The 72089-nt window shown below is 41.2% G+C and overlaps 2 protein-coding genes across 3 annotated transcripts; one reads left to right on the forward strand and one right to left on the reverse strand.

Moving 5' to 3' along the window:
• The first annotated feature begins 13315 nt into the window (after positions 1–13315).
• LOC147618535 (auxin-responsive protein SAUR41-like) lies at positions 13316–14425 on the forward strand. The gene has a single exon (XM_086774993.1). It carries the CDS (start codon positions 13479–13481, stop codon positions 14058–14060), a length of 582 nt encoding a protein of 193 aa, XP_086631119.1. The 5' UTR covers positions 13316–13478; the 3' UTR covers positions 14061–14425.
• Positions 14426–29100: 14675 nt separating this feature from the next.
• On the reverse strand, positions 29101–46042 carry LOC147618536 (uncharacterized). Of its 2 annotated transcripts, none has more exons than XM_086775179.1 (4): positions 46015–46042; positions 30550–30683; positions 29698–29846; positions 29101–29514 (listed from the first exon to the last, which is right to left on the reverse strand). In XM_086775179.1, the coding sequence occupies exons 2-4, from the start codon at positions 30673–30675 to the stop codon at positions 29472–29474; spliced, it is 318 nt and encodes a 105-aa protein (XP_086631305.1). In that variant the 5' UTR covers positions 30676–30683; positions 46015–46042; the 3' UTR covers positions 29101–29471. The 2 variants fall into 2 exon arrangements, with proteins under 2 accessions (XP_086631305.1, XP_086631304.1); XM_086775178.1 differs by lacking the exon at positions 46015–46042 and adding an exon at positions 42047–42162.
• Between the last annotated feature and the right edge of the window lie 26047 nt (positions 46043–72089).

Below are 72089 nucleotides of genomic sequence, written 5' to 3' on the forward strand. Positions count from 1 at the left end.
TCACATCCATCTACATTCGTTCATATCCACATATCATCACATCACGTTCACATCTATTTACATCACTTCACATCTGTTCACATTTACCCAAGTCCACATCATATCACATCGACATTCAGTATGTGGTCTCAATATTGAGTAGATTTATGCATAGCTATTAACCCATTCCTAGGTTAACAAGAGCTACTACCATTATCTTATATCAAGGTGTCAAGGTAGATACACCAAAAGGTCATACATTCAAGATATGAAGTAATGATGTCCAAATCTACAACTTGGACAGGCACCCGTAATGGTCCTATGTAATGCTTATGGCAATTTTCGCTTCAAGAGCATGTGTTAGTAAGTTAGGATGAAGTCCCAAGTGATGTACTTCATGGATGTATTATGAGAGTAGTCATTGTAATAGCATTAGGCCTCTTATGAGCCTAAAGTACTCGCCCGCGGCCATAGTTTAAGTGAGTGTGAACACTTCTAGCCATGTATATAAGTGAATATCTCTCATAATACAAAGAACTCTCCCATTGTGCAATAGATTCTTGCTCTTGCTAATCCTCTTGCTAATCTCTCTCTGTGATGCATGTTAGTGAGTGTGTGAGTGATGTGAGGTGAGAAGAGGGACGACTACATGTAGTGCAACGCACGACGGTGTGACAATGCTCGTGTAGGAGACGAGGTGGAATTGCTTCTTAAAGAGTTGTAGAGCTTGGAGACCTCAAGGGTTACGAGCTCGGCTATTGTAAAGATCCTCAATATGACAGTTGCAGTTCACCAGCTAATCTCTTGTTGGATGTGTTTCAAGGGGGGTTAGGGTGAGCCATAACATTTTTGGCATCGCCTGTCGAAGGAATCATCCCTTGGCTTTTTCCATCGTTTTCCTCTAATCTACGCATTATCAATTGCCCATTGTCTTTATTAATGGTTTCCCATGAAAAAGATGTGGTTTCGATGGGGATTTGTGTGTGATTTGGTGAGAAATAGCTCTCTTTTTTGTTTTATGAAGAATGTTTTTTTGTTTAATTTTTAGCTTAAATTATTGTTTTTGTTGTTATTAATTTAGTTTTTAATATTTCTAGGGCTTGCACATAGAGTGTATTAGGCTTTGTTTCTTTCCATTGCATCAAATAGTGCAATAGAATGTAAATTTTAAAGGTTTTTAGCTTTGAACTTTAGAGTTAAACATAGAACTAGAATCATGAATTTTTGTTTGATTTGTATGTTTTTTTGTCTGAATTGTATGCATTAGAATGTTAGCAACATTAGGAGTAGCTTAATCCTTTAAAAAAATTTCTCAAAAACATAAAAAAACTCTTGAAATCGACTAATCTTTCTTAATTTATTGATTTTTATCATTAAGGGTGATTAATCCAGTTCAAGAGGCAAAAAGATTAAAAAATGTGAGAGGTTGAAATTAGTGTTTTTGAGTGTTTTGAGAGCATAAGAAGGATTCACCTTGTGATGTTGATGATGTTGTTAAGAATGCATATGATGCATTTGAGAAGCTAACAACAACGTCTCGAGGCCTCGTTAGCACATCCATATCATCTGCTAAGGTCACAGAAGGAGGAACCTTCACCCAAAATCCTCGATTCCTTGCTTATTCCTCTACTTTGCCAATGCAACCTAGAGCAAGGGGGACATCCTCACAAATGACCAGTGGCGCCCTTAGCTCATATGTCATCGGTACCTATGGAAATTTCTATATGAACCCTGGCCTATCGGACTCATGTTACTCCTCCAAAATTCATGCCATTATGCCCGCCAAGCAACGCCCTTCATACCGCATGTCACACCTGCTGTACCGATACTTCCAGTGCAGCAGGCACAGCAGAGCAGGTAGCAGCCCTCCCAAACTGATCCAGTAGCCTTTGTGGAAGCATTGGGGAGAACAATGGCCGAAAGTATATGACCAATCATGAGAGATAACAGACAGAGTAGCTCTAGAAAGGGTACACAAATCTGTTATCTCTCATGACCAATCATGAGAGATAACACAGAGTAGCTCTAGAAAGGGTACACAAATCGTGAAGCTCGCACACAAGCTCAATGGAGATGGAAATCCTAGAAGACATCTCGAGGTCTTTGATCAAGTTTGTGAGGGTTTAGGTGAGAGGATTGAGCTTGCAAAAGACCAAATTCTTTAGCCTTACTCTAGATGGCAAGTTTGGTGATTGGTATTAAACCCTGAGAGTTGAAGCACATATAAATTTTACCAATCTTTAAACATTTATTTCTAAAGCAGTTTGTGTGTGAGGGAGCTTTGTGGAGTGTGGCTTCACTGTTACACAAAGATGAGAGAGAAGAAGACGAGTCAGTGAGAGAATTTATTAGTCAACTCAAGTATTTGAACTCTCATTATGCTCTACATGAGCGCTTCTACAACAATCAACTGCTTCATCGATTTATCTACGGGCTTAAACATGAAGCTATCCATAATGTTTTGGTCATTAAAGGTATCACCACCTCCTAGCTAATACCATCTAACTGAGGATAACATGATGATAAGGGGAGTCAAAGCTTTAGATTCTAAGTGTGTTTCATCAACAGGAGCAAAAACCACCAGTCATCGTAGCACCACCACTGTGAAACCAGTAGCTAAAGGTAATACCTTAGGGGAAATGACTTAGAGAATGACTTCTCAATAGGAAATGAAGGCTAGCAAAGCTTCGGACAATGTGCATATATACCCAAGGAGAGAGCTTTGTTGTTGTTCCATTTGCCATCTCAAGACATACCACTAGCGAATGTCCAATTTTAAGAGCTCGTTTACAATGGTTACTAAAGCTTTTGTAGGTGCTATGGTCTGAAGCCCGAGATTTCTGAACATGCCTACTACAGGCTATTACCAACACAATGAGACCATAGCTAGCCTTGCCGGCACGACCACAAACACTAGTCCTAGGCCCTATAATAAATCAAGCAATGGTTGAGCATCCCATGCAACAACTCCTATCAAAGGGCATGCACAATGCACCCAATGTGCCATTACCTCCACTAGTCTTAGGACCACAACCACCTCCACCAAGGGTGACACCTCTTAATTAGTAAGCGTTGAGGAGCCTACTAATTACCAAGAATATGAGGTGGATGTCAAACCCATTTCTCACCTCTTTAAGGACCCCACACAACTTCATCTCGACTATTATGTAGTGGATGGGAGAGGGAGAGTCAAGCTAGTTTACCAACTATGCTCTCAAACATGCTACCAGCTACTTATAACCATTGTAGCATAGATCATTGTATTAAGGACTTTCCCAACAAGATTGTGGTGGGACAAGTCCACAAACGAGACCCATCATCACACCCTTGAACATGATTGGGATAAGTAATCAAACCCAAAGGAAGATCTTGAAGAATCTATATCCCACACCTTTGAATGCTATTATTCAGCTATACAAGCTCATGACCAACATGTTCTCGAACAAAGATATGTAGACTGCTGCAAACCATGGTTGCCATAGTTGTGATCGAGGCATGAAACTAATGGATAATGTTGCATGGTTGTCACACAGGTGGTGACGTTATGAGTGGTCTAGTACCCAATACCACAGAGTCTAGGATTGTGCTAACATCTTGAGTGGGTACCTCTCTACGGTCTCGTGAAGCCCGTGCTAGTAGATTCTTAGAGTCCTATATAAGCTTGAGGAACAATAGCAACAGTCGAGGCTTGGTCCATTGTGTAGCCATGTGTCACCACATATATGGGATCAATAGGGCTTATTGATGGTGTCTCCATCTCACTCAAGGTAGGGCCTTGCACATTGCTTTTCCCAACCTGTGCCATAGAAAATTGCATGGGCATGGTGATTCCCTGTCTAAGCCTCTCTTGCTCTACAATAGCCTGAATACATTCCACGACCACCATCTAAAGTTGCTCTTCCTTGTTTGTGGAAGTAGAGATGCCTAATTTCCACCTAGCTAACATCATGAATAAGGCTCGTAGCCACGTTTGTCAAGGTTTCCTATGTTGCATCGAATTCCTAGCTCTTTTTTGTAGTGATGTTGCATCGAATTCCTAGCTCTTTTTTGTAGTGATGTGTATAAGAATCTTACACTAATTGGGTCACTTGCCCAATTAGTGCAGTTTGGGCTACTAATCTTGCTGTTGGGCTTGGTGTAAGGTCTCCTCCGCTTTTGCCCTGGCAGCATGGACCAGGGCTTCTACTTCTTGCACCTCCTCTTTGGTCTTGCCATTTAGCAATAAGGTTTGGGCAAGGTTTTGGTCTATATGCATCAGGTTTTCGGTCAAGATTGGTCCCATGTGGACAAGGATTTCCACATGTATGGGGCTCATTGTGTAAGGTGGCATTGAGTGTGTCCTTGGAGCTAACCTCAACTCCCTAACTTGATATGCCACTTGGTTAGGTGCAGAGGTTGCACTCGAAGCTGAATCCCTGAAGAAGTAATTGGTCATGCGGCCTATCAAGCTAGTGCGGGTCTAGCATTTATTATTTGAGTGGGGTCTTCTCCCCCATGGTCTGCTTCTATTGATTCTAAATCAAAGGAAGTGTCACTGCTTGTTGAGAGGGTCCCAAGTCAAAGGTGGTTTGATAAGAGCCTAATTGGGTTGATGCAGTTTTCTTTAAATCTATCTCTAAAATGTGTCCAGATCGCAACTATATATCATTGTAGGTTGTTTTAGGGCTAGGGGGCTGTTTCAGTTTTCGTTTTTTTTTTTGGGTATGTCAGAGAAACTTGTCCAAAATGGATTTCAGATAGGAAAGGGTTGTGCATGCACTTTTTGGGCCGAGTAGAGGTAGTTTCCTATAGTTGTGGGTCCCTTAACTATGGGAAATTGCATTTATTGAGTTTTGTATAAAGTGTGCCAAATTGACTGCACAACGGCCTAAAACCTATATAATAGGCAAGTGTGTGTGTACACTTTTCAAAAAAATTATATATATATTTTTTCCCCAATGGTCTACCTTTTCCCTTTTCCCGTTTTCCCGTTTCCCTTCTCTTTTTTAAAACTTTTGTATTTTTTTACCTTTTCCCTTTTACCTTCTCTTTTTTTAAACTTTTGTATTTTTTTACTTTTTACTTTTTACTTTTACGATTTATGGTTTTTGGTTTGTGGTTTATGATTTTTGGTTTATGGTTTACGATTTTTGGTTTCACCACAACTACCCTAAAAGGGGTGGTCAGGGTTTTTGAATTTTTCCAAGATTCCCTTTTTGACTTGGGACCTAAAGCCTGCATGCATTAAATGTAGCCAACCAAAAGACTTATAACTTGTGGCCTAGATTATAGGTGGATTAAGCTAGGTTAACTTGTGGCCTAGATTATAGGTGGATTAAGCTAGGTTAATCTATGTTAGTACTAATGCAAAAAACACAAAAAGCCTACAAAACATTGAAATTAATTTGGTTTACAAATTCTACCCCAAATCGTTGTTTCTAACCCAATTTCTTCGTGTAAGGAGTCAAAATTGGGGTAAACCCTACGTCCAAAAACTAATTTTAAGTTCTATTTCACCTAATTTATTTGCTTTTTTATGTGCAAAATTAAAAAATATTAAAAATATTAAAATTAACAAAAAAAACTTGAATTATAGAAATCAAAGGACACATAGTTTTAGAGCAATATGAAAAACTGAACACATAATTCCTAAGATAACAAAAGAATGCAAAAAAAACAAGAGTATATAGCAAAATCACAATTGTTTTGAGATTTTCGATCTACTCTTTTCCTACCAAAATGAGAAATATGATCAATTTAACCATTTATAAGCTCTCAAAATGCATTGTGGCTATGCAATGGCGCTATTCCCTGGCAACAGCACCACTTATGGGAAGCCTTGGTACCATAGAAAGAATGCAAGAATAACCCTATGTCATGGGGCTTTTCCCAATCACACTCAAGAGCACAAACAACTCAACCGAGAAACCAATTTACTGTGGCCTAGCACAGAAATGCACAACTGAGGTGTGTCACTCACTGCATGAAAGCTGGTTGCCTAGGATTCTCATAGGAGGTGATGTTTTTTCGTAGCCATACCTGAAAGATCCACTTCACCCCGTCGCCAGCCCCATCGCCACACTCTAATGGAAGCTCGACTCTCCTCACCACTCAATCTTACACACTCCTCATTGCCAGCCCCATCGCCGCACTCTAATGGAAGCTCGATTCTCCTCACCACTCAATCTTACACACTCACTCTCTCACACACATGCAAGCAAGCACATATAAGAGCTCAAACAAGCAAAATGCAAGTAAGTAATAGTATAGGAGAGTAGAGAAGAAGAGCACTCTATCATTATGTATAAAAGAACAAGTTGTGAGAGTTACAATTTGCCTCTTATGTGTGGCTTCTAGGGTTTACACTTTTGGGTAGCCAAAGTTAAAAAATAGGCCCTAGGAAGTAACCATTTCACCCTCCTTTTACGGCTTATTTTGGCTCCCGCTGATTGGGTAGAGCATTCCCCCATAGAGGTAGAGTTGGTAAATCTGTTTTGTAGGTACATCGCCAGATATCCTAATTGCCAAACCACTACAAACTCTTAAGAAAATCTCGCTACCACCAAACCTAAATCAACTTCCAATTATAGCCAAACCTTGGCAAGTTTTTGGTGTGCAGTTGACCTCATGGGCTCACCCACACATTATCAAGGCACTTCGGACATTGGATCCAATCTTGCATGCAATATCCATGGCCCATGCCAACACCTGGCATGTTTGTCTTTGATCCAATTGAATTTTTGAGTCTCTTCCTCTTCATTGAGTCTGCGATGCTTCAATCATGGTCTATGGATCCATCAAATCCATGCACCCAAATAGAGTTCTTCACACAATGCGATGCTTCAATCAACCACGCTCTATATCTTCCTCAAGGCACAAATTGTGCTAATTAAGCGAGGTAGAGATGCCCAAAAGGTCAAATCAATGCCACATACCCAAAGTCGACAATGTATGGCATTCCACAATTCCACCCCCAATAGCCTGCAAGATGCTCTGTCATACTTCCCTTCTATCACCACTGTTATCACATTGCTCCTTAGCAAGCAGGTCGAATAGCTACCAACACTTCAAAACAAGGCTCAAGAAGCACCTGAATCCATTTGGCCGTCTGATAAGCCACCAATAGCTTGTGGCTTACCAATGTTCTTGCCAGCTTGGATGTCGTAAATTCTTTCATTCTCATGGACAACACAACCTCAGTTATACCCACCTTATGTGGCGGGGCCAGCCTCGTTGCAAATCTACAACTAATTCCCTGTCTCAAACCATGTGTAAAATTTGAAGCAAGCAGAATGAAAACTGTTAAAGAAAGCAGATTGTTGGAGTTTTCACTCTGATAGAAGCTTCTACATAAACCCACCTTCCAATGCCCATGCAGGTCACGTGTAACATCTATGGGCTCTGCATACAATAGACACATAGACACTATTCTTTCACAAACTTGTGTTGAGTCTCATCATCAAGACAGTCATCGAGGCGCATTTTTGGATAGGGGGAGCATGGCATGTGTGCACTTGGCACATGGTATGACCCATCGCCTGGACCTTCTTATAATTAGTAGGAACCTTTCATGGCCTCGTCTTTAACCACACCACACCTTGACCCACACCGCCTCATCCCACATGCTTTTCAACACCACATCCCTCTCAAGCCATAGAGGTCACACCCAACTTCATTAGAGGTATGGCCACAACCTTATGCAAAATCAGCTATACTATGCCTCAAACAAAGTACTAATCTTGACTCCTCGAGAAAAGGGATATCAAGTAAATGTCAAAAGAAAGTATCAAAGAGAATCAAAAGAAAGAAATTGAGTTGAAGTTTTTGTGTTGGATAAGTGCACCCACATGGGCACACCTTCTGCCCATTTCCCCCCATTGTGTTGGAGAAGTCTTCATGTTAGATAAGTGCACCCATATGGGCCCCCCTTTCACCCATTGCCTATGTGTGTCACTTGCATGTGTATCACAATTTTTTCCCACTTCTCACATCTCATGGCATGCACATGCACATGCACGTGCAACTAAGCTTGTCAATGCCCTCCACTTATAGCTCTAGATAGGGGAGGGGGCTATGCTATAACCACTCCGTAGGTTAACATGGTTTTGCTCGCCCATCCTACCATAAGGCACTTTGCCATCTTATTGTAAGATGTTACTGCTGGAACATAAAAAGTAGCCTTACTATGAGCTTAATGTCAAATAGGTTAAGACCAGGAATAGAGACCGGACTATTTTAAAGTTTAACTGACCTAGTGTGAAAACTAGTCACTTGTATATGACAATAAGCAACATATAATCATTCCCTTGCAAATGGGAAGTTGCATTTGCGGCTCGAAGAAGGTGAGACCCAAAACGACACATGCTGCACTAGCAACTTGACTTGAACAGATGTCTGCAAAGTGTATGAAAAATGGTAGAGTGTAGATATGTTATTAACAAGGATGAAAAAGTCATTTGATGATGATGGCAATGCAAAAAAATTTGCTGATGTGATCAAAGATGCGATGTCGATGATGGATGGAGAAGCAGCGATGCCTATAACATGTATGGCATACACACACACAATGATTGCACACCAAATTTATGCTGGTGCAAGTTGCATTTGGATCTCGAAAGTAAGACCCAACGATATATGATTTGGCAAGGCTAATGTAATCTCGTGACTTGAACATACCTGTAAAGTATATAAAAATGGTAGAGTGTCGATATGTTATTAGCAAAGTGTAGGGTGTAGATATGTTATTGGAAAGGATGCAAAAGTAGTTGATGAGATGAGATGGCAATGCTGATAAAGGATGTTGATGATAATAGAGAAGCAATGATGATCGTCCTATAACACATATGGCATATACACACAATGTTTGCACACTCAATTTATGCTACATCAAACAAAGATAGCTCGAACAGATGCTCCCCCAGGATGTCTCCTGTAAAAACCTTACAACATGCAAACGGGCCCCTTGTGAAACATGCCTTGAATAGACTTTGTAAAAATGATGACTTTGTTAACAACACACTATAGGGTATACCTTCTTCACCTAAGAGGATAGCTCAATCTGAGATAAGTGTGTTGTTTACACTATAGGGTATACCTTCTTCACCTAAGAGGATAGCTCAATCTAAGATAAACACACTAGGGTATACCTTCTCCACCTAAGAGGATAGCTCAATGTGAGATAATCAAAGAAGAGTAGCTCAAGGAGGTGATGACAAGAGAAAATGATGGAGGCAAGAGCCAAGAGAGCCTACTTCTCTGCTGATACCAATTGTTGGAGTGGAGACAAGGTTTCAACACACACATAGATGTAAGCAACAGATACAGAGGAGCATAATATTCAAAGTAGATTGATGAGAATGAGTGAATACAAGTGAAGTGACATGATAATGTCACTGACACACTCACTCATAAGAGTGTGTACACATGCTCGGGTGGGGGGGGAGGGAGGGAAAACTCCTAAGGAGGGAAAAAGTACCTCTTACATCCACACATCACTACCATATAAATGCCTACAAGAAGCACGTCAAACAATCGAAAGCGATAAGGTGTGGTAGTGGTGCCAATTATGTTAATCCTTTTTGGAGAAAAGGTTATGTGGGGAACTTACCAAATTGCTAATCTCAAGCCAAGCTTCAATCTCGTGAGTTGGTCGGTATCATGCTTTTTCCATGATCGTTGCCACACACCGATGGTTAATCTTGCCCCAATGGGTGGTGCAACTACCCCTCACGATGGTCGGAGTGGAAATCCTATGAATCAATTACTATGCTAAGCCTAACCACTTAAGAAAGAGAGAAGAGAGGAGAAGAAGAAGAAGTAGGAGGAGGAGGAGACAAAGTTGATTAGTGTAAAGCATGCCCAAATTCTAATCCTAATCACATCCACACATGCTAGATTAGAGTTACAAGAGTGAGTAGAGAGAAACTCTATTGCAAGAATGGGGAGATAATGTTACAAACATGAGAAGCTAGCTTTTATATTACATAAGCCTTTTCTCACTTGGTCACTCGTCGAGAGTAAGTGACCCGAGGCATCCATATGATCGACTACAAGTGTTTACCCTTTTCTAGTTGGTATTCTCGTGTTGTTATGACCTTGAAGTACAAGACTTTGGAGCATATTAAGAGTGCTTACAACATCAAATGGCAAGAATTACAACATAAGCAAAGATACTCATTATAAAGTGTATGGACATTAGCATTGAAGAACCGTGTGAACTAAAAGTGGTTAATAATAGAGTAGGGCATAGAATAAGGCTAGTGTGTGGTTCAAAAACCCACAATAATTGCCTAGTGTGTGCAGCTAAGGTATGGCTTTGCATTGTGATATTAAGCATAGGGATGAGTGTGGAAACCTAGTAGATCTCTTTATGTAATATCTGCAACCTACCACATCAGTGTAATTGCTAACACAATTAGTGTCACTTACCCTCAATGAGAAGGACATTTGTGTGCATGGAAAGAACAAGTTAACATGACATGACTTTGATCGGTTTTAGTAGTTTTTTTTATTCAACTACTAGCTGAAAAGGAGTGAGTAAAAGTTAAATATTTTTCATAAAAATTTGTCTATTTTGGGGAGTCAACAATTGAGAAAAAATCATTGCTATGTTTACCTTTCCAAGACATGCCAAAGCCTGATCTCCATATACCTAAACTTTACATGCCCCATAGAAGCAAATTTAGTCATAAACTTGTATTACATAGTTAGTTTATTAACATTTCAAATAAGGTTGACTAAAAGGAAAAATGTAGGGCATTATCATCCTTTTGATTAAAATACTATTTGGGTTGTTAGAAAAACCACTTTTCAAAACTTAATGTTTTAATGATAGGAGAAAGTGCAAACATGGTTAAAGCTTGAAGAATTTGGCCTAGAAGAGGGAGTGTAAACTCCTAAAGATGAACTTCACATATAAAAATGTCTTCTTTAAGAAGTTACTCCTCTTCCTTCCTCTATTGATGTGACTCATTTGGTGAGATGTACAATCTACTAACAACCTTTATGCAGTTCTATATTTTATGAGAGCTTTTGTAGTTTTAAGAGAATTTCAACATTTGATGGGACACTATAGTGAATTGGTTTACCCTTGAAGCATCATTCATAGCTTGAATGCTATGGACTCATGGACATTTCTTCAAAAAAGGACACATTAATAAAGCTTTCTTCTTGAACAAAGACACGGGATGGGATCACACATGAACACGCAACATATCAATAATTAAGGAAAACGTTAAAGTGACTAAAGCTAGATTCTAAGGATTCTAAATTTGAAGATGACTTGATGAGATTATAAGGAAGGAATCAAAGCTAGAGGACAAAGGAAAAAGTAGATAAAGAAAAGCCTGCCAACATACCAAGGTGATGCCTAAGGATGGAAAACGAGAGACATGGCATGGGGAAAAGGACTAAGCTACATCTGCTGGAGGAGGCATGTTGTAAACAACTTGCAAATACAAAAGGTTATCTTGCCAATATGTATCGTTTTTATTGTAAATAATAACTATACTCACACAAACGATAAATGTTAATCAAACACTTTGATGGGATTATAAGGAACGACCCAAAGCTAGAGGACAAAGGAAAAAGCACAATAAAGCCTGCCCCAACATACCAAGATGATGCTTGAGGATGGAAAAAGAGAGACATGGCACGTGGAGAAGGACTAAGCTACATCCGCTGAGGAGGCAATTTATAAAGAACTTGCAAATACCCATTCGCAAAAGGGTGCCTTGCCAATATGTATTGCTTTTATTACAGTAACTATACTCACATAAACAATAAATGCTAATCAACACATATCCACACTAAATCCATTATATAAAAAGAAGACTCCATTCTTGCTTTGCTTGATGATTGACCTCTTATTGTAAACAATCATTATACTTACATAAATAGTAAATACTAATGAAAACATATCTACAGCAAATGTAAAAACTTTGAAAAATAAATAGTGAAAAACACTTTGATTGAACCATGCACCCATTCTTCACAATGTCATACTAAGGGCAGGACCAATGAAGGAGTGAGTATATTTAACTCTTTTTGCACCAAAAATCTATGGTTTTGGAAGTCAACAATTGATTAAGGCACTAAAAAAAAGCATTGCTATGTCTCCCTTTCCAAGCCATGCCAAAAATGCCTCCATATGTCTAAAGTTTTGGTGTCGTATAGATTTAAATCTCTTCATAAATTGTGAAGTGAATCAAGTCAACTAATAGTAAAAATGTAGGATATTATCACCCTTTTGGTTGGAAATTCTGGATGTTACTCTTTGGTTTGTTAGAAAAACCACCTTTTTGAAACTCAATGTTTAGAGATAGGAAAACAAGTGCAAATTTGGCTGAGAAAGAGGGAGAATAACTCCCTCAAGATGAACTTCACTTATGAAAATGTCTTCTTAAAGAAATTTCCCCTCCCTCCCACTATTGATGTGACTCAATTTGTGAGATGTACATCTATTAATAGCCTTTATGCAATTCTATATTTGATGAGAGCTTTTGTAGTTTGGTTTTAACACAATTTCAACATTTGATGGGACATCATAGTGAATTAGGGTGAATTTGACCATGTACTTGAAGCATCATTCATAGCTTGAATGCTACGGACTCATGGACCTTTCTTCAAACAAGGACACAAGACGGGATCACAAGGGAACATGCAACATGCCAAGAATTAGGGGAAAAGTTGGAGTGAGTAAAGCCATATTACTGAGGATTTTAAATTTGGAGATGGTTTGTTGGGTGAGAGCAAGGATGATATTTGATTGGCTTCAAAATGACGGGTTTAGTAGAAATAATGCCGCAAGTTGCCTTTTTTTTAAATAGTCACTGAAAATAAGTGTCGATATTTTATGGCCAAAACGCCCGAAAACAGGCATGACACATGTCAAAAAGAAATCCTTTTTAGTAGAAATAATGCCCTTTTTTGCAATTTACCTTATTATTTTCGGTTACTCAAAATAAGTGTATATGTTTTACGGCCGAAAACGCCCGAAAGCATGCATGACGCACCACAAAAAGCAAACTTGGGTGAGAGTGTAAGGCAAAGCGAAGGAAAGTAGATGAGAAAGTAAAGCCTGCCAAGGTGATGCCTAAGGATGGAAAAAGAGGGGGACAAGAAGGCACGGGGAGATGGTCAAGGGGGGGGGCAATTACTTGGAGAGGGGACAGTGCACGAGGCAAGGGGGCTACAAGTGGTGCACCTAAACTTGTGATAGGCTGCCAGCTAAGCTTCGATAATGGTGCCCTTGTCATCCGTGGGGGGTGGTGGGTCCTCATAGTAGTGACCTTGCCCCCTCCCTCCCTCAACAAAGACCTTGCCCCCTCCCTCGATAAAGACCTAGTGTGCCCCCCCCTCCACAAGCAGACACCTCAAGCCTTGTAGGGACCGCACTGAGCGTGGCATGTTCCTCCTAAGTTTCGCCGCACTGCGTAGCTTCTTCAGCTGGCTATTAGCGTCTCATCTCCACGCAGCACGTCGTCTCTTCAGCTAGCTGCCTGTGTTTGCCCCCCCCCATCATGAGCCCCTCCACGCTGCAGCAAATCGTTAGACTCCGCGGCATGCTCAAAAAGTGGCGCCGTCTCGCCCTTAAGGCCCGCACCGTCGACTCCCTCATCGCCCGCAGCCTCTCCTCCAGCTTCGGCCACTCCCGGCCCGCCTCCATTCCCGGCGACGCCCCTGCACCGCCTGCCGCCCGTGTCCCCGCCGGCCATCTCGCCGTCTACGTTGGCGACGAGCGCAAGCGCTTCGTCATCAAGACATCGCACTTGAGCCACCCTTTGTTCAGGGCATTGCTCAAGAAGACGGAAGAGGAAATGGGCTTCCACCATCAAGGCGCCCTCGCCATCCCTTGCGAGGCTGCCTTCTTTGAGCATCTCCTGTGCTTGATGGACTCCAAATCAGCTTTCTACAGAGGTTGCCAGCGTGATGATCACGATCATGACGACCACCACCATCAACGAGACCTGCGTGAGCTTCTCGACTTTTACTTCATCCCCGCCAACAATCTGGCTGTGCCGGGCGCGCGCTGCACCAGCTTGCGACACTCAAATCATCCCCTCCATAATTTCGGTGGACTCTCGCAAACTGTAGTTGTTTAGAGATTGGCCCTTTTTTCTTTTTCTCCCTGCGGTGCGATTTTCGGGCAAGAGATTAGAAGTCCTGCCCTCTCTGTAGCAAGTAGAGCCCCCCCCACTTAGCACATCTAGAACTTACACCCCTCACTAATTTGCCTGACATCCGTGAAATAAATATGTATTTCCCCAATCGCTTCCCCTCTAAACATTGTATACTCCAAGCCTCCAGTTCCATGGGAGCTTGCAAATGGTTTAGCAAGTATGTGTGCATTTAGCATGAGGTGTTTTGCTTTGGAGGGTTCCACTGGATAGATTGTTCTCTTTTAGACACTTCAAGGATGTCTTGAATCAAGGTTTTAAAAACCATCGGTTGAAATTGGTGATTAGTGGAGCAAATTGCCAAGGGCAAGAACACACACTAGCTTACATCTTCTTTTAAAGAGAGAGAAAGGCCATAGTTCAAATAGTTGTGTTGTCTATGAGGTGTGAATGTCTATGTGTGTGTGTGTGTGTGTGTGTGTGTGTCTCTGTGTGTGTGAGAGAGAGAGAGAGAGAGAGACTAATTGCATGGCGTTTAGCTAGGTGGTCAAACTTGCCCTCCCTCTGCTCTCCCTTCCCTTTTTTGTCCTTTTTTTTTCAAGTGGCTCCCAGTTGGACAAGAATTTCCCCCCCACTACTTGCTTCCTCATTGGTTCAACAAAGGAGCTTATACGCATAGAGTGGCAGGCACGGACCATAGCTAATTATAGATTTTGGGTTTAAAGATCAAGATGTCTTGCAGTACCATGACATTGAGGCAAGAAGCAATTTGTATAGCCTATGGAGCTCTTGAGTACACCATCCGTAGCCTATGATCTTGCCTTTGAGGCACACCTGTCCGCAATGATTCGACACCCTCGCACAAACATAGCCTCCTCGATGTGCACATCGACCACCACCAGTCAAAGATGATGATATTGATTGGGTGCTCATTAATAGTAACTAAACTCAGACTAGCTAGGTTAGCTCACTTAAGTTGTACTTAGATTTATTAGCAGTAACTAAACTCAGACTAGCTAGGTTAGTTCACTTACATTGTACTTTGATTTAGCGAGACAGTGCCTAAACAACCTAGAGTAGCTAGGTTAGCTCACATTATGATGTACTTATTTGATGTTTATATTTTATGAGTTATAACTTCATTGAGGATTGTTGCATTTTAGTTGATGCTCATGGTTTATGGATTTTTTTCATTGCACTTTGGCTATCATGTTGTCTGTTGCAAAATCCCACTTTTTCCTATGCTATCATACCCAAACATCGTTGGTGACCAAACTTTGCAAGCATGTGGGTGTGGGGGGGTGGGTCCCCCCACACCCACATGCTTTGCAAGCATGTGGGTCCCCCCCACATGCGGGTGTGGGGGGGTGGGTCCCCCCACACCCACATGCTTTGCAAGCATGTGGGTCCCCCCCACATGCTTGCAAAGTTTGGTCACCAACATCGGACGATGTTTCATATGTCAAGTAGTGCCCAATGTGCATTTTTTAAGTCTCCTAGTGCTTAAGAGGCCTAGGAAAATCTCACTCTTTCCCATTCCATCATACCAAACATTGTCAGATGGTGACCAAACTTTGCAAGCATGTGGGGGATATAGCCAGCTCCATTTCAGGTGAATATGGTAGATCAAAGAAGAGTTTGACTAGTGGGAATTGTGAGAGGAGAAGAGTTGAAGCAATTCAAAAATTCAAAGGTATGGCTAAACTCTTATAAACTTGAATTTATTGAATTTAGAAAGTATGTAAACAGTTTGCACGGGACTTGAAAAAGATGGGGATAGTAGATACTCTACTCTAACCTTGCCATTCTCCCTTGTTCATGTTCTTCCTATGAAGACAGTGAATCATTTGCATACTTCTTGATAAAATAGAGAGAGATTAAGAGAAATATAATGGGAATCAAAGAGAGATCAAGAGAAATGTTATGGAGAAATGTAATGGGAGATTAAGAGAAATGTTATAGCGAAATGAAAACATGACTCTCTTTAAGTAGAAGTATATCCCCCCCACATGCTTGCAAAGTTTGGTCACCATCAGATGATGTTTGATATGTCAAGTAGCACCCAGTGTGTGCATTTCTCAAGTCTCATAGTACTTGAGAGGCCTTGGAAAATCCCACTCTTGCCCATGCCATCACACCCAAACATCATCTGATGGTGACCAAACTTTCCAATGATGCATTATAAACATGTGTTTCAATGTACTTGTAATCTATGAGAAGTATTTTTAATATACAAGTACAATTTGATATTTCTTTCTCATCAATATCTTGGATGTTATTATCTTTTTCTCTCGTATAGTTTTTCAAGTTTATCGAAAGCATTATTTTTTTGTTCACAGGCCTCGTATGGATTTAGGATTTTTCACACATGTATGCATGAAAGACTATAAGTGTATAAAATTTCAATGAATTTAGAAGTTTTGAAATTTGTCTTTACTTTTAAAAAAAATTACTCCAAAAATTAGATTACTTCAAACATGGAACGAAGTTCTAGAAACCCTAGGGAATTAGTGAGATGTTGCATCAGAGGGGATCTTATAAAAAAGGAAACTACTAAATATAATAAAAATTGCTAAAAATTTTAAGAGTTATTTATTTTTATTTTATAAAAATATAAATATAAGTTATATTTTCAAGTTATAAATATAAGTTGAGTCTTTCGTTTTCATTCTATTCTTGTTTTATCTTCTTCAAGAACATGGCTCACACGAAGCAGACTGCCAAGAGGGTTGATCCCGTGAAGGTCAGGCCCCCACCACCACCCACACATCGCAAACGTCGATGGAGGCCCAGCACCATCGCTCTTCGAAAAAAATCAGAAAGTATCAGAGATTATGGATGATTTGAATGCGAGCTGGCTATCTCGATGGCATCGTTGGGTCGACAATAGTGAGGCTCCCACACGATGGACAACAGTAGCTTTGGAAGCTCTTCAAGAGGCTGCTAAAGCTTTTTTGGTGGACATATATGGTGACATAGTGTACGCAGCCGTCCATGCCAAGAGAGTCACCATCACTGACAAAGATATGCGGCTAGTTCTATGCATGCGGAAGTGGAGGGAAGATTATGGTGATGATGAAGAGCCGCAGTTTAGGGTTTAGGATAATCTCATGTATATTTCACAATGTAATCTCATGTGATCATGATGTAAATGCTTTACTTAATGAAAATATTTTTTTTGATCCTTGCCAAATGTCTACTTGTATTGTGATTTCAATTTCAAATTAATGATTAAATATTATTTATTGATTTTAATTTCAAATTAATGATTAAATAGATCATACGAATACAACAAAACTTCAAAAATATATTTTTATTAATATCGAAACTGTTACATCATGACATAGAAGCAAGTACAAAAATCCTAAACCCTGCGCCTCTTAGAACTAGGCTCAGCAGAGTCAGTAGGAGGTTTAAGCGAAGAAATTACAACAAAATTTCCTTCGAGCTCGAGCTGGATAGCATGAAGATCAATCTTCCCAGTGGGTGGCAAGAAGGCCTAGGCCAACTAGTGAATGAATCTTCCCTCCACGCTGATCTTCGAACAAGTATAGGAGCTTGCAGCGCTTCACAAGCACCACCTTCTCTAAGCTTGATTTCACACGCATAGGCTTGAATGCAGCACCCTTTGTTAAAGCCTTGATCTTCATTAGAGAGACTTGTCCATCAAGGGAGCATACTTTGTGAAAGACAATAATGTCTTGGAAGATTTTGCCAATGTACTCCTTCAAAGCTGCATCCTAGACTCTTCCTCCACTGCCCCTTGTTCCACTAGCCCTAGATGCAAACTCATCGACATAGACAATTTCCTAAAGAAAATATTTGCATGCAAAAATAAAATATCAAAAATTATTCCAAAATATAATTGCATGAAAAAAAAAATATTTTCAAATGAGATGAAATTGTCGGTGCATGTAGATTCAGGGCCATCCTCGCCAGCCTTCAGCTAGCATGCTTGGAGGGCCTTGATGCTTCCCACATTACATGTAGGCCCCTGAGGCCCCGCACCAAAATTTTCAGGAAGATTTAAAAAAAATTCACGTACCTTCTCAACCTCATCATTCTGTTTCCCATTGTCTGATGCATCTAAATCTGCCCCAGGGATCGCTCTATCACCATGTACAGGGTCGGAGAGGTCAATGCGTGGTCGAGGTCCAAAGAGCTCCTCCTCTGCAGCCTCTCAAATTCTGCATCTGAGATATCATACTCAAGAGCAAATTCTATAGCACTTCTTTGGATGTGGATGATTGCAGAGACATCATCCATGCTCATGCCATCGTATCGGCCAATCTCAGTTACTTGTGGAGGGACATCCACAGTATTAAAGTCAATGAGGTCTTCATCAAAATCCCGAACAAGGTGGCAATAGAGCTCTTCCTCCCTCAAATCCAAGACCTCAAGGACATCCTGCATGAGCAAGTACTCAACACCATCTATAGTGATGGCACTCAATGATGCAAGTTTTGTATTCTCAGTATAGGATGGGCTGCCTCTTGGTGGATAGTCGACAAGTCCAGAGACAAAGCTACGTGCCTCCTCTTCTTGCTTGTCCAGGACTGTCTCCTCTAGCTCCTTCTCTTCATAGGTGAGAAGAGGCACCACTGGCTCCTCATCATTCTCCTCTTCAAAATCAGAGCATAATATATAAATAGCAAAGGCAATATCCCGCTCGATGAGATCGATCGGGTTTGCCTCCTCAAAAGTGAGGGGCACAGAGGTAGATCGGAAAGGGGGGGGACATGTGCAAGTGCTCTTTGCATAACCTTTCTCTATGGTTGTCACCACTCTTCATGGAGAAGAGAAACTCTAGGGGTATCCACTGAGCAGTGGAGTCAGGGATAAAAAATGTGATATCATCACATCCCACGCAAAAATATGCATAGCTATTGGGCTCTAGAGTCCTAAATATATTCTTTAGCTCAACACTCTCACAAAACCTAGGGTAAATCTAGTCCCACATCTAACTGGTAACGGGTTTCACTCATCCACTATACGAACGCATCATGATGAGAAGCCATGGTGAAGGCGTAAAGGGAGCAACAAGCAAGGTGGATAGAAAGTGAGAGATAGAGAATGCAATAGAAGTGAATGAAAATAACCCCTACTTATAAATAAAATATAATAAATCATAAATCATACTTTTATTTCTTGTATATATTATTATTATTATTATTATATTTTATTATTTACAAAGTTACTTATATTATTATTTGCACTTAAATATCTACTTAAAGTTATTTTTATTTTTATACTTATATCCATAGACTTAAAAATAATGACACTTCATTAAAACATAAGAAATCATAAACCATATTTATATTTCTATGATAATTAATTATATTAATATTTACACTTAAATATATATTGATACTTATATTTACAATTTTACTTACTTATACTTATCTTTATTTTACAATTGTACTTACTTATACTTATATTTATAATTGTACTTATACTTATCTTTATTTTCTTACATATTAATGGGTTCGAAACACAGAAGACTTAAAAAAACCACTACAATTTATGAAAATAAAATAAAATAAAATTTACAACACTTTTAGAGTAACAGCTTTTAGTATTCACTTGAAAGAATAAGAATTACATGGACTACAATTTCAAGGATGTGTGGAGCAACACACTGTTTGCATGTTTTGCAATGTTCACTTCGACTCCCAACCTTCCTACCATCCAACTTAAAATAAAAATTACAAAAGAGGGATCATTGGACATGAGTTGGATTTTCTGCCTCAGAAAACTAAGGGACCAATGACTTTCTACATTAACGCTAAAAGGGTCATGACCCTCCCAAAGAATATTCACATCAATGAGTGCTGAATGCGTGTCATCAATGTGTCATCTCGCATGTCTTGGTCCAAGCTGAGCCACTTCCCTCGTAGAAGCTGCCACCTCCTATACTTGACGAATGCATAAAGTTTGTCTTGCAATGAAGTACCTGTCAAAAAAACAAACAACCAACATAAAAACATAAAAACATAAAAACATAAAATCAACAATCAACAATCGGTATCTTACAATGAAGTACTTATGAATAAAAACCATCAACAATCAACAGACATAGTAATTCTACAATCTTACCTAAAGGTAACATCTGACATAGTAATTCTGCACTCAATGATATCATCGTGTGGTGAGTTCTCTTGAGATTCCATGACTCACCCAATAACTGAGTCATCCAATCCTCAGATGGGCACTTGCATTGATAAGTAATCTTAGTTTTCTTAACTACTTCACAGGATCCAAACAAATGTGCAAAACAAACCAAATGGTACAAACCAACTTAGATGCACATCTCTAGAGCTTGTGGATGGTTTCATGGAAGCATGAACATCAGTTTTTATCTTTACCCTACATGCTTCTGACATGTCTAAGCTAGGATTATACCATTCCTGGCTAGACAACGGTGGTAGTGGAATATACTCCAAACTATGTCTCTCCACATCATACACTGAATCATAAAAGTAAACATTCTGAGATGCCAATTCGCTTATACTCTTGTTGTCATAGATCAAGGCACCTATCTCTGCATATAAAACATTTAGCTTTCCACTAAAACATTCTACATTCTGCCATTCATGCAGAGTGGATGGATATAAAGCTATAAGCAACAAACATGCTTGTATTATAACATGCAGAGTGGATGGACTCAAAGCACAAGAACACAAAGCACAGAGATATAAACTTATTGTTAGGGTTATGTCTTTCACTGAAGTTATCATGATGCACTCGAATCTCTTTGTGCATATAAACATGTTGAATGAAAGCCTCTGTTATTGTACTTATACCATTTGTGCGTCTCTTGAACTCTATGATTCTACCTTTCCATTGCTTGTTGAGGTCTGTAACATCTTTGAGCTTGACCTTGAAATTGCCACCACCACGACTACTTGGTCGCATTGAAAAACAATTTAACTTACTGTACTGATCAGGGATCCAATTACCTTCATCGTCTCTCTTGTTAAACACCTCCACTGTGTGAATATTACTGATATTCCTCCTCCTTAAAGACATCTAAATTAATAAAGCTAGACTGCATGATTAATAAATATATATGTTAGATTGTAAAAGCAACAAATAAAGATTAAAACAACAAGAAATAAACAACAACCTTGCTGCTCACAACCCTGTTGCTTTGATTTACACAACCTTGTTGCTCCTATGAAAATAAAAATAAACACATCAAGACAAAACATTAACAAACCCTAAACCTATGATCATTACTCACATTAAGACAAAACATAAACAAATCCTAAACCTATGATCATTAATGTTGTATTTTATGCCACTTGAAATCATTATTGTGCAGAGAAGATTGTAATAAACAAATAAAGAAAAAAAAGAAATAAATAGCAACTTACTGCTCACAACCTTGTTGCTCCTGTGAAAATAAACAGCAACATATCAAAGAGAAAACATAAACAAATCCTAAACCTATGATCATTATTGTGGTATTTTATGCCACTTCAAATCAATAATGTGCAAAGAAGATTGAAAGCAACAAATAAAGATTAAAACAACAAAAAATAAACAGCAACTTACTTCTTTGATTTACACAACCTTGTTGCTCACAACCTTGCTCCTGACAAAATAAAAGCAACACGTCAAGACAAAACATAAACAAATCCTAAACCTATGATTATTACTCACATCCAGACAAAATATAGACAAACCTTAAACATATGATAATTACTCACAAGAATTTGAAGCCGCTTCACATCAACATAGCTATCTGTGGTGTAGAGAAGAGAAAGTTCATGTGAGAAAACATGCATAACTCACAGAAGTTTTGTCCAAATGAGATAAAATTTTAGGAGGAGAGAGCTATGGTGTAGAACATGACTGTAAATTTTTGTGAAGAAAGAACCAGAGTTGCAGAAGATATGGCAAAATTGAATTCCGCCAAAAAAAAGGGGGAAAATGAAAAGGTAATGAAATGCAAAAGGAGGGAAAGTAAAAAGTTAAACATAAAAAATGAAAAAATAAATAAAATTCGATTTTCGAACTTCCATGTACATCTGACATGAAATCTGACATTTATCTATTTTTTTAAGATATGGGCTCTATTATTTTATTGTCTTAAGAGATTTGGGTAAAGATATGACAAAAAGATCCATGTTACATGGATCTAGAATCCCAGCTCTCTCATTGGTTAGGCCAATCTTTTTTTATTCACTCCTTAAGGGGCCAAATGGAGCGTCCATATTTCTCCTAATGCTAGGAATACTCCCATTCCCTTATCCTTTAGCTTGTACTTTTGGTTCTTGGTGTTGTACACGAGAACCATATCCCCGACTTCCATTTCCTTGTCCTTGAGCCTCTCAGTGAACCATTCCTTAAACTGTAGTTTTTCAACGATCATTCCATAGATTGCATGCTAGTTTGGCTTCTCCTAAGCATTTAAGATAAAAAATAATCAATCAGTAAAGGATGTTTCCTGTCAACCTTTCCTTGAAGGCATTCCTTAAGCTTGGTACTAAGAATTCCATGGGCATGACAACATTGGTTTCGTATGTCAAGTTAAAAGGTGTGGCGTGGATGGCAACCTTGTAGGCAGCTCTATATGCCCATAGAGTAGTTGGGAACCTCTGTTCCCAGTCATTACATGAGGCTTGAACTGTTTTGGTCAAGATAGCACATATAATCTTATTGGTGCTTTCAACATGGCCATTAGCCTAGGGATAGTAGAGCTAGGATTTGCAGTCTTACTCAACAAAAACTTGATCACGTCATTGATGAAGTGAGTCCCCCTATCGCTTACTAGTTTGAGTGGACACCTAAATCTAGTAATTATACTCTTATAAGGGAATTTGGTTGTTGCTCTAGCATTATCTTTTGTGGTAGAATGAGCCTCAACCCATTTGGTACAATAGTCCATTAGTAGCAATGATAAAATACGCTCAAGTTCCTCGAGTAGTTGGATTAATCAGTCCAACAAGTCAATACCCTATTCCTCAAATGGCTGTAAGGAAACTAGAGAGTGTAGGGGCATTCTATCACGGTTGTGAATCCCAGAGAAACACTGACATTCATCGCAACCTCTTACAAATTCTGCTGCATTTCCAAACAAGATAGGCCACCACAGGCCTACTAGTAGGACTTTCTTTGTAATGGTGGCGAGAAATGTCACCAACCACAGCGAAGTGGGTTTGCTCAAGGACATCAACATATTGAAATGGAATATGCACCGGTTGAGAAGCATTTAGTATGGGAAAAGTGCTAGTGGTTAAGATTTAGTATGAGCAAAAGCACCAGTGGTTGCTTTGGTGCCGAAAGCATAGGTTATATGTCGAGTTTCTCTGGTACCAACAATGAGTTGTATTGTGGTTTCCATGGCGCTGGCAATGAGCACAATACTGTTGTTGTCTAGGCATAATACTAGCAAATTCGCTCACATCTGCGTTTAGTTGGCTCATCTTATCCTCAAAGATCCATTTCACTAGAGTGAAACCCTTGATGCAAACCCAATCTGGTCTAATTGTTAGAAACGACAATAAAGTTGACTATAGTACATTATACAACACTTTTTTCCGAAGTAAGATTGAAACTGATTTCAGACACGTCTAATCAAGCTACAATTTTTTTTTAAAATTGTAACACAAAACAAGCACTTTTTTTTCTAAGTTTTTTGGTTTTTTAAACTCTCTTTTTTTAGTTCATGCCTCTATACTCACATATCCAACCTCACGTCTGTAGGTTCACATCTCCAAGCTTGCATCTATAAGCTCATGTCTTTTTTATCTAAATTAGGTTTACATACTTTATTTTTATAAAATAGACCTACCTGGGATACGAAATTTTATACATTAGACCCGTGACAGGATTGGTGTGAAATTATTAGACAATAATTACTTTAATGTCCCAATAATTATCAAGGACAAGAATTTTCCTTGAAAATTGTAGCTAGTCAATTTGTATGATGACAAGAATATCCTTAAAGGACGTAAGTAGATATGTCCTTATAAGTCTTTGAGGCAGTAGTAATTGTTTGGTATAATATTAGGTTTACCTACCTCTAGACTCACATCTCGAAGCTCATGGCTCACGTCTCTAAGCTCACGTATGTTATTAACTCACGCCTTTTTTCACAAGTCTACGAACTCATGGCCTAGTTTTTGGAGTTTTTTTAAAGGTTTCTTGGACTTGATGAGCGATGATTAAGGATTCTAATTCTAGTTAATGGTTATTTTACAAGTACTTAAGTAATTTATTATTATTTTTTGTTAGCTCTTACATGCTTCTAAGCTACCAATTCAAATAATGCATGGAAAAATATAAAATGTATAAGCAAAAATTAAATCTCACTCTAATTCATACTTAGTGGAGTTAAATACTCATATTTTTGGAGTGGATTCCACTTCTAATCACAATTGCTAATTAAATCTCACTTTAATTCATACTTAGTGGAGTTTAATACTCATATTTTTGGAGTGGATTCCACTTCTAATCACAATTGCTAAACTATTTCTTGGCTCAATTCAACAAGATCAAAGCCTTATGGGCTCCAAAATCATGCAATCACCAAGAAACCATGGTTTTCCCTCTCCAAGATATGAAAATAGAATGTCCTAATGCAAATAAACTTCAAAACAAAATAAAAAACAACAAAACTAGCACATCCAAGGCTTCAAAACTGTATGTTTTTCGGAGTTGACTTTGTAATCAACACCGGGCAATATTGGGTGATTACAATAGCTTGAAATGAACAGATGAATAAAGCTATGCCTAGGCTAATCTCCAACAACGGTGCCAAATATGTTCAAGTCAAGTTCTACCTTAGCCTAGCCAAAACATGTGTCATTAGATCTTGCCTTAGAGCCACAACTTGCAACGTTCTTATGTAGATGTGCTATCCGATCCATCGCATCCTTACTCCATTGTCACACCGGAATGCTCCATTGCCAAAGAGATGAAGGGAGAGCTCTCTATGCCTAGATGGAGGTAACAAGAGATGACCTGCGATGGTTCTCTCTCACAAAAGACGAGGGATAAAGGGAAAGCTAATGCAACCCACAACAATTCTATCTAGCAAGCATCCATCAAACAACGAGATTTAATAGCATACATGCAAAAAAGAGAGGAAAGAGGAGACCTTACAAGTATTCTATTGCAAGGAAATGATTGTGTATTGCTTATTGTTAAAAATGACTTACATACAGGCGACTAGTTTTCACACTAGACCAACCAAACTTAAAGATAGCTCAATCTCTATTACTAGTCTTAAGCACGTACATACACGAAGTCCTTAGAGTTTCCCTATTTGATATTAAGCACAAGGTAAGACCGCTTTATATGTTCCAACGCTATCTTACAAAAGATAAGTGCTTGTTCGAAAGAGTAAGATGGCAAAATGCCTTATGGTAGGTCAGACAGATGAAATCATGTTAACCTATGAAATGGTTAACAAGAAAGATTTGGCCATAGAGAGGATCTAGCACGAGAAAAGAATGCAAGGAAAAGAGCATGCATAAGAGTGAAAAAAGACAACATACTACAAGTTGCCAAAAGTGGAAGATTGTTTTGTATAAATTGCTAAAAATTAATCTAAAGAACTACTAAAAATAACTCTTCAAACATTCGAAATGCCCTTTTCTAGCTAGTATATTCCCAAAATTTTAATTGAAAGAAAAAAAAACAACATGTTGGTGCCCTATGTATTCACTATCCCAACTGAGAAAGCAATGCCCATCAAAGACGGACACACCATAAAAAATGTTCCATGCCACTCCTTAGCCTCCGCTTAGCCTCCGCCTTGGTATTGCTCGATAATGATAGAATTGAGAGAAGAGAGAGAGAGAGAGAGAGAGAGGTAGCAAGCTGCAAACGAGGTGATAAGTGGTTAAGGGGTCTAAAGACCAAGAGGTCCTGGGTTCCTGCGCCTATGGGTGAGCGCCTACAAGTGGTGAAAAATGGTTACTACAGAGGGATCTCAAGACTAAGGCTAGTCGAAAAAAAAAGTGGCAAGCTAATTGGGCAAGTGCGAGAGAGAGAGAGAGCAAAGATGACCGCCCTTGTCCTCACCCTTGTAGTTCGAGATTGAATCTCCGGAGATCTTCTCTCTCTCTCTCTCTCTCAGTAGATTCAATCACAACACAACGAAACCTCCTCTCTTTTAGATTCAATGATCGAAGAGAGGCGTGCAATAGTTGAGGATATATTTTTCGAAAACTAAGGTCCCTTCGTTGGTTTAAATTAAATATTAGTTTGAAAAAGAACTTTCAAGGCACATAATACATATTTCCTTCAAGGCACATAATACATATTTTCCTTCAAGGCACATAATTACATATTTTGCATTAATTAATCAGCTTATGAAACTGCCCCTTTTGCTACTCATGAAACTGCCCCTGTGCACGACTCATTGCCCACTGCTCATCATCCTCCACTGCTCGCCCTCCATCCACTGCTAATGTGCCTCCCAACACTAATCTCACACGCTCCATCCACTGCTTGTTCTCCCTTGTCAATTGCACCCTGGCATGAGCTCATCATCAACATTTGGGCTGCCCTAGAGCGCCCCCTACACTATCCTCATAGCCCCACAAACTAGTGCAACCCCGTAGTGAATGGATTTCCATGAGCTGCAGCAGGCAGCCATTCCCCAACCACCCGTGTGAAAGGCTGCACCAGCAGCACACTCGTACGTACAACTATCTGCGTGAGAGAGGCGTATGGCAAGGCTCCGTCCATGCCTCACACTCGTCAAACATGAAAATGTTAGATTTGAATTCTTTAAAAAGCCACAATCACAGAAGCCGTTTTGGTCGCCAAAAAAAGCTTGGGTATATTCTGATTATCATCGTGGTTGAAAAAAAAGAGGGATTTTTGGTGTGCTATTAAATATTCACCCAGCTGAGACCATCAGTACAATGGGCCTCCGTTTCTCTACAAAAAGATGGAGATCTGTACACACGGGCTGCTGCAGAAAACATTCCGTTAAAGCTGCCATCATCTTTGACTCGCTACAAGCTTGACGGGTGGGAAAGGATGCCAGTTGGGCATTCCCTGGATATGGCATTTGGCCTTTCCCTACACCTTCTACCACACCCTCCCAGCCCCCATGTTTCCACCCGTTTCCCTGCGTTTCCTTGGATCGATCTTGATTCGGCTTTTGAGAGGAGCCTTGGCTTCCTCCTCCCAAGGAATCCATGGAAACCACTCCATCTTCCTCGATGAAGGTCACCCTCTTTTGCCCATTTTCAGAAGCGGGCATCCAGCTCCTCTCATCCTCAATTGCCTCTCTAGAGGCTATAACTCTCATCAAAAGGGCTGTCGATAGGTGACTCGCTTGAGGATAGATCCAGCTCCCTTGCAACCCATGCTGATTCATGAGCAAGGTAGCACCTCAATTATCTAGTTTCTCAGCAAAGAATACATACGGACTGAGATCAAATCAACTCAGTCATTCTCACGGACAAAGTTCTGCAGCTGAGCCCCACTGAAATACACAATGCACATACATACTTCATCAGATAGCACGTTGTCTTCATGCATAACTCTAACCCACTGGCTTCTGTAGTTGGCTTTCTAGTGACTGTCAAGGTCGATGGTCACACGAGCAAGAATCTGGGCCGTCGATCTGTGTCACTTTCAGAAAGCAAAACAGGCCTGCTTCATGGGCCGTCACCATCAGGCTTTTCACTTTCCCTACTGAAATCTGCGTTGTCAGAGCCCCTGCACTTCTCCAATCAACATCAACCAGCCCTTTCCACTTACAATCCGAGCTGTCAGACCAGAACAACCTCTCTCGTCACTATCAGCTGCAATTATCGTGTCTACTGTCACTCTCACACCTCGAGGTCCCCCCAACCTTGACGTCGGGGAATAATCCCTGGTTGTCCATTCAGAATGGGCTCCCAGGGATCATTCCCTCTCTCGTGTACTTCCCGAGGCTGCCAAAGGAGTATCACAAGTTTCTCCTATCTGCAGCTCACCATTTTCCCTGGCAGAATGGACTGCCAGGGGTCATTCCCTCTCTCATCTATTTCCTGAGGCTGTTGAAGGAGTATCACAAGCTTCTCCTATGCTATGGTAGGTTGGAACCTCAGACATGTGATAATGACCCCTCAGACAATGGCGATTGCCATGGCCTGAGCTACAAGCCTCTCATCCATCTAACTGATCCTCCCCTTACCAGAGATTGTCCCTCAGCACTTATCGATTTATTGGCTCTCAGTTGACTAGCAAATTCCCAGATGTCACTAGCGATATACGGACACACCGCCATGGGCACGCCTCTCCAAGCCATGAGCAAGAACCATTTCGAGCATTCCTCAACGCAGAACCATTTGCAGCATTTACCATAGGATCCACCCTCAGAGACCATAGAGGATACGGCGGCCCCACCAGCAGTCCCTTCAGCCCATAGAACTGCAAGAGCCCACATACTCCCAAGCATCATGAGAGGACCCTCCCCGATGGAGAGATGAAGTCTCCTCCCCCAGTTTCACCCCTGCTCCCTCTCCCTCTGACCTTCCTGGTAGTAGCCTCCACTTTTTCCTCTCCCGATGCACACCTGTCCTTCCTCGCTGGCTTGTCCATCTATTGAGTAACCTTAGCCAGGCGCCACTTGGTCCAATGCTTCTTTGACTGATTTAAGCCATTATATCCTCGTCACCCATGCTTCATCTTCCTCCATTCCCGGGCGACCTCTAGGCCATAACCAAAATCATACCGCCTTTGGGTGGGAGACCAAGCCGCCTTCAGTTGGGCACTCAAGTTGCTACTACATAAAGATCTACTCAAGAAGGGGTGGGGGGGAGAGATATCTACTCACTTGATAGCCATGGATGGGTTGAAATCATGAGATGTAGATATGCTTGCAAACGCTGTTGTATTGGGTGTATCTTCAAGGAGTGCATCAATAACGTCTAACAAATGTCACTGAAAATCTATGCCTTTACCGTCCTTTTGAACAGCCTTTAAGGATGCACATGAGGTTAAATTGCTTGCATTTTCACGCGCTACCAATTCTATATTCAAACGAGTCAACAAAGTGCTCCCGTTTTGATTCACGGACATATAATTTCAAAATTTTGGTTAAAGTATGTCCACCTTTGCTGTCCATACGCTAAAAAGGCATTTAAGGCAAGTCGATCAAGACACAAATGCACACCAGACATACACAGCCACATCAAACATACACAGCGCACTGTATCAGGTATGTTTCTCAAGTCACATTAACAGCCTTGCGTGCTTGCCACGTTCATCTCAAAGACATCATGAAGTAACAAAAAATGAGCAGGCGTCCAGTAGGTATGTAATTGGTGGCAAAGTCTGATTGACCCAATGACAACAATCCCAGTTCTCTTTGAAAACAGGAAAAATAGCTTGGATCACCTTTTGAGACCAAACAAAACCTTTTCTATCCAAACCAGTCCATCATGTGTACCCTCTGCCAGCACAATTCAAGCAACGTTGTACCCTACACACAAAAGCTGCAAAATAAGCAACACCACACGCTTTGGGCCTACAAAAACCACCTACAATGTCACAACAAAATCAGAAGCCGTTTTAAAACGGTCCTGACCCCATAAGCAACAATAGTGACCCTATAGGCAACAATTGGGTAAACAAAGGGATAAAGGACACCAGCCAGCAGTAATACCTGTTGCCATCACACGTAGGACAGAGGCATGGTTTTGTGACGACAGGATCATACAGCGGTGTCCAATCAATAGTTGAGTTACCATGGCACAATTTGCAATCAACAAGACCTTTCCCCTTGCAAACCCTACAAGGTGGCGCTGTCTTCTTCTGTTCATGAAAAAAGCACACTTGATTTAGTAAATAGTTTTTCTTTTTGACAAGAATTTCTAAATCTTCTAGTACATTATATCATCTATATCAAGATCCAACTCAGCCTGTACAAATGAGAGGGAGTTATGTCCCCAAAAGACATAACTCGACTGGCAATATTGATGATATTGGCTAATGCTGATTAGTGGCTCAATTGTGGGACACTTAATAGTACTTAAGTGTTAGTAACCAATAATGAGCTAATCCTCACTTGGTTGAGGAGTATCTATACAAGTCAGGATTAGGCTCATTAATGGACACTCCCAAGAGGGTGGAGACCCAAGGAGCCAGGACCTGGGTCTAGTAGCTCAATTCTTACACCTGAATGGTGAGTCCTGGTGGTATGAGACACCAAGGCTTAGATGAGGAGGTCAAGCATGGTGTTGGTCTATCCTCACGCTCAGGGGTGCTCCTTTCGGGAGCTATGGCTGGGTGGTGAGCTAGCCAATCCCTCCGTGATGGCCCATGAACTAACTACTGTTTAAGTTTTGCAAGCTGAAGCTGGTTGAAAGCTCCCCATCAACACTCTCTGGGTACAAGTCCGAAACCTTTATCCCTTTGTGCGTGTTTCATAGTTTAATATTTCTCCACACTTAACAAAGAAAGAAACAAGGAGCAATTTGTCCTTGTGAGAGAGAGAGAGAGAGAGAGAGAGAGAGACCTTCTTGGCCTCAACAACTGCTTGAAATGCCTGGATGGAAACTGAAGTGGCCAATGACAAGGTAAAAATACCCGCCATTATTGTGCCTCCAGCTATCGCTATCAACTTAAGCGGACCACCTCTCATTTTAAAGCCTGCATTTCATGCTACATGTGGATTACGAGCCTGCTGCAGCACTGGTTCGACATTTGCAAAAAACTTGACTGATGATGCATCCATGCCCTTAACAGGAAAATATTTACATTAAAAAAATCTCTGGACTCATTCTTGCCTGCAAAACACTGTACATGCAGCTATAGTGGACGTTTTACAAAGAATGGCAAATGTGTGTGCACCTGCATGCATGCGTGGTGGTTTTTTCTTTCTTTTCTTTTCTTTTCTTTTTTTTGTTTGTTTGTTTGTTTGTTTTTTTTTGGTTTTGGGGGGGGGGGGGGGTGGGGGGGGGGGGGGCGCATGTGATGGGGCAGCTCCCTATAGTAAGGCCACATGGTGCACTGCTGCTCGTGTGGAAGAGCGCTCAAAGATCAAGGACAGACAAGAACTGGTCATGTGTGAGAAAGGCTGGACACCAATATTGGAACTTTGGCTGGTGTTCAAAGCCCTAAAGTGTGAAATGAGGTCTTTTAATCTTAATGTATGTGATTCCCATATATACAATCAAGTGATGCACGCTAAAGACTTAATGGAGAATTGAGAAGAGACTTGGTTTAGAGAGAATAGAGAGATGTGTTCTCTATAAGGGAGAGCATTCTGATACATTGGAAGAAAGATGACCTTCTCGTATTGTGTCACAGTTTACACCCCCCATCCCCCCTCCCCGGGCACCACACACGTGCATGAGCGCACAGAGAGACATGCCTGTGTTTTGTGCTTCTATAAAAAAGAATTGGATTCTGTGATGCTTTGCTTAGGATAGATGCGATGATGTGTGTGTGTGTGTGTGTGTGTGTGCACATCTTGAGGAGTCACTAGCACCTCGTGATAGCCACTCTTCAAGTCAATCCTGCTAAAGCATGAGGCACCCTACAACTTATCCAAGGTATCATCAATCCTCACTACAAGAAACCAATTCTTGAGAGTGATTTTGTTTAGGGCCCAATAACCAACACACATGCCGAAAGATCCATCTTTCTTCTATACAAGGAGCACGGGTGAGAAAAAGGGTGATGAGCTAGGTCTCACCAAACCCTTCTCAAGAACCTCATTCACTTGTGCCATAGTCTCTTCTTGCTAACTCGCACTAACATGATAGGCTGGTCGGTTAGGTGGCGAGCTACCAAGGATCAAATCAATGACCAGCCTTGCCGGCAGCATACTAGCATGCCATGACTTGGCAAAACAATCACCAAACTCACGAAGAAAATTCAGCGTACTAGCATCCAAGGACTCCACATGCACATTATCATGAGAACATCACCTGCAAAAATCAAGTGCGAGGAAACACCCTTCTTCATAGCTTTATTGATTTGAATGTAAGATACAGCAAGGATACTATCCCTAAGAATGCTTGCATTTATAACATGCTCTTTACGCCTATGAGTAAACACAAACTTCTTGCTTTGGTAGTCCTTTCTCGAATTCAGGCGTGCACGACAAGGCACCCCCGAAAGTACATTGCATCCAGAAAGGAGCAATTAAGAAATCCTCATGATCCACATAGCCCTGAATATGCATACGAAGCTTTCCAATGATGGGTGTATCCTTTACATTCGCATGTTGAACCCATGCAAGCAAGCGGCCAATGCACCACCGTTCCTTCCAAAAACTTTGAATGAAAACAAATCAATCAATCAGCTAGCTTGCAAGTAGCCCAGCTCACCACAAGCAACAAGGTGCCCAGCACTGCCATCAAATATTGCCCAGCAATCCTCAAGAGATGGAAGCCCAGCTTCCCAAGATCCAACTATCCAATAGCTAATTACCACCTTAGGCAAGTGCCCTGCACTTCCCAAGAGTTTCCCCGCTTGCTTCTCACAAATTACAACAACAACAGAAACAAGACTTGTTCTTCTTCACCTCCACGCTTCGATAATACCCTTCTCTTGTGGTTTCATGCCAAAAAGGGAAACAAATCAGTTTTAACAGCAATTTGGCAGCAATAGAGAGCTCCCAGGCATAGCAAATGTGTAGAGAAATGGCTGGAAATCCCATGTAACAAAGTACACATCCCACGTGTAAGGGTCGTAACATTAATGTAAGATCTCCATGTAAGGCAAGCAAGGTCTCTATATCTAGCCTCATGCAAAAAACGTGAGAGAGAAGAAGATGAACTCAAGAATAGCAAAAATAAACCTAACTTAGCATACCATGGTTAACCACCCAACCATTATATATACCAGTGACTCCGAGCATCCAGTGTGTACCTTCCCCCCTTGTGTCCTCGCCGATACCCCCATGCTACACATCACTGGGTCTTTGGCCAACAACCTTCACCCACGAACCTTACCTGTTCACACTTATTATTATAAGCAATGATATACAATAGTATGCCGCCATTGGTTTTCCCACAGAACGTCCGCGTGTCCAACGCATTACCGGCATGTAAATCCCACGTAACAATGTACGCGTCCCATGTGTAAATCCATGTGTAAGGGTCGTAACATTACTAGGGTTTGGTACTGGACTGCGGTTATTTTGGCTTACCTCCTGTCACCATTTGGCCACCCAATTGGTCCACCCGTGCTTTCTTATCATGTATGTACATTGGACTAGTGTCCATGGCAGTTGTATATGCCGGGGATTGATGCCACTCATGTGTTACTGTGGACTTGGCTTTCCGTTGGAACTTGTGCCTCCGTGTACATGCCCGGAAATGCTTGGTGGATTGGTGTTCCATTGGGTCTGGTACCTCGTGTACTTGCCTAGAGCACGTCTATTTTGGTATAGTCTCATGAACGGGGATTGTCCATACCAATGCTGCATTGCATAGCATCTTTATGTGCTTGCTTTGAAATTGCATGCTCTTTTCATGCTTGCTTGACCAATGTGTAGTTCCGGGTAAGGGGACACCCGCCCGCGAACCGTGCGTGTGAAACTGTCTGCTGACATGGTTATGTGGCATGTGGCAGGTGGTAAGTATTGGTCATAAACTTGGCCTTAGGAGTTAGCACTAATTTATAAGTGAGTATGTACACACTTCATTAAGTTTTGGGCGACCAAAACTCACTTATAAATTATGACCAGCCCGGTGTTCACACGCTGATGTCCCGAGGTGGACATAACCCAATGTCCACCGCCCAGACCTTATCCCCTTTGTACAAAGGGAGTAACCAACCATGTGTCCACTCTAGCTTACTCCACAAAGCACCTGCCTGCCACCTACACTGGACAACTCACCACCTCTCTCCTCCTCCTCTCTCTAGAGATTGGCACCTCCTCATGAGGGATATTGGGCTGTATTTTCTGCACATTCTCCTTCCCAACTCCATTTCCAAGCTTGCTAAGGTGATTTTCAAGCTTCCAAGAGTGATTCCGGATGCTAATCACTCTCCTACACACTCCAAATGACTGAAATTCAGCAAAACGGCTCTCTTTATTGCTGTAATTTCTGGTCTTTTTGCTGAAAACCCTAATTTCAGCCCTCCTTTCTCAAGTTGAACCATAGGGGAAGCTTTCCCAAGGTTCCCTTCATCCTCTTGAAGACTTTTGTCGCGAAGAATTGCGACAAATCGAAGATCTCTTCACTCCAAGGACTTCCATCGCGAAGACTTCCGCTGTCATTGACTCTACTTGCAATTGGTAAGCTTTAATGCTTAAATATGGAAGCAAGTAGACTTTATCCATAAAAGCATCATATCCATGAGATAACCAAAGATTTCTTCTCTATAAACTCGGACAGATTCGTCCATAGAAATTGCTTGTTAAGCCCAATATCTATATAAATCTCGTCCAAGAAAGAAATCTCCATAGATATATTTCATCCCAATAAAGGGAGCCATGAAAAGAATTCATCCCATTAAAGGGAGCCATAAACAATGTTTCCCTGAAACCATCTCAAGGCAAACAACAACACCTTTCTCCTTGCATAGCTATACAAGGGTTAGTGAACATCAAAAACACTTCATAGCAAAAGCACTAACTTTGCAAACTCAAAGTATACTTAGCTTTTCTTTGCCAGGTTGGTCATGAAGCCAAAAGAAATATCTCGTCACCATATCCTTCAGATATCCTGAGATATATCTCCATATAGCTTGCCTGTAAGCTTGATAATATAATCCACAATATTCATATGGAAAGAGTGCTAAACGTGTGCACATAAAGCCAACTCCATACTTCTAAGATAAATTTTGTGAATTCATAAATCCTTAGACCAAGCTGTCTATTGCTCATGCTCTTGCTTCATAGGCTCTGAAGTGGCTGGCCATGCTTAATAGCAATGATGGTAAGTGTGGTCCCCACTCCAGATCTTTTCTCTTCCTTATTGATAGAAGGAAGCCTCCGCTTCCAAGAAAGCCTATGCTCTGATAACAATGAAACTCGCGGCGGGTGCCCGGGGGACTAGGCCTTTGACACACTTGTTGATACCATCAATGCATATTAAAACATTTAAACATGGCCACAACCTTAATACATATCCATCATCACTTTGCATAAAACATAAAACTGGACAAAACATCCACAAATGCTGAAAATGGAGCTTGCACGTGTGAGACCGCATAGAGGCCGGAATGGGCCGACCCCCCCCTTGGAGTATTTTATTACCCAGGAGAATAATATCATGTACAAGCTTTGAGGGCCTTACTCTCCCCACGGGAGATGCCGGATTATCCATATACAAATGCCATAACACAGCCCAACACGAGGCAACCAAGCCGGAACATAGGCTGTAGAAATGCCGAGCCAAGAATATAATCCATATACCTCCGTGTGGGTACTGATTCTTCCCCAAAAAACCACGGGTCTTCATGCAATAGAGAGGGTACAGCAAGTATAACTCTCCATTCAGCCGGTACAGCAGGTACAATGGCTGGTACAGCCGATACGATGGCTGGTACAGCAGATACAACAAGTACAAAAGCTAGTGCAGCCGATACAATGGGTGGTACAGCAAGTACAGAAGCTGATACAGCCAGCACAAGGACTGATACAGCAGGTACAGTGACTGGTACAGCCGATACGGTGGCTGGTACAACAGGTACAACAAGTACAGAAGCTGGTACAGCCGGTACAATGGGTGGTATAGCAAGTAAAGAAGCTGGTACAACTAGTACAAGGGCTGGTACAGCAAGTACAAATGCTGGTACAACAAGTACAATGGCTAGAAATCATAATAAATGATTAAATACCCTTGCCTTCAGTATTTCTTCGCGATGGAAGCCTCCAAAACAGTCCCCAACAGCCGGTATTCTTCATGGGCAGCCTTCAAGTGAGAGAGAAAGAGAGTAGCCATCATTAGGGCAACCTGTAACGGTGGTAGAGGCTAGTGTGGAGCAAGAGAGCCTCCATTAATAAAGAGAGAGGGCTCCAATTTATAGATTTGGGCCTCCCATGAGCTAAAATGGCAAGAGAAGGTTACGATGACAAGTGGAGAACCACACAATAGCTGAAGTGACAAGTGTGAGGCCACTTGTCTCACTTTGATCCTTTTTCTAACAAGTGTCAGGCCACTTGTCTCACTTTGGTCCACTTTCTTGCCACATGTCCCAATCTAAGAGATGGGTCCTTCCATAATCTTTACCTCTAAAAATATCCCAACTGGTAGACATTCTGTCATAGGCACTTTGCCAACTCTTGGTATCTGCTCAATTCCAGATGTAATGACGCGAACAGAATTTCCATCGGGTCATAGGCTCACAAGGATCATTCACTGTAAGCTTCGTGTTCGGGTCCATCGGTGACGTGATAGGCTTGCAGTTCTCCATCCCAAAGGCCTCAAGCAACTCATGAACATACCACTGCTGAGAGACAAAGAACCCCCTCTAGGTCTGCCAGATCTCTAATCCCAAGAAGAAGTGGAGTACGCCTAAGTCGCTCATCCGAACTCCTTTGACAAGGCAGCCTTCGTCACTGCAATGTGCTCCACATGACCGCCAGTGAGAATGAGGTCATCCACAAAGGATGATCAACGTGACCAAGCCGCATTCCCGAAAGAGATACAAGTCAGGATCTGCAAAACTGATCTTTGAAATCTAGTCCTCAAAGCCTGGAGGCTACTCAACGTACACCTCCTCCTACAAGTCACCATTAAGGAATGCGGATTTCACATCCATTTGATATACGGGCCACCGTTGAGAAGAGGTAAGGACAAGAATGGTCCGAATTGTGGTCATCCTTGCTGTCGGTGCAAAGGTATCATCATAGTCGATGCCAGGCCACTGAGCATAACCCTCATCCACAAGTCTGGCTGTGTTTGTCCATCGACCCATCTGACGTATACTTGGTCTTAAAGACCCACTTGACACCAATGACTAACTGTTTTGACGGCCTCAGAACCAACTTCCAAGTTTTATTCTTCTCTATGGCATCCAGTTCCATTTGCATGGCTTTCCTCCAAGTATCCTGTGAAAGGGCTTCCTTTACGGAAGTGGGCTCTTTGTCTCGCATGATACGAGACATCAAAGCATAGTTTACCTAAGAGCTCCACTAAATGACTTTTGTCACGAACTCTATGCGATCTTCGAGGTCCATCCTCTGTGGTCCACTCGGAGGGAAGCTCCGTAACACCCGACTCCCGAATGGTGTCTTAACAACCACCTGGGTACTCGAACAGAACACGGAGCCTCTTGTTGCTGCGGGGACTCATCTCCAGCCGCAGGCTCAACCTCTTCAACTGACTGAGGCTGTCCATCTAGAACACCAAACTGGGAATCATCATCAGACTCATCTAGATCTCCAAGAAGTGGCGGTTCATCAACAGTGGAAGCTGGAACATGCTCATTAAAAACATCATCTCTGCTGACAACCACCTCATTCCGCTCCGGGTCATACAACCTGTATTCTTTGGAAAGAGAGTTATATACCACAAATACAAGCTTCTGGGACTTCGAGTCAAGCTTCTCCATCTGCTTCTTTGGAATGTGGACATAGGCATCACTCCCAAACACACGGAAATGGGAGACATCTAGTTTCCTGCCAAAATATGCCTCAAAGGGAGTTATCTTTGGTACTGAAGTCGTCAGAGATCGGTTGAGGATATGGACAGCCGTAGCCACAGCCTCTCCCCAAAGTGGACGAGGAAGATCACGATACTCCAACATCATCCTCGCCATCTCCACCACAGTCCAGTTCTTTCACTCAACCACTCCTTTCTCTAAAGGCGAACCTGTATTGGCCAACCTCCACTTGATGCCATGTTCCACACAAAACCGCACAAACGCATTGGAAGAAAACTCTCCTCTTTTGTCAACCCGAAGAGTCTTTATCTGCAATCCAGACTCTTTCTCCACCCATCACATGCCACTCCTTGAACCGAGCAAAAGCTTGGTCCTTCTAGGAAAGGAAATAAACCCATGTGAATCTACTACAATCATCAAGCAGCAGCATAAAATACAAAGAACCTCCCAAGGATGGGGTCTGCATAGGTCCACACAAGTCAGTGTGTACCAATTCCAAAGGTTTCAAAGCCCGCCTGGAAGCCTGCTTCGGAAAAGATTCCATATGCTACTTACCACGAATGCAAAAAATACAGCGTCCCTGCTTGCTACCAACATCCAGCATGCCAACCTCTATTTGGTCCCGGAAAGCCTGCCGCAGCGCATCCATATTCAAGTGGCCAAACCAAAAGTGCCACAAGTCACCAATCTGAGTGCCTGTCAGAGAGGAGAGTGCTGAGAGTTTGTAGATACCGTTCTCCACTCCGCCTTCCCATACAACCTGGCCTGTTTCTCTGTCCCGTAGAGCAACAGAATGCTCCTCAAACTCCACCCGGAAGCCAGTCCTGCAAACCTCATGCACTAACAATAGATGAAAACCAAGTGCGGGGACGTAAAGAACACGAGAGGAATGCTTCCCCCCTCTGCCATCGGGAATGATCTCCATCCTTCCCTGACTATGAATGAGTATAATGGAATTGTCGCCAATGAAAATGCGACCTGATTGCCGTTTAAGATCCTGTAAGAACTCACGGGAAGAAGACGTGCTTGGAAGCACCACTATCAAGAATCCACTCCTGAGTATCTCTAGCAGTGAAGCCAACTGCCTCCTCACTCGAAGAAGATGAAGCATCTGTGTCCAAAATCTCCAAGTGCACAAAGGCTGGAGTCTTTGCAACTGAAGCCGAAGAATCAGCACTCTTCCCGATACCTCAAAACCAACCAAGATCAGATCCTGTATATAATCGATCCTAGGAGAAGCAAGCTGCTTCTCATTGGAACCCTCTGAGTCTATCTCCTCAAACTCTATAACAAGAGTTGCCAAATGCTGAAAAGAAGCATCCTCTGAAAAGGTCGGCATCGCAAGATGTAAAGACTCTTTAGAAAAGATGGGATCCATCTGCTCAAACTCCGTAGTTGCCCAATGCTATACATAAGCATACGACACTGAGGTGGGCATTGACAAATGAAAGGACTCCACATACTCCTCTGAAAAAAGATATTGTCGGACTGATACAATCCCAACCTGATTCTGATCCAAATCCAAAAACTCTCGAAGTATCATTGTGCTCCAGGCACATTTAGCAACCACAGATCCAAAGCATTCCACCGGGTCGAAAGTCCATCCTCCAAAACAACAAACCTGCACACCACATCAAACCCAATGCAGAATGGCAAGGGGAGGGGCATCCTCAGAAGCATCACAAAGAGAGACAGAGGTAGACTTCTCACAATGAGGAAGGGAAGCAGGAATATAAATTGCAGTGGTAACAAGGTCAGATAGCTAACCTAGTACTAAGGAGATTGGGACAGACCTATCATCCACCCAGAATCACACAAGCAAAACACCCTCCTTTCTCTGTAAACACTGTAAAGAACACACGCTCGAACAAAATAAACTCTGCTCAAGATCTCTGAAAAGATCACTACTCTCCTCCAAAATCTGTAAACTCCCGTCACAGAAGACAGTCTCCACAGATACAAAACAGCTTCCGAAACTGATCCTCGAGTGAAGTAGCTAGCGATGGGCTCTCTCTGAGTGTAGAAAACTCCTGTGGGAAGTAAAACACAGCCAAAACAATGTTGTCCAGCAAAAAGCAACACTCCACCGCCAACAGAAGGCGAGGAACATGAAAAAACCGGGTAACTGTAAAGGCCAGGAACAAAACGCAGGTATAGATGCTCCAAAATCAGCAAAACACTGACTGAAATCAGAAATTCAGTAACCTTCTTAAGTGCCAAACTGCTTCCAAAGCCACAATTCAAACAAAACTTCCTTTGCAAGTGATCTGTGTCCACTGGAGAAGAAAATGCAGCCAAACAAGGGCTACAAACCTGAAAATTCAGACCAACCAATGTCCACACCTCCTATGAGAAAAAACGCTGAAGAGAAGGTATCTTCGGGTCCAACAGATGAAGCCCAGATGAAGGTAGAGCTACCAGCAAGATCTGCTCAAAAAAAAAATGCAGCAACAAGGACTGGAATTCTGAAAACATAGAGGTAAAAGGGACTATAGAACAGGCTGAATCTGGAAAAGCGGAAGAAAGTCCTTAGATCAGCAAACAGCATCAAAAGAAACGACTTGTAGAAAAAAAACGCAACAAAGATGCTGCTACTGTCCTCTACAAAAGAGGCCGCCAAACACTACACGGAGGGGTAGATGCTGAAAACGCTACAAATCTGCTGTAGGAAACACCTGTAGAAGAAAACGCAGAAAACTAGGTGCTGCTGCCTTGAAAACAATGCAACCCACAGGTGAAGGGGGGTTCTCAGAAGGTCAAAACCTGATATGGATAACCACAACATGCAGAGAAAAATGCTTGGAAGAAGCCAGCCAACCAACAGCAACCCGAAAGAAAAAAACACAGATCTGTTCGTCTGCAGAAAAACGCAGCCAGGAGAGAGAGGAGGGAGCATCCAACACTGTAGATCACCGACGCTCTGATACCATGATAGAATGCACAGCGGAAGAAGGAAAAGTGGAAACACAGGAGAGAGAGAGAGAGAGAGAGAGAGAGAGAGGAAACACAAGTGAAAACCTGCTCTCAATATCATCATCCAAAGGAATACATGTCCCGAGCAAGAGGAGAGAAAACCTCGTATGTGAGGGACCGCAGCAAACAATGCTAAGCAAGCAGTGAAGAATGAGGGAGGCAAGCCAACTATATATATGTCAACATGAAGGCAGCCGACTAGGGAAAAGATCCTCCACGACTAGGGAAAAGTGTCCTAAGACTCCATAAAATGGGGATAAATATGGGTAAAATAAGTGAGGGGCGACCAGCCCCTCAAGCTAACATGGTCAGTCCTAGAGGCTAAAATAGGACACCAAGCAACAAGGAGATGATGTCTAACAACCTCCAAATCCAAATGCAAAAGTAGTCAAGAGATTCGCCATGTCAGTGGGCCCACCAATTAAGTCCCAGTGGGGCCTTCCTCTTCGGACCCTCCTCCCCAACGTGTGAAGGGCCTGCAATCTTAGGTGCCTCCCCCAGTTGGCCATTCAGCGGCCTACCTCGTATGCACCCCCCCCCAAACCCACATTCCCTCGACTTTGGCTCCTCCTCCACCCCCCCCCGCCAACCATCTCCACCACCCATCCATCCTCTCCTCCTCCCACACACCCCCCTCCTCTCTGTTGCCCCCTGCCTCGCATCTTCACCCCCACCAGCCTCTGTAACGCCTGATCCTTCGCTCTCAGATCGGTCCGCTGATGACTAGTCCAGGCTTCAAACACTACTTTGACCTGGTGGACATGATCATCGCTGCTTCGTCGAGGCCCCCCCTCAGAGGGCACCTGGTGGACTACTCCTTGCAGTGCTTGTTGATTGAGTTTCTCTGAGATGGTGGCCTCTTTTCGTATGTGTGATCCTTCACCACTCTTGCCCCTCCCTTGGATGTGGGAGCCATGGTCTTCTCCTCATTGAGCATCACCCCTGGCTGCAAACTGGGATTGCGACTCGGTTGCCTCCACCAATTTTTTTCATTTCCATGGTTCAGTATTCATCATGGATACATTGTACTACCTTTCTGGTCTCATAGATCCTCTCTCTCTCTCTCTCTCTCAAATCAATTGAGAGCCTACGGGTCATGATGCCCTCATGACACAGATGCAGCAAATCCTCCATTCTGCAACACATCATTCTGGCAGCGTTTGCAACCCGCCCTGCCTCGTTTCAGCTGGTTACATACAAAGTGTACGCAAGCTTGAAGCCATGAAACGACTCCTCCCATCTTGCATCACAAGGGCCTGAAATTTGTCGGTATACGCAGCAAAGTGGATGACAGAACATGGTCTCTCTATATATGTTCAGCCACCATTTCAATATCTTGGACGGTATTATTGAGGCAAGAACTCAGAGATGCGTCTTCATATGCCACTAAAAAATAGGCATGCAGAAGCTTCAATACAGGTAAGCAGAGGGGAAATGGATGGTTGACAAAAAACCCTTTGAGGATTGCATACCTTGTCGAAACGCCCCAAGTTAGGTCTTCAGTTCATCTCTGTTTGGAGACCTCTGCACCGATCACCCTTTAAATTTTCTTTTCTTCTCAAAGCAACTAAATAGGACTTAATTAAACGTAGGTGACGGAAAAAGAGACTTCTACACCAATGATTTTTTTTTTTCGTGGGTCTCTAAGCATATTAATTAAATTTTTTTGTGGGTGCATATTTTAATTTGAATATAACCTAAGAAATACTAAGGTTGACTGAATTAAAATCTTAGGAAGACATTGTAAAAGCTAAGAAATTGTAAATCAAATACAAATCACATGTGTATAAACATTTATGTTTCAATTTCATTAATAAGAAGCTAAGAAATTAGTAACAACGACACATGTTATTTATTCACAAAGCTTACAAACGTAGGCGGAGTAATTACATTTGGAGAGAAGTAAAGCATAATACTAAACAAAACACACTTCTTCTTCTGTAAGACCAACGAACTTGCAGACTTCAGGGGGGAGAGCGCGACAAATTCATCACCATCCACAATGGCTTTTTTGAATTTATACACTCTCTCCCATAGAGATAGATAAGATGTACTATAGTCATGCGGTGATTAGGGTTATTGATCATCATCAATGACTATTGGATTTGATCGACTTCCTGGTGCTGTATTGTCGTTGTCTTGGAGTCCATCACCATCGTCACTTTTCTCCTCTTCATAATCTCTACTTCTTCTTGCATTGACGCACTAAAAAGTGTTCCGCTTCATCCACAATGGACTCAAAACCTCCACCTCCCGTGCGCCAAACAGAAACAATGCAAGGGGTAGAAACTGCTCAAGGAGCAGTTAATCGGACACTTCAGTGTTTCTATTGTCGTGGACCTCACAAGGTGGCAGACTGCATAGTTTGGAATACTTCCATGCCCATGGTCACTAACACCTTGCGAGCCCAATGTGTGAACGATGTGGCATTGATCACATGCTCCAAGATTGCCCAAGACGAGTTGCTTCAATGCAACTTATCTCACAAAATACAACTCTTAACATTAAGTGTACAAAACGAGCAATTGTCCACGGTACCCTTGAATGTGCTTACATGCTTATAAGCCAATGTTAAAACCCTAAGATCACTCTAGATAATTGTTATGCAGCATAAACATGCATAAATCAGGCATAAACTCATCTACCCAACCACCCTCGAGCCCAAGGGATGCATACATGAATTATAAATGAAATACATTATACCTCTACCTTGATGTTCCATACCATCAAGAGGTATAATTCCAATCCAATAGCATGTAGCTATAGTATAAAATGGTAGTGAGTAGATATGGACCTCAACACAAGAGACCATAGCCTAAGCCTCCAAGCCCCCAAGCCTCCCTTGAGTGTGCCCCATGCCCCTATTATATAGGAGGGCCCTCAAGTGACTCTTGACTCTCCATTTCCCATGTGTAACTCTTGGATGCCTGACCCTAGCCTTAACCCTTAAGGTTAGTCCTAACCCATGCTCCATGCTCCCATGCTCACAAGCCTAATGTGAGTTAGCCTCCTAGTATATGCACACATAATGTGCATATAACATACTTCCCCTCTCTCAAAACATTCACTCTTGCAATGAAAAGAAGGAAAACTGTGCTGAACAATCTCAACCGACTCCCAAGTCGAAACCTCTATTTCCCTATCTTTCCACCTAATTTTAACCTCAGGGATTAGTCAACTAGAAAGTTTCCTTTTCCTGAATTCAAGTACCTTATCAGGTTCATGTGGAATGTAGGATAAATCTTCGACTTCAACGAGTTCTTGAGGAGTAGCTGTGTAATCCTCACCTCCCAGTTTCCCTTTCAATCTATTGATATAAAAGACTAGATGAACTCTAACATGTGGAGGTAGTTTATAGTTCATACGCAACCCAATCCGATGTATAACTTGAAATTGACCACAATATCTAGGAGATAAATTCGAGCATTTTGAAAATCTTTAGGAACTTTTAAATAAACCAACGCTCCTGGTTCAAAAGATCGAGATGAGCGTCTCCTATCAGCATAAAACCGTGCCCTATCTTGAGCACTCCTCAAGCCGCCAAGCATAAAATCACACCACAAAATACAAGGATCGAATTTACCTTAAATCAAACATCGGACCGCTTTGCTAAATCAACTTTTGAGATGTAGGAGTCCAAGATTTTGTACACAATTGCACCCAAACTACTAATCTTATTTATGCAACAAAGGCAAGATACAATTATGATAGGGAGTATGACATAACTCAAGCCCTCACAATGACATAACTAGCTTCAAGCTTCTCTATGCAATCAAAGGTATTGATGTATAGAGAGAGCTCACAAGTTCACTATCTCCTTACACATATCTCCTTACACACTAGAGTTGGGAGTGGTGTACAATGTGTAATCCCCCTTCACAAGGAATGGAGGGGCTCTATTTATAGGTTTGAGAAGCCCCAATTAGGATTAAGCCTAATCAATTTTATTATGAGAAATCATAGATTATGGATTTTTTATTTTGAAATGAGAGTGGGCCTAGCTTCGGTCAGCATTTCCTGCATCACGCAAGAAATCCCTCGATGCATCAAGCTCGATGTCCTTAAGACTGACATCAATAGGTGCCCTGGGTTAATACCCATACATAAGCATGAACGGACTAAAACCAATAGCCGTATGTTTAAAACTGTTATAGGCAAATTCCATCATTGGAAGATATTTTTTCCAATTTGATGCTTTTCCAGAGACATGCACGAAACATATCCTTTACAATCTGATTCATACGCTATGTTTGCCCATCAGGAGGATGATCAGAGCAATTCATACTCAAAGTAGTTTCCTCGTTGTAAACCATTTGGAATAAAGTAGGAAAACATGGCATTATAACAGCAGGAAACAGGGATTCATCGGCGCCCCGACATACCCACATCTACACATGGAATAATCGACGTCGCGAGTTACCCATATCAACATAGAGAGTCATCAGCGTCTCAATGAGTCACATATGTCCATCCGTAAACCATCAGGTTGACTATATAAATCACCTAAAGTACGAAACTAGAGAAAGAAATGCCAACAAAGGAAAAATCCAAATTTCCTTAATCCGAACACAACAAGATAAACTCATTGAACTCTAAAGAAAGAGATTTCAACAAGTGAATATGTCGACGAGATTACCCTCACCAATACACCCATCCATCCTCTCCTCCTCCCACACACGGTCTGCTGATGACTAGTCCAGGCTTCAAACACTACTTTGACCTGGTGGACATGATCATCGCTGCTTGCAGTGCTTGTTGATTGAGTTTCTCTGAGATGGTGGCCTCTTTTCATATGTGTGATCCTTCACCACTCTTGCCCCTCCCGTGGATGTGGGAGCCATGGTCTTCTCCTTCTCATTGAGCATCGCCCCTGGCTACAAACTGGGATTGCGACTCGGTTGCCTCCACCAATTTTTTTCATTTCCATGGTTCAGTATTCATCATGGATACATTGTACTACCTTTTTGGTCTCATAGATCCTCTCTCTCTCTGTCAAATCAATTTAGAGAATACGGGTCATGATGCCCTCATGAAATAGATGCAGCAAATCCTCCATTCTGCAACACATCATTCTGGCAGCGTTTGCAGCCTGCCCTCTCCACATAGGTGCCTCGTTTCAGCTGGTTACATACAAAGTGTACGCAAGCTTGAAGCCATAAAACGACTCCTCCCATCTTGCATCACAAGGGCCTGAAATTTATCGGTATATGCAGCAAAGTGGGTGACAGAACATGGTCTCTCTATATATGTTCTGCCACCATTTCAATATCTTGGACGGTATTATTGAGGCAAGAACTCAATAGAGTCACCAGAGATGCGTCTTCATATGCCACTAAAAAATAGGCATGCAGAAGCTTCAATACAGGTAAGCAGAGGGGAAATGGATGGTTGACAAAACATAAAAAGCATCCTATATTGTAGCCCTTTGAGGAATGCATACCTTGTCGAAACCCCTCAAGTTAGGTCTCTGTTTGGAGACCTCTGCACCGATCACCCTTTAAATTTTCTTTTCTTCTCAAAGAAGCAACTAAATAGGACTTAATTAAACATAGGTGACGAAAAAAGAGACTTCTATAATTGAGTATATTGCATATTCACACCAATGAATTTTTTTTTTCGTGGGTCTCTAAGCAGATTAATTAAATTTTTTTAGTGGGTGCATATTTTAATTTGAATATAACCTAAGAAATACTAAGGTTGACTGAATTAAAATCTTAGGAAGCCTAAGGTTTGCAACTTTAGTAATTAAAATGTGAAGCCTATAAATCTGCCGACATTGTAAAAGCTAAGAAATTGTAAATTAAATACAAATCACGTGTATAAACATTTATGCTTCAATTTTATTAATAAGAAGCTAAGAAATTAGTAACAACGACACGTGTTTTATTCACAAAGCTTACAAATGCAGGCGAAGTAATTACATTTGGAGAGAAGTAAAGCATAATACTAAACAAAACACACTTCTTCTTCTGTAAGACCAACGAACTTGCAGACTTCAGGGGAGAGCGCGACAAATTCATCACCATCCACAATGGCTTTTTTGAATTTATACACTCTCTCCCATAGAGATAGATAAGATGTACTATAGTCATGCGGTGATTAGGGTTATTGATCATCATCAATGACTATTGGATTTGATCGACTTCTTGGTGCTGTATTGTCGTTGTCTTGGAGTCCATCACCATCGTCACTTTTCTCCTCTTCATAATCTCTACTTCTTCTTGCATTGAGGGGGTCAAAGTGCCTGCTGGTAGGAGGAGTATCTGCAAAGAAAATCTCTTCTATATCTATGCATTGAGTGAGATATGGGAGTTTCATTACTTTCCACACTGTCGCGGATCTTTTTTTGCTCATACCCGAGCCAGTTTTTGGAATAATTGTTATGGCTCACCCTAACCCTCCTTGAAACACATCCAAAAAGAGATTACCTGGTGAACCGCAACTGTCGTGTGAGGATCTTTCCAATGGCCGAGCTCGTAACCCTTGAGGTCTCCAAGCTCTACAACTCCTTGAGAAACAATCCACCGCGTCTCCCACGCGAGCATTGTCACACCGCCGCGTTGCACTACGGGTCCTCGTTCCTCCTCTCACCTCACTTCACTCACACACACTCACTAGCATGCATTAGGGAGAGAGATTAGCAAGAGCAAGACTCAATTGCACAATGGGAGAGTATGTTGTATTATGAGAGAAATTCACTTATATACATGGCCATAAGTGTTCACACTCACTTAAACTATGGCCGACTGGGCACTTTAGGCTCATAAGAGACCTAATGCTATTACAATGACTACTCTCATAATATATCCATGAAGTATATCACTTAGGACTTTATCCTAACTTGTTACCACACGCTCTTGAAGCGGGAATCACCATACATACTCTGTCACACCATTACGGGCGCCTGTCCAAGTTGTAGCTTTGGACACTATTGCTTTATATCTTGAATGTACGACCCTTTGGTGTATCTACCATGACTCCTTGATGTAAGATAATGGCGGTAGCTCTTGTTAATCCTAGAATTGGATTAACATTCCCCCTTCCAAATGGCGCGTTAAAGACCTTTGTGTGGGGAGAATGAACAAGCTTGTCGATGGCTTTGATGTTGAATGATGTTCAATGGTCTTTGTTCCTCCGAAGGAAATAAGAAAAGCTAGTTAATGAATGAAGAGGTTAGTTGTGTATTGGGAATTCCTAACGGGCTGGGGGGTTTTGCGAATGATTGTATTTTTATATTTGTGTGAGCCCTTTTTTTGGCCCACTTTGTTTTTGGCAATCATCGGCAAAGTTACATGTGATTTTTGTTAGTGGGGACACTAAGAGATGTTAATAATGGGAGAGAAGAGAGAGAAGGATCCGGAGGAACGTAGACATAATCATTAGGAGATGGTGATACTCAGTTCCTCATTTGATTCATTGAAGCGACATTCATCATTTGAAGTAATTGGCTTGTGATGATGTCCCTTTGTGTGGCAGGATTCTTGTCAAATGTTGTTGAGTAGGACTTGATCTTGTCTTCTTCTGCCCATGTGCTTTTTATGTTTTTATGCATAATTAAGTGCTCTTAGAAGTAGATTTTCATGAAGTACAAGAATTGAGTCATATAGACTTTTATTAAACTGCTCTGTATTAAAGTAGCCACTTGTTGGTGAGAGGTGAAAGAATTATGTCGACTTGTGAGGCTAATATAGATATCTTCACTAAGGATTGAAGATCATTGATTTGTGAAGATGGTGGCATCGTTTGGAGAGGTTTGTAATTTGAAGGAAAATTCCATGTGATGGGTTGTACCATTGACTAGGCTTTCGCCCACCATGGCCCCCCCATCTAGAGATGTACTTGGAAGTTGTTGATGGTGAGGCTTTGGTGCAAATGTTCTCCAGTGCATGAGCAAATCAAGTAAAACCATTATATTTGAAGATAGAATGTTGTTATCAAGGTAGCCGCCAAGCTGCCGCATCACCACGCCGTTATTCCATTGTGGGCGCCGCAATCTTCTTGGACAAGCTTCCACCTTATTACCATTGAGAAACCATCAAAATATGCATAAAATTGAAGATGAAAGATACGTAACTAATCGTATCTTAATTGTTTCGCAGGATGAGGCTTAAATTGTCAAAGTGCAGGTTCTCAAGCCGTGAGATGGAACTTCGTGAATTGTAATTCCATGAGATGGAATTCCGTGAATTTGTAGATTTTGAACCCCCTTTTTTTTATAGGTCATCTATGTCATGATTTGCAACAACAACTTCTTATGCGCTCATTTCTTACTTCCAGAGGGGTGACAAGAGCATTGTTATTCTGTTCTTGATATGCTCCTTAGTCTCCGTATTGCTTCTTGAATGCTGAAATGATATCAAGGCAGTAGGGAAGACTGCTGATTGTTTGCTTGAATAGACAAGCTCTTGTGTTGGTGTTGAATGCACGAGAGTGGTTGAGTGATTTGCTTGCTGTTTCTTGGGCCTCCATTCTTGTCGAAGTTGTTGGGGTTGAAGTCGGTGGTGAGGCTTTCTTCACATTGTTCGATTTTGGCAACCATATGATGGAATTACCATCATAGTATCCTTGTTGTTGAAGTACATGCACAGGCACCCATCTTTGACGAACATTGTAACTTGGTGGCCGATGTGCTTGGTGTTGAGGCCGATGTGCTTGATGTTGAGGCCTTCTCCTTTGAGCAAGCTTAGGGGACTTTATTATGCGCTTGGAGACCCAAGCTTTGGTATTTCTTTGGTAGTACCCTTGTGCTTGCAAAAGTGTTTTTGGTACCCACACTTGTTGCATTGGTGGAGTTCTTTGAGGAACTTACATAGGCTTTTGTGGACGGTGTTGTGGAGTACTTTTCTTTTTCCTTGGCTTTCGAGTGCTACGTTGAGGAAGAGGTTTTGACTGTCGAGGCACCCAAATTTGATTAGCACCTTCATAGTAGCCTTGAGCTACAAGTAGCTGCTTCTCCACCCACATTTTGATACTGTTCAGATACCTTGATTGTGGTTGTTGTGGTGGAGTTCTCGTTTGGGTTGATGTGGAAGGTTTGGGACCCTCCTTGACTTTAGTTGGCGCTGAGGCTGCAGGTTTGAGACTTATGGACATTATTGATGATGATGAGGTTAGAGTCTCTTGTGGAGTGGTTGTCGATGATGACGAGGCCTTTGAGCATGTGGTTGTCTCCTTTGGTGAGATTTGTCGATGAAGATGCATAGGCTCCGAGGTCTTTCCTTTGAGTTCCTTGTTAGAGATAGATGGTTTGGCTGTGGGAACTTCTTCAAGAATAGATGTTGATTGCGAGGTTTTGGCATTGAACTTCGTAGGTGAGGATGGAGTTAAAGGAGTAAATGCTTTATCGGAGTTGGTTGTTGACGCAAATGGTAGGTCATTATGTAGAGGGGCTTTTGTGGAAGAGGCTTGTATCCTTTTGCATTCAGCATCATAGATATCCATTAAAGTTGGATCCTCTTCCTGGCAGTATGTTATTGTCAACTTTTTGTTGTTGACCACCATCATGATGACTCTATCGCTAGCAAAGCACGGTGGTGCTTGGGCAGCCACAGTCCATTTATGCCCCAAGATTAAATCTTCTTTCAACACATACTCAACCACAAAAAACTTGCAAGTGAGGGGGTTAGTTTCAATATACATTGTATGTTCAAAGTACCCCAGACATAGCATGTTCAAGTCTTGTGTAAAGGTAATCCTTTCAGGATGTGCTGTGAGTGTTGGTTGACCAAAAAAATCCCATAGCTCGAGGGTCATGAGTTTGTGTTCTCGTGTCGGATAAAGCTGTGCTTGAGCTGTGGTGATTTTATTTACAATTTCCAATCCAACCAAAATCCTAGGGAACTTTTCACAGTAAGATATGTTGGAAGTTCCAGCTCTTGTAAAGTTTCTTCCTCCCGTCGTTAATAGCAATTGTACATTGCCTGCAGGAGTGTTCAAGGTGACTGTTTGCATGGATTCATCTAGTGAATACAACGATTCACTTATCCAAGGTCCACCAAAGATGACATCATACTCAAGGGATTCTAGGGTAACATGGAATGTAAATTCCATATCGCCATCGATTGTTTGAGTAGTGTATCTAAAAGAACCTGTAACTTCAATGTTTTGTCCATTGGCTCCTCTTGCAAGACTATTGCTTGTAGGGATGAGTTTAGGTTGTCCCAATGACACCTAAGTGTCTATTGTCTCACGATGCTATGACTAGCTCGAGAGCTAATCAATGCGCATTTGCGCTGAACATCATGGCCTGTAGAGTAGGGAAATCCAACCATACCATGATAGAATCTTCCAAAGGAACCATGGGTGTTTCGGTTATTGTTTGAGATTCAGATCCTATTTCTATTTCATATTCCCATTCACTTTCATCCTTTGTTTGGGTCTCAGCTTTTTCAAGAGTACCCAATGCGTACACTAGCACACTTGGCCCTTTGACAATTCTTAATGAAGAGGACTGTTTGGAAACTTGTGAATCCTTATAGTCCTATTTTATGGAGTTCATTATGTCCTTGTATAACTCAGGTTGAGCCATTAAAGGTGCAAGTGTTGATGTGATGTTGGCTTTATTATGAGAGAAGAGCATTCCTCCAAATGAGGTTTTGAGAGACTGTTTTAATCTTGTAAGGGAATTATGGAATTCCTCACGTGCTTTCTCAAGCCTATAGTTCGTACAGTCTGTCTCAAATGACTCTTATGTAGAGAGTATGTCTTCCTCTTGAAAGTGAAAGCGGTACTCTTTTAGGCTTTGAATCTTGGTTGTTCTTTTAGGATTGGCATTATGAGGCTCAATCACAACCGGTAACCCTGTAAGACATTCAACCAAGCTAAGCATGCTCTCCCTGAGCTTGCTTTTTGCATTCTGTATATGTCATGTGATCATTATTATCTATTTGGGGTGGTTGGGTGGGTTCTAGTTTCTTGATTGGTCTATATGGTGCACTGAGTGAAGAGTAAGAACTTGCTTCATCCTCACTTAGTGATGTACTAGAACTTGTTTCATTCTCTAACTTTCTTTGGTTTGTCAGTTTTTCATTATGTTTACCCATGCGACGAGATCGAGTTTTCTTTTGCGTTTTTGTATCCTATGTCGCACGTATGGGTGTTGTGTCTTTTGATGTGAATGCTTCTGCATCTTGTATAGCTTTTGACTCTTTTGTGTTTATGTCCCCTTTTGGGTTTATGTCCTCTACAGGCTCCTTTTTCCTGTTTTTTAATTCGACCTTGGTTTTCGATAGTTTTTTATCCCTTGTCTTTCTTTGGTTTAGAAGGTTTTGTTTTCTCTTTTAGGTTCTGTTTTCAGGCATGTTCTTCTACCCATGTTGAGGTATTGTCTTTTGCTTTCCTTTTTACTGTTTCTCGTGCCTTGGCTGTTATATGCACATTATGTGTGCATATACTAGGAGGCTAACCCACATTAGGCATGTGAGCATGGGAGCATGGGAACAAGCTCTAGTGGAGCATGGGTTAGAACTAAACTTAAGGGTTAAGGTTAGGGTCAGGCATCCAAGAGTCACACATGGGAAATGGAGAGTCAAGAGTCACTTGAGGGCCTTCCTATATAATAGGGACATGGGACACACTCAAGGGAGGCTTGGGGGCTTGGGGGCTTGGAGGCTTAGGCTATGGTCTCTTGTGTAGAGGTCCATATCTACTCACCTACCATTTCACACTATAGCTACATGCTATTGGATTGGAATTAAACCTCTTGATAGTATGGGACATCAAGGTATAGGTATGATATATTTCATTTATAATTCATGTGTGCATCCCTTGGGCTCGAGGGTGGTTGGGTGTATGAGTTTATGCTTGATTTTTGCATGTTTATGCATAACAATTATCTAGAGAGATCTTAGGGTTTTAACAATGGTATAAGAGCAATCTCTAGTTAATTGTTATTGATTTTTCTTTCTTATTGTAATTTTTGGTATTTTTTTGAAGTAAATTTTAATATTTACTAATAAAAATATTATTTTGTTGATTTGTGTTGATTATTTACACGTAAAATGTCAATATGGCGATTGGAACGCGTGTTACTACTATTCAATGGACGAATCGATGTTGCGGGGAAATTCCGTGAGTTTAATGCTATTTTTCTCTATTTTTTATGGTTTAAAATAAGCATTAATGAAAATTTTTACAAAAATACCACATATTTTATTGTGGATTATTTTGGTAGAATGGATTCCCTAAATTTCTAGAATTTTAAAATTTTTTATTGTGGATTATTTTGGTAGAATGGATTCCCTAAATTTCTAGAATTTTAAGGAATTTTTTCCTAATTTTTTAGAAATTTTTTGAGCATTTTTATAGTTAAAAATGTTTTTAATATATTTTTACGAGTTTTTTTTACTGGTATGCGATCAAATTTATATCGATTTTCTGCTAAAATGCAGTAGGAGACAGCATGTTGATGCATGAAATGCTCTCCTGTGTGCGTGGGACCCTCTTCGCCTCTCAATTCCGATTTTTCCTTCTTTTTCCTCTCTCGCGTGTGAATTTCTCTTAAAAGGTGATTTTTTAAATTAAATATTAATCATAATTAATATTTAATTATAATTAAGCTTACTTTAATTGAAAAGATTAATTAAGGCTTAATCCTCCTCTCTGTTAATAGAGAAGGAGGGGGTGGAGAATGAGAAATGGATGGAGAAGAAGGAGAGGAGAGAGGGAGTCCTCTCCCTCTCAACTTTTGCGCACGCAGGGGGGGTTCGCTGTATGCGGGCGACAAAAACGCCACCCCCCTAAAAAATCAGTTTTTAAGCTTTATAAAAAGCTTATTAAAAATTTGGTTTTTTTATTTTCTTTATTTATTTTTCTAAAAAATGAGTTTTTTTAAAATTAAAAAAAGCTTTTGAAATTTTTTTTAAAAAGCTTGGAAAAAAGCCAGAAAATGTGAATTTTGAGAAAAAAATGTCTTTGAAAATTTCTAGAATTTATTTTCTTGAAAACTCTTGGATTTTTGCTTTCTCGAAACCTTTTAGCTTTCCGAATTCTAGAAAAACTTTAGACCTTCCGTATTCCGGAAACTTTTGACCTTTCACATTCTGATTTTTTTTGTCTTTTCATTTTCCCGAAACTGTTGGCTTTCCGTATTCTGGGAAAACCATTGGAATTCCGAAATTTTTTGGCCGTTCGTATTCTAAATGCGTTCGGGGTTAATTAAAAATTTCAAAAAATTCTTTAAAATTAGTGGAAAATTAGACAAAGGTTATTTTAAATTCCAGGAAAATGTGGGATTAGTGTTTGGCATGTGGTGTGTCCATTCGAGCGCCCGTGTGACCATTCAAATTCCTTTAAAAAAATATTTTTTGACCCAAAAAATTAAAAATTTTCATTGGATTTGAGAATTGTCAGGCGGAATTGGAAATTTTGTGAACGATGGGATTCTCAGAAAAAATTAGGAATATTCTAGAAATTATTTTTAGAAATCCTAGAAATTGATATTTTTTTAAAATATCAATGGTATTTTGGCAAATTTAATTACTAAAAAATTTCTAGAAAAATATAGGTTTGGAATGCCATAAGATAGGTTTGGTGGAATTCAAAATTATCAAATTTTGAGGCCCTATTAAATTAGGAAAAATTAGAAAAAAATCATGATAATTTTTTCCTTGAGAATTTAATATTTTCGAGTGTTATTTAATGTTGAAGTACGTTTTCTCGTGCTGACATTAGGTAGATGTGGGTTATTCGCATATTATTAATACGATTATACTTCGTATTAGTAGATATTTCTATTTGGATTTATTCTAAACGATGTTTTCATGATTTTTTTACCATTGTTTAGCCATTCTTTTTGGACATGTTCCTTAATTTCTTTTAATGGCTATAATCTAAGTTCAAAGTGTCTTTCACCTTTGACACTTTTCCATGATAATTTATTTTGCACTTATTTAAGTGTGGTCTATGCTTAATTTTCTAAGCCTAAGACAAATTCTATCATGGGTTAGTTGATTGATTTGTTTTAGTGGATTTTATTGATGTTTTCCAAGTTTTATATAGACTCATCAGGTTTTGCCTAGATCACTTGTGTCGGGGGGTTTTTTATTGAGTGTTACACACATATGTTTCAGTTGCTTACTTTGGAGTTTTGTTTGAACAACACTACTTTTATATACTCCGGATTGATGAGTTGGCCACCAATTTTAAAGCTTCTTTTGGCATGATTAATGACCATTAGATGGTATGCATTGTTTTTTATGATCAACTATGGTTTTCATGGATTCGAGGAGCTTCTACGCTTTTATCCATGGTTTTATAAGGATCTTTTGGATAATGTCATGTGCTTTGAAGGTAGCATTTGCCTTCGTTTTTTGCACGTAATTTTGGACTATGTTCCTTGTACTCTTGTACATATTCCAACTCGGATACCTAGTTACTTATGCATCTAGGTGAGTTATTTTTCTACCCTAACTTTATTGTTTATTGGGTAGTTAATCATTAAAAAGGCGCCAATAATTCAATTTCTTTTCTAATGATGCACTCAGAAGGAGTTATTCCTTGATGTAGTCTCAACTATATAGAGATAGGTTTTAGTATGTGAAAGTCTAGGATAAGGCCATCATATTCCTTCTATACAGGATTTTATTCATTTTTCCTAGACGGCATACTAGGGAGTTTTCAAATTGTTAAGGTATGTATGGGTGGTATCATGGTGGTATGGGACGCTAGTGATCCCTCACATATATTATCTTATAGGATAATTTGGGCTCAAGATTGTTGCTTTGCTTACATCAATTAGCATGTTGACCTCAACATTCAAAGACAATCTCATTTTCTAAATTCACTAGAAGTTATAGTGTGGGCATTCTCTAGATAAACTTCTTTTATTTATAGCCTGCATGTATTGATGAGGGTAATCTCGTCGACATATTCACTTGTTGAAATCTCTTTCTTTAGAGTTCAATGAGTTTATCTTGTTGTGTTTGGATTAAGGAAATTTGGATTTTTCCTTTGTTGGCATTTCTTTCTCTAGTTCCGTACTTTAGGTGATTTATACAGTCAACCTGATGGTTTACAGATGGACATATGTGACTCATCGAGACGCTGATGACTCTCTATGTTGATATGGGTAACTCGCAACGTCGATTATTCCATGTGCAAATGTGGGTATGTCAAGGCGCCGATGAATCCCTGGTTCCTGCTGTTATAATGCCATGTTTTCCTACTTTATTTCGAATGGTTTACACGAGGAAACTACTTTGAGTATGAATCTGATCATCCGCAGTGTCAAAAAATATCTTTCAATGATGGAATTTGCCTATAACAGTTTTAAACATACGGCTATTGGCTTTAGTCCGTTCATGCTTATGTATGGGTATTAACCCAGGGCACCTATTGATGTCGGTCTTAAGGACATCAAGCTTGATGCATCGAGGGGTTTCTTGCGTGATGTAGGAAATGCTGACTGAAGCTTGGGATTCTATCAGGAGTACTCAAGATAGGGCACGGTTTTATGTTGATAGGGGACACTCATCTCGGTCTTTTGAACCAGGAGCGTTGGTTTATTTAAAAGTTCCTACAGATTTTCAGACTTTGTCAAAAGGAAAATGCTCGAATTTATCTCCTAGATATTGTGGTCAATTTCAAGTTATACATCGGATTGGTACGGTTGCGTATGAACTATAAACTACCTCCACATGTTAGAGTTCATCCAGTCTTTTATATCAATAGATTGAAAGGGAAACTAGGAGGTGAGGATTACACAGTTACTCCCTCAAGAACTCGTTGAAGTCGAAGATTTATCCTACATTACACATGAACCTGATAAGGTACTTAAATTCAAGAAAAGGAAACTTTCTAGTTGACTAATCCCTGAGGTTAAAATTAGGTGAAAAGATAGGAAAATAGAGGTTTTGACTTGGGAGTTGGTTGAGATTGTTCAGCACAGTTCTCCTTCTTTTCATTGCAAGAGTGCAATGTTTTGAGAGAGGGGAAGTATGTTATATGCACATTATGTGTGCATATACTAGGAGGCTAACCCACATTAGGCTTGTGAGCATGGGAGCATGGGAACAAGCTCTAGTGGAGCATGGGTTAGGACTAACCTTAAGGGTTAAGGCTAGGGTCAGGTATCCAAGAGTTACACATGGGAAATGGAGAGTCAAGAGTCACTTGAGGGCCCTCCTATATAATAGGGGCATGGGGCACACTCAAGGGAGGCTTGGGGACTTGGAGGCTTAGGCTATGGTCTCTTGTGTAGAGGTCCATATCTACTCACCTACCATTTCACACTATAGCTACATGCTATTGGATTGGAATTATACCTCTTGATGGTATGGGACATCAAGGTAGAGGTATGATGTATTTCATTTATAATTCATATATGCATCCCTTGGACTCGGGGGTGGTTGGGTAGATGAGTTTATGCTTGATTTATGCATGTTTATGCATAACAATTATCTAGAGCGATCTTAGGGTTTTAACATTGGCTTATAAGCATGTAAGCACATTCAAGGGTACCATGGACAATTGCCCGTTTTGTACACTTAAGATGTTAAGAGTTGTATTTTGTGAGACAAGTTGCATTGAAGCAACTCGTCTTGGGCAATCTTGGAGCATTGAAGCAACTCGTCTTGGGCAATCTTGGAGCATGTGATCAATGCCACATTGTTCACACATTGGTCGCAAGGTGTTAGTGACTATGGGCATGGAAGTATTCCAAACTATGCAGTCTGCCACCTTGTGAGATCCACGACAATAGAAACACTGAAGTGTCCGATTAAGTGCTCCTTGAACAGTTTCTACCCCTTGGATTGTTTCTGTTTGGTGCACGGGAGGTGGAGGTTTTGAGTCCATTGTGGATGAAGCGGAACACTTTTTAGTGTTATGGTTAAAGGTTATGGTCAAAGGTTTTACAATATATGCAATATAGAAGGATAGGTGCCTTGTATGTACAATGAGGATTGGGATGGTCGTACTGATTACACTCAACACAAGGCATCTCGTTCCTCACTTTTAGAGGCATTAAGGATGTATGGGTTTGAAGGTTTTCATCCTCTCTTAGGGATGTTTGCTGTAAGGGTTTAAGCAAGGCTGTAAAATTCTGGGAATGTCAATTCCGAGATCGATCTTTCTTTTGACATTGCTTCACTTGGTTTAGAGGAGGAACACCTCGTAGCATGCTCATCTTCTAGCATGTTGTCATCTAAATGTATTGCTTCTTTATAACATTGATATCGAATGTTTTCGGATTGGATACAATGATCAAGTTGTGTAAGCTGTTATTCTTCAAGCCCATGAAACATCTCCTCAATTGAACATCATTTAATTTTCCCATGACTCATAATGTGAGTCCCAGAGTTTTATCCTAAGGATAAAATCTCTAATGGATTTATTTGGTTGACGCTCAATTGAATAGAGTTCTGTTTTGTTGCACTCCACTGATCACCTTGTCTGGAAAAGCCATGTATAAAGGCTAATTTCAAGGTTTTGAAGTTGGTCTTGATTACCGGTATCAATGCGATAAACCATCAACTAGCTTTTCTCTCTAAGCATAAGTTCAACGCATGTACCTTAGTGGGGTAATTGGGATTTCCAAAGGCTTCACATCTCTGTTCAAACATTTAAATGAATTGAACAGGGTCTGTTGTTCCATCATATTTGCCCATAATTTTAGAAATTTGTACAGTCATATTTTTGTATGAGTCATTGAGGCCGTATGTGAGTGCTCTTGTTGGAAGAGACTCAGTGAGTCCTTGGGCCACCCCCTTCCTAGACTAGTTAGTATGTCCAAGGTGTGGGCATCCAGGAAAGGGTTGGTACTTATAGGATTTGCGGGAATGTTAGGCAAGGGACCAAAGCCCGGTGGGATTGGGGGTGTAAAACCCGATGACACACTTATTATAGGCATGGCCAATGGCATTGGGAGGTGAATTTGTGACATAGATCTCAATGGCTCAAAGATGTCAGCCATTGGGTTCAGTGATTGTGTTATCCCTGGGAATCCCTCTATCGTGGCCACCATGTTGGAGTGCCTAAATGCTCCTTAATGAGCAATCACAAATTTTTTTATTTTTTTTGCTTTTGATACTTTCCCATAGCCCGTTTACAGCCTCAAGAGACTTGGCGTACTCTTCATTGGATCAAATGAGTGTCTGTTTGCCCTAATTAGCTTAGGCGCTATACGCACGTGAACGACCCGAGATATTTTCCCAGAAAAAGCGTATGCCAGGAACTTCCCAGATGGAAGAGGAGGTCCTGAAACCTATTTTCCATCACTGTCTCAAGACGAAAAATTTTCCCGAGAATTTTTTCCCTGTTTTGCAGCACGTTTTTTAGGGTGTTCCAAAAGGAATTTTAAAAAACTCTGTATGAGGGAGTTGTAGTATTTTTGGAGTACTACAACTTTGTTTTCCTGAGTTGTCCGTGATTTTGTCGTTTAGACCCTCAAAAAGTAGCTCGAATATGGCTCATTGTCGTTTTCGCGCTAATTTTTACAAATTTTTGTGGTTTAGGCTGTTTTTTGCCTTGATTTATGGGTCAAATTTTGAGGTTGCTGGTCGGAGGCCAAAATGTTCGATTTTGACTTCGAATGACTAGGTCCAAAGTCGAAGAGCTCGATGTCAGCTTTTTGATGAGCCCTAGAGCACCTTCATTAGATATACGGTTTCGGAGATACGGGGTGTTTTCTAGACTTTTTTTTTAACAGAATAATAAATTCTTTTTTTTTTTTGCGGACCTTTTCACGTGCCAAGCTGCTCACGTGCCAAACCGTTCATGTCCTAACCGTTCGCGTGCCAAGTCGTTCACGTCCCAAGCCGTTCACGTCCCAACCGTTCACGTGCCAAGCCGTTCACGTCCTGCACTTTCACGCCCCAACCGTTCACGTCCTAGCCGTTCACGCCCCAGCCATTCACGTCCTGCACTTTCATGGCCCAAGCCATTCACGTCCTAGCCGTTCACGTGCCAAGCCGTTCACGCCCCAGCCGTTCACGCCCCAGCTGTTCACGTCCTGCACTTTCACATCCCAAGCCATTCACGCCCTAGCTGTTCACGTCCTGCACTTTCACGTCCCAAATCGTTCACGTCCCAAACCGTTCACGTCCCATCCGTTCACACCCCAGCCGTTCACACCCCAGCCGCTCACGTCCCAGCTGTTCACGTCCTGTACTTTCACGCCCGACCTTGCTACTACTTCTACGCAAAAGTAATGTGGTATATTCTTTTCAGACATTAAGGAACGTGCCACTTCTACAATGTGCCCGTTTTTCCTTTCTGCAACACCATTCTGTTGCGGAGTGTGCCTGCACGTAAACTACCTCTTGATTCCCTGCTTTCTCAAGAAATTGCTGTGGTTAGAGGGACCAAAATCCACATACCATATATCTTGAGATCTTGACACATCCCCTGTTATGGAACTAAGCATGTGGTGCATCACAAACAGCTGCTCACTTCTGTCTCATCACCTCCATGTTTGCTAGATGATGCATAGTTGTCTTACTGCAACTTCCCACTTTTAATGTCATTCTGCTTTTTGTAGCAGTCCTTTGCCATGTGTCTTGGTTTGCCATAGTAATAGCACTCTATACTATTTACATTTTGATTTATTTGCCAACCACCTTGGCCTCTTTGTCTCCCCCTGCCTCTAGATTGGCCTCTTCCACCTGTGTATGATTGCTGCTGTGAATCACTGGACTGTTGTTGTCCAAAATTTTGGACTGTTGTTGTCCAAAATTTTGATTTCCTTGTCGGCCACCACCTTGGCCTCAACCACAGTCTCTACCTCTACCTCTACTTGAATTAGAGTAGAAGGCTTGTTTTGATGTGTTCTTGCTTTGTGAAGAAGAATCCTCACCTAAAGCCTTTTCTTCTATGATCAACATAGATATCAAGTCCCGAAAGTTGGGAATATTCTCCCTAACTACAGTGGAGGTCTTGAATGGCTTGTACTCTTTGCCAAGCCCATTTAGACAAACACTCACCAAATCATTATCCTCCACTGATACATTGATAGACCCAAGGGATTCAACAATGCCCTTGATCTATAAGGCATATTCATTGATGGACATGCTTTTCTTTTCCACAATATGCAACTCTTGCTTTAACTGCAACTTCCTTGCCTTTGTGTTAGTCTGGAACATCTAAACCATATTTTGCCATGTAACTGCTGGAGTGTTTGCATCCTGTATGTGTCCTCATAGTGTTTGTGACACTAATTGAAAGCCATTACATGAATTTTCTTACACCCTAATTCCAATCCTTCAATGCCTTTATATCTACAAGAGTAGCATTCTCCTCAGATAACTCTGGAGGCTCCTTATTGTCTCCTTCTACATAATCCCAAAATCCTTTACTCGTTATAGGAAATTGATCATTCTGAACTTCCAAGCATGGAAGTTATTCTTATCCAGCTTCTCACTAACAATTTGATTAATTCCGTCAGACATGTTTTCCTAAGCAATCAAATAACCTGTAAATAGACAACTTCTGTATGCAACCTATAATACAACAATATCTCCTATAACTGCTGCAGCGGTACTTCAGCATAGCCTGTGTGTCACTAAATGTGACCAGAGTACATGTACATACACCCAGTATCAACAGTACATGTACATACACCCAGTATCAACAATACATGTGCAAACCCTGTCTCTGCACTTCCAAAACGCACTACTGCACTGCAATAACCAGATTTCAAGCAAAAACAAGTCTCTACCAGAACTTTCAGAAAACTGTCGAAAATACCTTGCAGTGACGAAACGGGGCCCGTAACGTGCTCGAAATGCGAATTTGGCTGAAAAAACTCGTCCAGTAGAAGAGTATACCTACCATGTAGCTTTTCTCGCGAGCAAAGATAGCTCCTCAATCGAAGATGTGTAGCTCCCTGAGCTACTGAGGAGGTGTTGTACCTAAACCAAGAAGGGGAAAGAGATGATGGTGCTCTTACCCATGTAGTACCGCTTCCTTTCTTACTTATTCTTGCCTCTTGCTTGCCTCAGCTCTCACACAAACTAGGCTCTGATACCATTTAGAGAATGTGGGGGAGAGGGAGAGCTTCAAACCCTAGCAAGCAAACACACACACACAAGAGAGAGCAAGACACAAGAGAGAGATGGATAGTTGAATTTTCTTCTATCTTCTTCTTCTATACTCAACCAACATAACATAAAGATAAGAGTACACACTATATGGGTTAGTATTCAACTACTACAACATACAAGGGTCGGTCCATAATGTGAACCTGACTAAATGAGCTGGCGCTATAACTATGCCAGTCTCTAGTAATCCAAAATGGCTGTCACACAGCCTGTCATCCCACTGGCCGCATATCACCCATAATCTCACCAACCATTCTTGCCTTTACTGTTCCTTGTATTCTACCCCCACCACGCCGTCCAGATCTTCGATCTGAGCTCTGAGAGCGGCCTTATCTCTTGCCCTTTCTTCCAACTTCTTTGTGGCTACCCAGGCATGCTCTCGTAGCTCATCATCAGGGATTATATCCATTGACGATACTTTGTATAATACTAGCTCCTTTCCCTTCCCCTCAAGCTGCTCCTACGTCCTCTTCCCATCACCTTTCAGCTGGGTGAATCTTTTCTTCCATGTCTCTAATTTCGGTCTAAGGTACTCATTTTGATCTTGCAGCTCCTTTTCTTTTTTGGTGTTTGCACCACTGGGTCCTGGCTCCTTGTCTCCTTAGTTGTGGTGGGTAGCACTCTCCAGGGCTCTTGTAGGGTCGACTCCTGTCAACTTTCTCGTGTCCAAATTTTTGGATCCTCCATTTGGATTTTCATCTTGCCTCTAGAAGGGAACTATCTGCCAGGTAGGTGTGGGGGATTGCATTGCCGCTATCAGTTTCTTCAGATAATCATCCCACCCCTCCTTTAGATCCTCTATAGCATGGAATTCCCATTATTCCATTTTGTCTCTGCTTCCAGTTCATGGACTTTCGAAAACTCCTCATCATCAGGGCTTCTACCTTGACTAGCTCCACTTTGTCTCTATCTGCTCTGGCTCGCACCTCTCTTATAATTATGATATGCTCTTCTCTAATTAAGAGGATCTGGCCTTCAGTCCTACCTTAGCTTTCCTTGGTCCTGTCTAACTCTTTCTTCAGCTACCTGTTGGTCTCCTCGTTTTTGGCTAGTTCCCCTTTTATCTTGCCATTTCTCTTTTTGTCTCTTCTTTGTTTTTATGGAGCATTTCCTTCATCTTACATGCTTCTCTCCTCTTTTTGTTTAACTCGTCTTATAGAGGTTCTTGCTAGCTCCTCGTGGCTTGGATGATTACATCCTATTCCCTAACCACTGCTTGCAGCTTAGTGATTTCCTTCAGTCCATCTGCCATACACCTTTGCAAATAATTAAGGCATCCCTGCACCTGTCAAAGGACTTTGAAAAATTTACAGGATGGGGTGTAGGGAGCTCAGCTTGTGCTTCCATTTGCAAGGGTTCTGTGACCACGATCTTTTGTGGTGCATGTCCCAATTGGCGTTCTATACCGGTGACCTCCTGACGTGCATGTTTGGGACACGAGCATTTTGAGGTTGTTGTTTCCTATTGCCCTTCTAGCTTCTGTGTAAGTATTGACTTGCCGATGTCAACAAAGTCCTCCTTTAACTTCTTGCTACTCTTTTCTTCCACCGTCTTCCCCTTCTTTCCCTTCTTCTTTTCCCCGAACTCAAAAATTCTCTTCTTTCTAGACATTGACTATCCGAAACTCCCTTCCTGAGGTCTTGCCTATGTCTCCTCCCTGCACCTTGCATCTTCTTGGTTGCTTGCTTCCTCCTTTTGGCTCTCCCCCTCCTTTGCAGCTCCCGGTTATGCTTTAAAGAATGCTGTTATGTAGGGGCTGATCTTTGTCTTGGTGTTTGGGTGGGTGATCTTCCCAAATTTGGTCTTTTAGGTTATTTTAGAGCACCTCCACCCAAGCCACCTTTGTCCTTGCCTCTACTGCCCCTTTACCATTCCAAACGCTTTCCTAGACATGTAATATGCCTTGTGGGTGAGATTGATCATCTCTATCACTAAGTGCATACGCTTTTGTCTATCCTCATCTGGAGTTCCTATGATTTTGAATTCTTTGGCCTTACCTTCCAACGGGCCGAACTCCTTGATCAAGTCTTCTTCATCGGCTGGCTTGATCTCTCCTTCCCCTTCAACCGGTAGTTTGAAGGCCTCTACCACATACGTGTAGGGGGTTGAACACCCTTTTCTCCCCTGATGGAAGCGTGATGGTGTTGGATTTCTGCAGCTCCACTGCCTTGTAGTTTTGTTGGATTTCTGCAGCTCCAATTGCTCCACTGCCTTGTAGTTTTGTTGTAGCTCCTCCCAAGGCAGCTCAGCAAAGTCCTTTGGCCCCATCCTCTCAAGCCATTTAGAATGCTTTTCCACCTCCTTGTATATAGTGAAAGACATAGGCTCAAATTCTAGCACCATGTTAATTGTTTCGGGTGTGTAGGGGTTGAGCGTGAGAAGGCGAGGAAAGGAGCAGAGTTTAGCAGAGAGGGAATTGAAGAGCACGCGCAGAGAATTTTTGAAAGACGATTTGGGAAATAAGCTTTCGATGGAGAAGCATTTGGTCGTTGTCTGTACCTTTCCCAAGGGCAGCCATTTCTCATGATTGCCCCTGATCCTCCTTGCTATTTGACCATTAATGCCAAAAAAAGGGCAGAGCAGCTCCCAGAGGCAGCAGAGTCAGTGCCAGGAAAAAGCCCCTCATTCGGATCTTGAGCAGTGTGAGGAAGTGGCAGAATCTTATGACACAAGGATCCGGGTGAGGAGGCAACAACCCATGCACAGGGGCAGGACTGCCAGTGCCCCTCACCAACGGAGTTACCTCACAGAAGAAAAGGAAAATCACCATATGGGTGGAAGTGGAGTCAAGGGGGAAGGAAGAGACCAAGAGAGCCCGAGCAGACCATGTTTGAAAACACTGCCATCATCCCAGAGGAGCAGACAGAGCCACATGCCTTTGCAGCAAGGATGGCCATTGATGTGATGGAAAGGGCCAGGAAAATGTACCCCTATGCCAAGCCCATTGATGTGCAGTTCCGAACGGGTAGATGAAAGGACGAGAGTTGGACATGCAGGGGTGAGCAAGCAAGAAGAGGGCTTACGAGCCTAGGTACACCCAAGACAAACCCATAAAGTTTGTCTCTCAAGGCCTCACCATGGAGGAAGGACTAGATGAAGGGGGTTGGAAGAATAGGCCTTAAAGTTCAAACCTAGATTCCGAAGATGAAATTTTTGTTTTGATTTTCAAAGAAGTGAAGTGGTTTGGAGGGCAACAACAAGGAATCAAGTGGGCTTCATTGCGTCATCATGATCACGAGGTGTTGGGGGTTATCTTGCCGTCTACGGTCGGTGCCTAGCCTTGTCACCAGCCTCACCACCCCAGTATATCCATTGGGCAACAAACTCTTGAGACATGAATCTTCTTTCTTGTAACAACTTTGTAAAATTGAATCTTGCCAATGGGTAGTACCTAGGCAGATGTAAAGAGGAAAAGGGGAACTATCGAGGGATGGGAGATATATGATAGAGAGGAGAGTAGAGAAGATAACTGAGAGTGTGATACAACATTGTAGCTTAGGCTAAGCCTCTGATCTAGTGATACAAGTGATTTGTCTGTGTGCAATTCTCCATTTTCTATATTGTATAAGTTTATTTGATTCCTCATCTATGTTAAGCACTTTTTTGTTACGATACAACATTGTAGCTTAGGCTAAGCCTCTGATCTAGTGATACAAGTGATTTGTCTGTGTGCAATTCTCCATTTTCTGTATTGTATAAGTTTATTTGATTCCTCATCTATGTTAAGCACTTTCTTGTTACGATATGCCTTCTCATTGGATTTGCACTCAGAGTCATTCCTATCTGGACATGACTCCTATCTGGACATGACTCCTATCTGGAAATAGGATCAAGAGTCACGTCAGGAATCATGATAGATGTAGGAACTAACCTCTGTGGTGGCATGATTGAATCTCTTAGCCTAGACAGATCAGTGGCGCAATGCATTAGCGTTATCACACTTGGCACAGTTTCATTAGTTGTGTCTCCTTCGGAACCATGCAAGTGCCGAGTCTCGACCGGACACCGACACCTGGTTAACCCTAAAATAGAACATTCCCCCCTTCCTGATGTCGATCATGTCCGCATGATCATATTGAAGACTTTGTCGAGGGGTCGATGTATGCTTGGTGTGCTGATAAGTAGATGTTGCATGTCCTTGATCCTATAGAGGGATAAAGAAGCTAGTTAAATGAAATTGTTAATACCAAATGGGATCCTAATGGGGGTGGGGCATGTGATTTCTCTTGTTACAAGGTTTATAATATTTATTGAGGTTAGCAAGGATTATTTGGCTATTAGCAATGGAGAAAGAGAGGTAGAGGTCCGAAGAGGAGCATTGCCAAGCAATCCATAATGAACATATCTTTTTGTTTTAATGTGTCCCTTTGCAAGCTATCAAAGGATTTTATTTTAATGTGCCCCTTTGTAGGCTATGAAAGGATTTTATAGACCTAACATGCTTTATTTCCCATGTGCATTTTTATCATTAATAATAATTAGGTGCTCTTTGACCATTGGCCAAGCTGATACACAATGAAGTACAAAAGGGCGAGTCCTTAAAAATTTTGTTCATCGAGTTATTTAGAGAGGATTGAAAGGATTTAGTCCGCTTGCGAGTTGTGGAACCATTTGTTGTAAAGGGTAAAAGGCTATTTGAATGAGATTATTGGCAATACTGGTGGCGAGGCTAAATTTTAAGGAATTCTAGGCTAAATTTTAAGGAATTCTAGGCGATGGGTTGTACCATGGGTCAGTGGTCCCCCATCCAGAAATGTACCCTGAAGGTGCCGATGATGAGGTTTCCATTAGTGGGTGAATAAAGTATACTCATTGAGTAGCTGCTTCCTTATTGTATTAGATAGGGAGGATTGGCCAGTTGATGGATTGTTCTTCTGTATGAATGAACCACAGGCGCAATTATGAGAATCACGGTGGTGAAACTTTTATGAAATTACAGAAGAGTGGTTTCTTGGATTGGAAATATGATGAGAAAATAATGTGGTCATGTGGCTACACATTTGAGTGAGTTTTAGCTTCCGTGATTGTACAAGTGGTAGAAATCATGGCCATGAGTGTGGAAGAATCACGATGGTGAAAACACTTTGAATATTTTTCTCTCCTTTGTCATTTGACCCTTGAAGTATTTCATTGATGAAGTTTTTGACCTTTGGACTCCTTCCAATGATGATTGACCGGATTGTGTTTGTGGGAGGTTCTTGTGGCTCCCTAGCATTTGTTTTACCACCATGTGAGCAATAGGTTCTTATGGCTACCTCCATTTTTTAGAGAGCTGGTTCTTGTGTTTGCCCACTAATCTTTTGCAACCTCAACTACTATTGGTTCAAAGAGCGGGTTCATGTAGATGATCTATGGACATCTCTGATTGCATCCTTTCATTGGATGAAGTGATGGGAAATTCTTCTTAATGTGGGAAAGTAGATTTTTCCATGTGATTAGGCTATTTTTGCTTTAGTCTCCACACCATAGAATTATTTTGTGCTCCTTGAGTTGAATTTGATGTGATGAAACCTGATTAATCTTGATAGCTTTAGACACCCATATGATGGTATTTCCGGCAAAGTATTCTTGAGCGTCAAGTAGGTTTGTAGGTACCCATCCTTGATGAATTATTGGGTATCGAGCATGGTATCTTGGTTTATTGAGCTCTTTGTTTTGGTGTAAACTTCTTCTTAGGTGAATATCTCTTCTTGTCTAGGAACATGGTTTGCCTTTTTGGGATCCAAACTTGGGTTGCACCTTTATGATATCCTTGGGCTTGTAGTATTACCTTGGGAATCCATATTTCCTTTACTAGCATTCTCTTATGTGTTTTCTTTTGATTGAGGCTACCTTATTTTCTTTTTCTTGTCAGGCCTTTGAATTTGTCTATGTGAAAGCAACATTGTCTCACTAGGTAGCCAAACATGATCGCTACCCTCATAGAATCCTTGTGCTTGAAGTAGTTGCATTTCCACCCACCTTTTGATGCTTTGGAAATATCTTGATGGTCTTCGTGGTGGTGGAAAAGAACGAGTTTTTCTTGCTAGAATTGAAGCTTTTGTACCAGTTTTGATATGAGTTAGTGAGGATTTAGTGTTGGGTTGTGGTAGCATTGATGATGAGTCTAGGGTCTTTAATAAAGGAGGGGATGCTGATGTTGAGGCTATGTCTTGGATTTTACCAAATTCAATAGTGGATCTGATATCTTTTGTGATTGTATACTTTGGGACTTTAGCAAGAGGGGTTGTCGTTGATGAGGTCACCACCATGATAGCTTTTCCTTTGTTGGCTACAGTGATAAGCTTGGTTGTTATGGTCAAGGGTTGTGAAGTTGGCAACAGAGGGGTTGTTGATGATGAGGTTCTCTTGGTGTGAGACTTTTGTTTTGTTTTGGTGATGTCGATTGAGGATTTTTCCTTGTAGTAGAATTTTCATCCTTGGGTTCTTTGCTAGACATGGGTTTGACCATTACTGCACTGTTAGTTTGATGATGGGGAATTGTTTCTAGGAGTGACTATTTTGTAGGTAAGGTTTGGTGCTTTAGACCTTGTTGCTTTGTTTGGTGACACTTGTAGAAGAGGTTCTTTAGACATAGTGGTGGTATTATGGGCAACATTTCCTTCAAAAGATGCGGCCTTTACTTTGAGTTTTGGATAAATGGAATGGTTACCTTCATGGAGATTTGCAGTTTGAGGACACTGCAGAATAAAGTAAAGAAATAAGAGAGCGTGGATCTGGCTATAAATAGTTTTAAACATTGTATTTATTTTGGGATTGGTACCTTCTTTGGGTATATGGATGATTTAGAGAGTTCATCACAAAGGACCTTCGATGGAGAGGGTGGGTCATCTTCAGAGGGAGTGGCTCCTGATGTATAAGCTAATTATCTCTTTTGCACAAGGTCATGAAAAGCGTTGAGTGTTATTTCATCCTTGTCACAGAATGACACCACCACTTCTTTGTTAGAAATCTTCATGACACACGTTCGGCTAATGAAGTTTAGTATAGCTTGCACAAAGGTAGCCCAATCCCTTCCTAGGATAAAATCCGCTTCTAGCACATAGTCTAATGTTGAAATTTGTGGTGCCATTGAGGGTAAGGTATGAGTAGAGGACCAGGACCAGGAGCATGCAGCCACATCACACTTGGACATTATCCCACGTGAGCGTATTTGTACCCTCCTCATATAAAAAGGGTCATTTCCAAGTAATGAATACAAGCAGCTCTCGAGCCTCTCTATGAGTACAAGTTTCCATATTATAACCTAATTGTGCTTGTGTCAAGCCTGATTAAGTCATTAGGAGTTTCATTATGTTGTTAATTAGGCTACACCCACCATAGGATAAGCATTTCTTAATCACAATGATTAGGATTGAGCACACCATAGCTATGCATGCTTGAGGATTCATGCCCAATCTTTTGACATGGTATTAGAGCCACCCCTCTCCTCATCATGAGCTTCTCCATCAGCTTAGCCTCAGCCCACATTAATACTTTCTCACCACTAATCTCATGTTAATCAAACCTAATCTTAAATTTTTTAGTATCTTATTGATAGCTCCCACTTGTGGCCAATTTTTTCATAGCTTGATTCTCTAGATCCTCTTCACTATTAACAAATCTTAACAAATCCCTCTTAGATATATCTTGTTGACCTCATGGCTATTCTACAAGTCCAAGGGTTTAGCTCAATTGCTCATAAATTGCCTGATATTCGCACATCTTTTTCGATTGTAGAAATGCTCTATTTGTTGTGTGTAGTCCACATTGGATTAAGCCCTTGTTGGAATAGTTAGCCACCACTAGCTTTCATCAATGGAGTACCAAGTGTTGACCAACCAATCACCACCAAGGGAAATCTCTTCTAGTTCCTTAGGGGTAACTTAAAATTCACATTCAATGATATCATCCTAGGTGAGAATTGTGTATGAGAAATAACTCCAGACTTCTAAGTCTTGGTCTTCAGCATCTAGCACATTCATTTCTCTAGGAGTGAGTGTGTGTTAGCCTAAAGATGCCCAATTTTTTTTCAAAACAATATTGTGAGTAGCATTAAGGTTAATCACTACTTGTTTTCATTGAATATTTTTTCCCACTAGGAAATCTAGCCAAATGTTGATTGGATCCTCAAGACTTAGCATAGATGTTTCAGTGAATAGTGCCCATTCACTTCCAGATTCATTCATTTGATCTTTAGCCCTCAACTCATATTCTCCTAGAGCACTTTCAGGTTTACATTTATTTGTCAAAGTTTGATCAAGAGTTTAAAGGTCATTGTTAGGGTCCACAACACTAATTATGTACAAAGATGCATATTGTTTATCCCTTCTTCCCAGCGGTTGTGTTGATGTTTGTGTCATCTCATTTACATGGACACTTTCAGTTTCTTTTGCTTCTAGCTTATCATTGCAATAAGCCAATGATATCATTATGCCTCTATACATCACATTGAGTTCTCTCCACAATCACCTTATCTCTCAGAGGTTGAGTTTCATTTGCAAATCTAGCTCATTTTGAAAGGGAGTCCCTAAGGAGTGTGAGGACTTAATATATAGCATAGGTCTTAATGGTGCATAAGGTTGGCTTTGAGGTCTAAACTAGATATCTGCATGTGTAGGGGTAAGCTTTGCCCTTCTAGACTAGCCATTCTTTCCTTTTCAACCTTGTTCCTTTTCTTACATCATGATTTTGCAAGTTTTTGTGATTGTGATTCAAGAGGCATGATTTGTGACAAGACGGCCGTGATGATTGGTAATGTGGTAGTCGTGATTCTGGGCATGATCGATGACATGGACATCGTGATTCCGAGCATGATCAGTGATGTGGCAGTCATAATCATGGTCGTGATTGATAATGTGATATGACTATGATCACGGACATGATCAATTATATGGCACCATGATTGATGACATGGTGGTGGACCGTGATTGGTGATGTGGTGATCGTGATCACAGGTGTGATCGATGACTTGGCATCATGATCAATGATGGGGTGGTGGCCATGATTGGTGATGTGGTAGTTATCGTGATCACACGAGCACGATCGATGATATGGCACCATGATGATTGATGATGTGGTCAGCGCGGCCATGATCACAGATGTGATTGATGATGTGATAGGGCTGTGATCGATGGCATGGCAACTGTGATCCGAGCGGATCGATGACATGGTAGTCACATGATTGGTGATGTGGCAATCGTGATCATGAGCACGATCGGTGATGTGGTGGCCATGATTGTTGGTAATGTGGCAAATCATAATCACGGGCATGATTAGTGATGTGGCCACATGATCGATAATGTGGTGGTCTCGTGATTGGTAACGTGGTGATCGTGATCACGGGCGTGACCAGTGATGTGGCATTGTGATTGATAATGTGGCGACCGTGATCGGTGACATGACACCATGATTGGTGATGTGGCGATCGTGATCGGTGATGTGATAACCATGATTGGTGATGTGGCGATCGTGATCGGTGACGTGATAACCATGATTGGTGATGTGGCGATCGTGATTGGTGACATGGTGCCATGATCGATGGTGTTGTAGTCATGATTATTGGTGATGCAGTAGTCGTGATTGGTTATGTGGCAACCATGATCGGTGACATAGGCGACCGTGATCACGAGCGTAATTGATGATGTGGCATCATGGTTGGTGACATAGCAGGTCGTTTGATCGATGATATGTTAGTTGTGATTTTTATGATTACACAAAATTTAAATTTTGATTTTTGGAAAGTTTTTGATGTTTTTACTTGACCAAATTGTCCAGTATAGGTCTCCTTAGCATGAAGATCATGAATAAACTCCAATTTTTTTATAAATTTTATCTCGACTTCACTATTAAAAAAATGAGCGCATTAGTGAAAATCAACAAAATCAAGAGTTTTGTTTTGTTTTTAATGATTATTATTTTTCGTTGGTTAAGCTACCTAGTATGAATGCTAACATGCTTATGTAATTCACTACTATAACAAAAAACCTAGTTAACTTGCAAAAATTAAGCATCTAAGCTCTATCTTAACACATAAAAGATAGCCAAAAAGAAAGCAAAAATTAAGCATCTAAGCTCTATCTTAACACATAAAAGATAGCCAAAAGAAAGCAAAAATTACACCATTTTCACACAAATCTCCATTGAATCCCACTCTTATTTGTGGCACTCCACTATTTAAGAGTGTGAGCAATGGGTAAACCTTAGATTAGAGAAAAAAAATGATAAAGCCTAGGGATTTCTCCCTAGAAGCGGTGCCAAAAATGTTAAGGCTAAGAGATAGTAGAGAGGGAACCACTCACCTCTACTCACATTAGCGTGGCATGGGGATCTTTCCAGCCTTCGGGATAATGCTGAATCTTTTGGCAAGTTTAAACAATGGCATAAGCTTTTGTAGATAATGAGACATGAAAGAAGGCAAAAAATTTCAGTATACAGAGTAAGGAGGAGAATTCCTTTCAAATGGAATTTGATAGCTAATGCAAGGAGAATGGCATTAAGC

The sequence above is a fragment of the Cibotium barometz genome, chromosome 35 (genome assembly GCF_041138505.1).
Source record: "Cibotium barometz isolate CiBa-2024 chromosome 35, ASM4113850v1, whole genome shotgun sequence".
NCBI classification, from domain to species: domain Eukaryota; kingdom Viridiplantae; phylum Streptophyta; class Polypodiopsida; order Cyatheales; family Cibotiaceae; genus Cibotium; species Cibotium barometz.

Excerpts from the sequence above, each read along its gene's own strand:
- LOC147618535 (XM_086774993.1), top strand. The coding sequence starts at position 13,479 with ATGAGCCCCTCCACGCTGCAGCAAATCGTTAGACTCCGCGGCATGCTC.
- LOC147618536 (XM_086775179.1), bottom strand. The coding sequence starts at position 30,675 with ATGAGAGGTGGTCCGCTTAAGTTGATAGCGATAGCTGGAGGCACAATA. Across the intron at positions 29,847-30,549 it reads CAGTTGTTGAGGCCAAGAAG|AAGAAGACAGCGCCACCTTG; the intron begins GTCTCTCTCTCT and ends TTTCATGAACAG. Across the intron at positions 29,515-29,697 it reads CCTACGTGTGATGGCAACAG|GGTACAACGTTGCTTGAATT; the intron begins GTATTACTGCTG and ends TTTTGTGTGTAG.